Source organism: Lemur catta, chromosome X (assembly GCF_020740605.2).
Source record: "Lemur catta isolate mLemCat1 chromosome X, mLemCat1.pri, whole genome shotgun sequence".
Classification (NCBI taxonomy): domain Eukaryota; kingdom Metazoa; phylum Chordata; class Mammalia; order Primates; family Lemuridae; genus Lemur; species Lemur catta.
The window spans coordinates 68,672,303-68,744,391 of record NC_059155.1 but is presented as its reverse complement, the minus strand read 5'-3'; positions in this window follow the sequence as shown (position 1 = coordinate 68,744,391).

Genomic DNA, 72,089 nt, shown 5'->3' with positions numbered 1-72,089 from the left:
AAGCCTTGGGTGGTGTCAAGGAATCTGATTTTTAAAAATAACCTAAGGTAATTATGATGTAATGGAACAAGGTGAATTTTGGTTATAAGACACACACAGGGTAGAAACAGGAGAACAAATTAAAATAAGCATATCAAATACACACTTCTAACATCACCAGAATAAGGAATAGACTAATTTTAAATTGGTCCAACAATAAAGGAGTAGTTATGTGACTAATGGTGTGTGTTAAATACAGTGTTGTATAGTCATAAACATACGTGGTGATTAAAAAATATAGCAACACGTAAAATGCATAGAGTAATAGAAAACTCAGTGTAATATGCTTATCTTCCAAATCACCAAGCAGTGGTCTAATTGTCCTTTTATATTTTAATGAACATTTTTATTCTTTAGCCAATCGCAGCATGTAAGAGCTGCTCTTAAAATCAGAACCTGGGACATCTCCCCACCACATATATGTGAAAAGATGGCATTAGACAAAGTCTCTTGAGTTGGCCACAATTGTGTGGTCTTTGCATTAAGACGGGATGAATCAATCACACACATTTATTCATTTTTCCTCTGCTCAATGACAGTAAGAGAATAAAAGTGATAAAGAAAAGAGTGGAGAATGTAATTGAATAAGTCTTGGATATTCGGAAAGCAGAAACACACATGGAGGAGGATTGGTATTGGGTATAGAAAGTGGGTGAGCCAGGCCGGGCGTGGTGGCTCACGCCTGTAATCCTAGCACTCTGGGAGGCCGAGGCAGGTGGATTGCTCGAGGTCAGGAGTTCGAGACCAGCCTGAGCAAGAGCGAGACCCCGTCTCTACTAAAAACAGAAAGAAATTATCTGGCCAACTAAAATATATATATGGAAAAAAAATTAGCCAGGCATGGTGGCGCATGCCTGTAGTTCCAGCTACTGGGGAGGCTGAGGCAGTAGGATCGCTTAAGCCCAGGGGTTTGAGGTTGCTGTGAGCTAGGCTGATGCCACAGCACTCATTCTAGCCTGGGCAACACAGCGAGACTCTGTCTCAAAAAAAAAAAAAAAAAAAAAAAAAGAAAGTGGGTGAGCCCTTTTTCTTAGATGCTTGTAGAGAGGTCTTAGGGCAGGGAAGGGAATGATCCAATCCAAGACGCTTGTGAGTCAATGGAACAACGTGCATTTTGGTTATAAGACACACACAGGGTAGAAACAGGAGAACAAATTAAAATAAGCATATCAAATCATTGAACCTCCATATTTTTTTTCCTCTTCATTACACAGAATGTTAATTTGGTGCCTAGGATAGACATGCAAAGGTTTCTTCCCTAAAGAAAGTAAATGTGACTGCTTTGAAATTAAAACAACCTGCATTGAAAGGAAACCAGCAAATAACCAAACACAGACTGGGAATATATATTTGCAATTTATACAAGTGACTCAAGATTTGTATCTAAAATATATAAAGAATTGCTACAAGTCAATTTAAAAGACAAACATCCCAATCTAAAAGTGGCCAGAGGATACAGACAGCTTTGTGGGAAAGAATGAGCCCGATTATTACTTATAAAAATTAGAATTAAAACAATAACGCACTGTCATATAACTGCAACTATAAAAAGGGGAGGGGAAGTTATACATCAACCTTACAAAGGTAGTTTTCTGTAGGAAAAAAAAAAAAACAACAGAAAAAAGACCAGAGGGGGTGACAACTATGTCTTTTGCATTATATTATCTTAAACAGAACCTCTGAAACTAAACAGAAAAGAAATCAGGAAAAAAGGAAGGGAGAGGGAGGGAGGGAGGAAGAACTTCCCAGAGAACTATAAAGATGCTCTTAAATTATAGTACTTCATGCTTTGTCTTCTGTCTCTTCATGCATAAAAAGACTATGCAGAATGAAATATTAAGATTATTTCTGATAGAACATGTCAATAGGCCTGCAGGCCAGATACCCTGTGATTTGAATCCACCTTTAAATGATAATTTTCTCTAAACATAAAGATGGCCATGGAAATAACTGTCTCCAAGCCTAGTTATACTATTTCCATAAAAGCTAACATTCCCTACATACTGACAGAAAAAAAATTCATGATATTCCAAGGGGCTTTCTTTGCTTACAGAATTCTGTAATACAATATTGTAAATTTCATCATGCAAAATATGTAAAAAAAAAAAAAAGCCAGGAAATATTCCTTTCAAAACTTGTCACAGTTCTTCTTAGCAGGAGGTTTGGACAAAATATTTTATCTGACGTGGGCCATGATTATTTGGAAAGAAAGGGTCTGAGTGGTCTGAATTATGTTCACCTACAAGGCTTATGCAGAAATGTCTGTTTCCCCTTGATCCTTTCGGGTGTCCAGGCTAATAATATGTGTATCAAGAAATACCTGCAGAGCTCCTCAACAATGATCCAGAAGCCAAATGAGAAACTTGGAAGGTCTGAGCATAATTGCCATGAAAATAAGAGAAAATACAGGCAGGTGGAATAGAAAAGAAAATAGTTTCAGTAAACAACCTGGAAACTATCCATATTTGTTGATAGAAACATATTTAAAGAGCCAAAACCACAAAGATTATGCCCCGAATTAGAGATTCTGTTTGTAAATGTCCACGTCTACGGTGGAACCTCTTCTATGGACACTGTTTTTACTTATTAACCACCCAGGGCCACAAAATCGACTTTCCTAAATAAGGAAAGAAATAGTATTGTTTTAAGAAAAGCTGTGTAATCTATCTTAGCAGGAAGGGGAGATGAAGAGAATTCATTTATCCCGTGTTACAATTACTTCATGTTTCATCAGGCTGCCCACAGGCACTCTGGGTTCACGGTCAGCTACACTCTACAATGAAGCTATTATTCTAGAGCACTTCCCTGCTGTGACCACATTTTGGCTACTGCTTATGCTTATTTATGAAGCTCGCTTGGAAGAGGATGCGGGAAGTCTGACCAGGAGTCCTGAGTGTTTACTCTTCTGCAGACGAGGGCATAACTGGAAGTGAAGCTGCCACAGTGTCACTAGTCTCCAGAAGGGATTGTGCAGGAGGACACATCATTGATAAACAGATAAAACACCCCCTCAATATTTAAAGGGCAATAACGGTGGCAGAAAGAAGAAAATTTGGAAGATTCCAATTCTGCTGAAACACTGGATTCAAACAACATTGAGCAGTCAGTCTTTGGCACAATCCTCCCCAAGTAAAAGTAGTTATCAAGGAGAAAACCCGCATTGTCTCTCCAGGGGAGAGCATGACATAAGGTGTATCCACTATTGTCTGTGCAGCTGAGCTTTCTGCTTCCTGAGCCTTGATTTCCTGCTTCGGTGAAGAACTGTATCAATTAGAGTTATCTGAACAATAGGATAAACCTAAGAACTCATCTATCTATCCATCCATCCATCTAGAGAAAGAGAGAGATAAAAAGAAATACTAATTTATTTGAAGGACTGGCTTATGGAATTTCTGGGGCTAGCACTTCTGAATTCTACAGGGTAAGAAGGCAGGTAGGAAACCCAGGCAAGGGTTGATCTTGTAGTCTTGACACTTCTTGAGTTTAAATTCTGTAGGGCAGTCCCGTGGTCTGGAAACCCAGACAGAAATTGATGTTGTAATCTTGAGTCCAAAATATTTAAGGAAGGCTGGCAGCCTGGCAGGCTGGAAACACAGGCAGGATTTCCATGTTATAGTTTTAGTGGGGATTTCATCTTCTCTGAAAAACCTCAGTTTTTGCTCAGTTATTGCCTTCAATAGATTGGATGGTATCTACCCATGTTGTAGAGGATAAGCTCCTTTAATCAATGTCCACTGATGGTAGAAGTTAATCACATCTACAAAGTACCTTCTTAGCGACATCAAGGTTAATGTTTAACCAAACAACAGGATATCACAGCCTAGCCAAGCTGACATATAAAACTAAGCCATCACAAGAATCCATGCCATCTGAAACACAGACGTTCCCAAAAGATGGATGCTGAACAGGATCCAAACCATGTCTGCTTAAACAGTGCATGGCACAGCCTCTTGTTCCATGGCTGCTCGGTTGGAATGTCCACTCTTAGCTGCCTTGCAGGCCTGACTTTGAACACGCTGGTCTTCTGCACAATAGCTGTGAACACCTGTCCAAGATAAGTGATCAAATATCACTTGATAAATATTAGGAGAGTCTCGCAGGAATGATGGTGTGTTCCAGGTACTTTACATACACTACTTTTAAATGCCTTGAAGAGGGAATTAGCTATTTGGTCAACTTTAAATCAGCTATTTGGTCAGGGACGTGAGAGGTACTAAGTCTTTGCTGATTAACTCAATAGATGGCAATGGACACCCCGGTAAGCTCTTCTTGGGTCCAAATTCTAGAAGAAAGATGCTGCACTAGATATGATGGCATTTGTAATTTTTGCTGCGACATTTACACATTCTGACATAAGCACCTGGAATTTTTCATGCCTTCATTTCCTGGGGTTAATTTTGTTGTCTGTGTGCGAACAATGAATCGGGTATCTTTCTTTTGTAGCTACCAAGGATACCTACAAATGCTTGATCAATATTTGCCAATGACACCAAATTTTGTTATTTTACCAGGTCTCTTTAAAAATGCTAGCTTTCTGAAACCAAGATAGTCATGTAAGCCGCAGACTGATAATGCACGCTTCACCACACCTTCTCTCACCATTCCTATCATCAGTTAAAACAGCTTAGAAAGCATAAAACCTTAATGCTGGTTTTAATTGAAGGCTCATTGGCTAACAGCCATAGTTTATAAGTGGTATTTTGGCATTTTGCAGCTAAACGTTACGTGAAGTGTATGCATAGTGTTCAAAAGCAGAACTGACAAAGGTAACTTTAGGAATGTCACATAACTCCTGACATTTCTGTCTGGCTTGAAAACCTTTTGTAAAAATAGGGCTGTTGCTTGAATTGTCTAATTATTACGTTTGATTTAAATGGTCCAATTTACAGGTTTAGGTAGACGCACAAGACGTTCAACATGACGCTTAGAAGATTTTGATTGAAAGAGACCAAAAAAGAGTAAATCTCTTGATGTTAGAAACTATGTTTAAATTTAAAAAATTTTTTAATTGTAGTAAAATGCACATAACATGTAATTTGCCATCTTCACCATTTTTAAATGTACAGTGCAGTAGTGTTAAGTGTATTAACATTGCTGTGCAGTCAATCTCTAGAATGTTTTCTTCTTGCAAAACTACAATTCTATACCCATTAAACAACTTCCTATTTCCCTCTCCCCCTCAGGCCCTGGACATCACCAGTCTATTTTCTGTTAGTATGAATTTGACTATTCTAAGTACCTCATGTAAATAAAATCATGTAGTATTTGTCGTTCACAACCGATTTATTTCACTTAGCATAATGTCCTCAAGGTTCAACCATGTAGTATTAATTGCATGGGTCAGAATTTCCTTCCTTTTTAAGGCTGAATAATATTTCATTGTATGCATATAACACATTTTGTTTATCCATTTGTCTGTCCATGAATACCTGGGTTGCTTCTACTTCTTGACTGTAAATAATGCTGCTATGAACATAGGACTACAGTTATCTCTTTGGGACCTTTCTTCCAATTCCTTTGGATATATACTCAGAAATGGAATGGCTGAATCATATGATAATTCTACTTTTAATTTTTGGAGGAACTCCCATTGAAAAATTTTTTCCCATAGTGACTGTACCATTTTACATTCCTACGAAGGGTTCCAATTTTCCCACATCCCTGCCAACACTTCTTATTTCTGGGTTTTGTTTTGCTTTTTTATTGCCATCCTAATAGTAGCCAGTAGTAGCCTAATGGGTATGAGGTGATATCTCATTATGGTTTCGGTTTGCATTTCCCTAATGACTAGTGATGTTGAGCATCTTTTACCATGCTTTTTGGCCATTTTTACGTCATCTTTGGAGAAATGTCCATTCAAGGCCTTTGTGCATTTTTTAATCAGGTTATTTTCCTGCTGTTGTTGAGTCATAGGAGTTCTTTATATATTCTGGAGAGGAGCCCCTTTTAGATATATGATTTGCAATTATTTTCTCCTATTCCATAGGTTATCTTCACTCTGTTGATTGTGTCCTTTGATGCACAAAAAATTTTACTTTTAAGTAGTCCAATTTGTCTATTTTCACTTTTGTTCCATGAGAAACTATGTTTAAGAAATTTCTAGAGGACATTTCAAAATGTAGTCAATTAGGCCAAGTTGAATGATGACGAGAAGTGGCACCACTGATTTGACCAGATGATGTGTCAGAGCCTTTCTCCTAGTGGGTGGCTACGGAGATTACTGTTGGCCCAATGTTCTCAAGCTAGATTCCAAAGATACTCAATAGATTCAGCTCTCCTATTTTCTTATCTCAAGCAAACACTGAATTTTCACGGTTAGTTCAGCTCAGGAAAAGTTGCATTGTCAAATTTGATTCAACATCTGTGTAGGAAAGAAAATCCCAAAACTATGTCCTCTAAACCTTCATTTTATGATCCATGGGTTCAATTTAGTAATCAAAGTAATTTTAACATGAGCAAAATTCTAACAGTGAGCAAGAAAACAAAATCAGCCACCCCTCACACTCAATCAAAGTAGCAGAGATGATTAAGGTAATGATTTTTAAACGGAATGTCGCTCGATCATAGTCTATAACCATGCCAGAGGATCCATTTGGAAGTGGCCCAGATGAAATATGCCATAAAGCCCGAAATTGTAATTCAAAAGATCTAAATGCAAACACTCGAGTGTCATTTACGCAAGTGGCTTTGGAGGCACAGTTGGAATACAAACGGCTGTTTTTGCCACTCAGCCTTAAGCCTGGGTTTGTTTCTGATCTGTGTGGCATCAGCTCTGGAAAACTGTTTGTACATAAGCTCCGGTTGGGTCCTCTAGACTTGCTTTTGAGGGTTCTGGCTGATGTGTTTATCCTGCTCTTCTCTGGGTAACAGGAAAAATGAGCTGTCACTGATAATACCCTAGATGCCACTTAAATTTCCGACAGTTGCCCATGACATCTCCCTCCACAGGAGGTCTCTGAATTACATGTTGTCATATAAGAGCCTGTGAACTTGGCAGAGCCGCCTCAGCTCCTGACTCCCATATTTTATGAATAAGGCTAATGTCTGCTTGTGTCTTCTCGTTCCTCCTGCAGTCTAGGCGCTTGCATCATGCGGGCTGCTTTTCAAGACGACGTGAAGATACAACAAATGGTGAGTGTCCTGTGATTGCAGGTCCTGTAATTTGAATTACTCTTCCCATCTGGATTCTATTCTACTTAACTATTAAAAAATTACCTATTAGATAAATTTATTTCTGTAGTATTTATTCCTAATTTCCCAGCCCTTACTAGTTTTTTTTTTATTTTTTTTATTTTATTTTATTATTAATTTTTTTTTTTGAGACAGAGTGTCACTTTGTTGCCCTGCCTAGAGTGAGTGTTGTGGCATCAGCCTAGCTCACAGCAACCTCAAACTCCTGGGCTTAAGCAATCCTCCTGCCTCAGCCTCCTGAGTAGCTGGGACTACAGGCATGCGCCACCATGCCTGGCTAATTTTTTCTATATGTATTTTAGTTGGCCAGCTAATTTGTTTCTATTTTTAGTAGAGACAGGGTCTCGCTCTTGCTCAAGCTGGTCTCGAGCGATCCACCCACCTCGGCCTCCCAGAGTGCTAGGATTATAGGCGTGAGCCACCGCGCCCGGCCTAGTTTTTGTTTTAATGGTACAAGAGGGCAATTTCCCCAATATTTCAAGGAAAGAGACTATGAAATGTATACAGTAGTGTCTTTGTGTGTTGCTTGTTCAGAATCCTTCTTGCTTCTGTTGGCAATCTGTTGGGAACTACACTATCCTGTTCCTTGTGGTCCCAGTTAGACTGTCAGGCCAGGGAAGGAGTTTAGGGTTAGATATAAGGTTAGTCTTATGGCGATGGTTAAAAAGGGTTGCCCCCTGGGTGATTAAAAAGCATTTTACCAGAAAGATCTCTATTTATACATACAGAGTGAAAAATATATATATATAACATGTTCAGCCAGCATGGATTTTCCAAAATTTTAATTGTAAATCGTGAAGAGGACTTAACTGCATACTTTTCTAAGAAAGTGCCTGTGGAAGTAAGAACACAGCAGTAATCTGCCATAGCACCACACCCACGCAGGACATTTGTGTCCTGAATTTGGCACACCATGCAGAAAGGCAGAAATGCATCAGAAGCCACTGTCAGGCAGTCAGTTCCCAGCTGGTCAGTGTTTACCCACTGTCTTAAAAACACAAACAAACAAAAACTCTGCGGAGTGTGTTTTCCCTTGAGAACCCAAACAGAAACAGTAACTATTTAACAAACAACTATTTATTGATTAGGCAGAGATTCGGTCATGAATCTGAAGGAATACTGAAGAAGGAATGCTCTGAGTTCACCACGCTTTTGAGAGATTGTTCAACTTCAGTGCATGTTAATTTCTCATCAGTGAAGTATGGGCATCGCTATTTGGAAACGGGATTGTTTCCAAAGACTTAAGTTCCCTCTTCCAATTGACACTGTTCCTAGAAAAGCTGAAAGTCTTGCACTGGCAATACCCAGGAGCCGTGTTACTTGCTTTACAGCGTGATCATCTATAAGGCAAGACATTTGATTTTTAAAAGTAACTCAGTTTAATCTGCAAGCATCCAGGGATTTAATCAAAGACTGCCTAGTGATTCATAGTCCTGCTCTTGGTAGCAGAATGTCTCCTATTCCCTGCCAAAATGCCCACACTACATCTTACGCTCGTGGGTCTATGTCATGCCTAGAGGACATTTGAAAAGTGAGGTGCTTCAGGAATTTTAGTGTATGGCTCAATCCCATCTGAATTTAGTAGTGTACCAGGGCTTCTCCGTGTCGCTCAGACCCCATGATGGGCTTCTCTCCATGGGCAATTCCATAAAAACAGCACTTGGGCTGACACGAAATAAATTCCCCAGAAACAATATTTTGCAGCAAACCAGGAGCAGCAATGCAGGAGCAATCTGCAAAGCCGCACAGCTGGTGGAGGATGTGCGTGTGATGCCATGGTTACAGAGGCTCTAAGTCTAGAAATGTTCCTAATTCTGAGTCATTCATTTTTGGTCAATTGCTTTTAGCCTCTTTAAATTTTTAGGCATCATTTTGCTCCCTTAATGGAACTGTCATGCGTGGATTTTTCTAGTACTTATTTGGAGTTATTTATATTTGCAGCCTGCCTGTGGTTTTCTAGGTTACGATTTCTGCCAAATGGGCCATTGCCACCTGCTCTGTTTTGTTAACTTATGTTTTCGTTGCTTGTCCTAAATTTCCCTCTTTCAAGACATAAGGGAAAGATCGTCATCATGGTAAACTGGGATTTGGTGAGCAAGCCTGTGTTTATCCCAGTCCTACCTTTTATGAGTTCTGTAGACGTCAATCATATCAGCCGTCAGCTTTGGTCTTTGCAGATGGAATCGTATTATCGTTTAAGGCCGTGTGCATACACCAGCAACCCTGGACTCTTAACCATTATGTCCTCCTTCTCAAGACCTTCTGCTCTGTTATCACTCTGTTGAAACACACAGACATAAATAGTGTGCAATATCCTTATTGCAGTTTTTGAAACAAAATACATATACACTTGTAAAAATATATATATACAGATATATTAATTTTCCATAAACTTTGTGGAGAATTTCTCAGAATATTTAGTACTTTATCAGTATTTTAATAAGTTCCATTATACATTAAGTGTTTAAAAGATAGGTGAGTGGCCCCTTAAATCAAAGTGTATTAATATGAATTGATTATGGAACAGGGACAGGAGAGAGAGAAAGATTTGAGGCTTTATACACACGTAGGCTATGCCTTCCTAAGAAATAAATTTGAAAGTCCACCTGTGTCTTCTTGGAGTCCACTGACATTATATTCAACATATCCGGCACAAGAGAGGAACCTTAGTTAATGTGAAGAGCCCTCCCAGGTGGCTGGCATTTTCCAGGTCCCTCCTCTTTGACCAGGACCATTCTGATAGTTAGAATTGCCAAATTAGTTTGAATATACTAAACTGCTCTTACCAATAAAACAGAAATGAATATTGGTTCCAGCCTAACAGTAGTTGTCTTCATGCTGGCAATTCAAGTTGGGTGTATGTAGCTAATTAGCAGGGTTGGGTGAAAGAAGTTCTTACTCAAAGCAATCTTGTTTTAAAAATTGACAAATAATTGTATATATTCATGGGGAACAATATGATGTTTTGGTATATGAATACACTGGAGAAAGATTAAATCATGCCTGCAATCCCAGAACTTTGGGATCACTTGAGGCCAGGAGTCCCAGACCATCCTGGGCAATATCAAGACCCTGTCTCTTAAAAAAACACACACACACACAAAACTACTCTTTTAGCAATTTCGAAATATGCATTATTATTAACTATGGTCACTGTGCTGTGCAATAAATCACTGAAACATACAGTTCCTGTCTAACTGAAACTTGGTACCTTTGGACCAACACTGCCCCTCCTTCCCTACTCAGCCCCTAGTAACATCATTCTACTTTCTGCTTCTGTGAGTTCTACATTTTTAGATTCCACATATAAGTGAGCAACAATCTACAATGGTACCATACTCACTCAAGATATTTGTGCCCTATATAAGTGAGAACATACAGGTAAGAATATGTGGTCTTTGTCTTTCTGTACCTGGCTTATTTCACTTAGCATAATGTCCTCCAGGTTTATCCATGTTGTTGTAAATGACAGAATTTCCTTATTTTTAAAGGCTGTATAGTATTCTATTGCGTATATATACCACTTTTTGTAACCATTGATGGATAAATAGGTTGTTGTCATATCTTGGCAATTATGAATAATGCTGAAATGAACTTAAGAGGGCAGATATCATACTGATTTCATTTCCTTTGTGTTTTATATATATACACCCAGAAGTGTGATTGCTGGATCATATGGTAATTCTATTTTCAGTTTTTTGAAGAGTTTCCATTCTGTTTTCCAAAATGGCTGTAGTAATTTACATGCCCATCAACAGTGTACAATGGTTCTCTTTTTGCCACATGCATGTCAACGCTTATCTTTTGTCTTTTTGATAATAGCCATTCTAATAGGTGTGAGGTGATATCTCATTGTGGTGTTAATTTGCATTTCCTTGGTGATTAGAAATGTTGGGTTTTTTTTTCACAATTTGTCAGCCATTTGTATATCTTCTTTTTAGAAATGTCTATTCAGTTCCTTTGCCAATTTTTAAATCAGGTTGTTTCTTTCATTGCTATTGAGTTGTTTGAGTTCCCTATATATTTTGGATATTAGCCTCTTATCAGATTTATGTATTGCCAATATATTCTCCCAATCTGTGCTTTGTCTCCTCACTCTGTTAATTATTTCCAAGCCATTTTTAGGGACCCATCTTTAATTCATGGTGTTTAAGGTTTCCCTGGGAGGATGGGGACAGTCATTTCTATGCCAGAAAACAGAAAGGAAGAGAGACATGGAGGAAATTTGTGGGAGATTTTCATGAGCCAGGCTTGGAAGTGGCACACATCCCTTCTGCTCATTAACCCGGGGCTAGCATGTCATCCAGCAATATCACCTAACTGAAAGAGAGGCTGTGAGTGCTGTTTGGCCAAGTTCCAAAGAACAAGAGGAAATCAATTTGGTAAATAGGTAGCAATCTTCCTAGTACCTTCAATGCACACTTTGCCTTTAGACCTTTCAGCATGGAACCTATATTTCAACTCAGAAGAAAGCTCCAATTTTGGAAGATGGCAAATCAAGGGCAATACTGGAACAAGCCAAAGTTTGGTGCCTAAAGAAACACAGTAGGGTGGAGAAGTAAATGCCACATCTCCATCATCATCAGAAGATGAGATTTTTACAGTAGATGGAGAAGGCCATAAATGTGTCACAACTGGAAATAGAAAGATTTGTAAGGGTTCAGGGCAAAGCCAAGTCCAGCAACAGCAGACTAAGCATTTTCCTGGCTTTAGGGAAAGGGAAAGATTTTAATAGGGTAAAAGTCATAAACCACGTCAATAATTGAGAGAATTCATAGAAAACCTCATTCTGGTTCCAGATTTTATATCTTTATATCTTATTGCAAATTGAATTTTCTGTGAATGTTATAGCAATAGAAACATAAATCCTTGGTGTAAAACACTATTTATATATCCTCACACCTCCTTCCTTTGGTTTCAAGTGTCATCTCTATGCAGATAGATCCCAATGTACATTTATTTATTGTCTAGTTTCTAATTAGCAACTCTGGTTGAATAGTTTCACCTTGAGATAGCAGTGACTCCTCAATATTTTTCTTCTGAACAAAGACAAATGGCAATATTTAAAGGAACATGAATATATGACCAGTGTGATTCTAAATGTTTTACCTGGATTAATTTAAAATCTTAAAAACCCATATGACCTAGGAAATATTATTATCCATATTTCACAGAAATGAAACTAAAGGTTAGAAGTTAAATAAACTTGTCTAGGTCACATAGTCAGCACAGACAGAGCTGGAACCCCAAACCTAAGCCATCTGACCAGAAATATCCCTAATTTCTTTCAGTTGTGAAAAACACTTATAACTCATTTCCACCACACTCACTGTGCAGCTCTTCCCTGCATTACTTGATTCAATAATTCTTAACCCCCAGGGCATGGTGTGTCTTTGAACAGCTTTATCCATTGACTGTTTCTTATATTCTTTCTGCATTTCAGCCAAGCTAATCATGATTTGCTCTTTGTGATTTTACTTATAGCAATGCACATGATTCTAATCTCTTTTTTAAAATAATTGCAGATATCAAAAGCAGCTTGTAATTTAGTATATACGCAAATGCCACCTATTCCACATGTCTTTCAGCCCGAGTCGCATGGCTGCCTTTGAAATGGAGACAGTTACTAATACCACATGCTATGCAGTATTAAAGATGGGATTTCTCCATAGTAGACTTCAAACTTCTTATGGGGGAAAAAAACCCCAAACTTATTAATGGGGTGAGAGGTGTCTTTAACTATAGTAGATGCTAAATTAGTATTTTACACCAAGAGAACATATTTGGATATTTAGCTTTATGATAATATCATCTGCCCTCTGCCCCTTAGTAATGAGAGGTTTAACATAATCTTTAGAAGCATTTAACTTTATTTTGCATAGATTTTGGTTAAAATTAATTTTTAGATTTTTTAGATCAAGATTATGTAACTATATTAGTTACAGTATAGTATGTTATATTATATATTAAATACAGTATAATACATATTATATTACATATTATAATATATAGCATTATGTTACATTATTTTCTTCTTTGTTAAGATTTAGTTTTGACTCAATCACCATGATATTATCAAGTGTTTAGACATTTACTAAGAGTTCCACTGTTTCATTGCTCACTGACATCTTTGTTTATATGTGGAACTTCATGGGTATATTAACTTGATTTATTTATTAGCTTATTGGAGTACCTGAATATGTTAAAGAAGAACATCCATTTGAAGTCCTTGCATGACAGAATATTTTCTCTTGTCTGGTTGTAGAATTTGTGAGTTACAATGCTAGATCTCCAAATCTCCATTTTCTTCTCATAGTCTGTACTTTGGAGGAGAATTTTCTGTACCTAACCTGATATTTTCTTTGGGATAATTTGATTTCTTGAAGATGTGGAGGACTGAAGTCTTGAAAATCTTTTCACATTTTTTAATTTAAGCACATTCTCAGGATATATTTTGGCATGAATTTCTTTTAATTAATTCAGTGCATCCTCTGACATGAAGATGAAAGACTTTCTTTATAGGACGACACTTTAGTTTAGCTGACTCAACAACTATGTCCAGTTTCTTTCCTCTCTATTTGCCTCTATTTTCAAACGCTATGAAAATAATTAGATTTACCACTCATTTCTGCAGCTAGGAGTGTCCACGTGATATGAAAGTCGCCAAGGAAAGATGTGTATCATCTATTGTTGGTCTTTTTTCTTTTCCCTTTTCTTTCTGCTTAGAAATTTAGTACAAAATCTATAGGCTAAGCTGATATTTGATGACCATGCAGATAGAACCACTTGGAGCTCAAGATAGAAGGAATCTATGCCATGGGGACATTTCCTGAGTACCTGTGAACATACAATTCCTATGTGTTTCCAGAGTTGAATCAATCCTCTATGAGTCAAGGTCCTCCAGAGAAACAGAACCAATGGATAGATAGACAGATGGATAGATGGATGGATAGGTAGATGAGAGGGGATTTGTTAGGAGAGTTGGCTCACACAAGTACAGAAACTGAGAAGTCCCATGATAGGCCATCTGCAAGCTGGAGAACCAGAGAACCCAGTAGCAGAGCTCCGTCCAAGTCCAAAACCTCAGAACCAGGGTGTGTAATTCTCAGTCGGAGGCTGAAGCCCTGAGAACCAGGTGGCAGTAAGGGGCCAGGGTTGCTGGTGCAAATCCTGTCCAAAGTCTGAAGCACCTGGAGTTCTGGTGTCCAAGGGCAGTAGAAGGACGTCCCAGCTCCCAAAGAGAGAGAGAGAAAGAGAGAGCACAATTTGCCTTTCCTCTGTCTTTTTCTTCTCTGAGCCCTCAGCCAATTGGATGGTGCCCACCCACACTGAGCTTCCTGACTCAGTGCACTGCTTCAAATGCCAATCTCTTCCAAATACACCTGAATAGACACACCCTGAAATAATGCTTTACCAGCTGAAAGGACAGCATTGCTAGGAAATCATCTAACATAAAAACATCACTGCACAGAACCGTGGACTGGCCCCCATGGTATCCTTCTTGTTTAACCACCTGGGACTTGTTTTTTTTTTTTTTTTTAATGAGCTTGTTATGCAGAACTGGAAAAATACTGAACAGAAAAGGGCAAGTATCCCCCCTCCCCCAGCATCTGCCAGACTGCATTCCAAGGAGTCAGATAAGACCAGCTTGACAGAAAACAATTGCCTTTCTTATCATTTTGCAACAACTACTGCTCTGCTCTCTAAACCCCCATAAAAAGCCGGCATTTCTTCTTCCTTTCATGCAGTGCTTTCCTCCCTTAGAAAGTAAAATAAACTTCTTGCTTTGAAACCTATCTTCATCTTGGAGTTGAGAATTCTTTCTCAGTCCATGGTATGAGCCCCCTAACACCAGCTATCTGGGTATCCCTTAATCCAGTCAAGTTGACACCTAAAATTAAGTATAGCAAACCTCTTACCTACTAAAGTTACTCTAGCAGAGTTTGCTGTGACTCACACCCAAAGTATATCCTGACAGCCCAAGGAAATCCTGATAAACATTTTGTCATACATCTGTATTTGGAGTCAAGATAAACTACTGCATACCTACTATAACATCTAGGAGAATAGTGATGGTGGAATTCAGCTCTTCCAATTTAAATAAAATTCAAAGATCCTGATAGAAAATTATCAATTGTATTTTTAAAGAATCCACCCCTAAAGATGTTTTATAACATATCTGATAAACTCTAGGCCATTTACCTTGAACAATTGTGTAGTTTTAATGCTATGAAGCTTTTTCAGAGACAAGAATGACTTCGCTTTATAAAAATATTGATGGGTTTTCTGGGGAATGTACTGGCACTTAAATTCCCCTATGTGTAAAAACATATTTCAGTGTTCACAGTTACTGGGGCAGCTTCCATGCCAGGCCATTCAAGGAAGAAAATGTAACTTGTGAGGAGGCTTTTTAGGCATAATATGCATTTGAGAGGTCACATTTAAAGGGTTTGATATTAGCCTAGTAATTTTGGGACAGATCAAGACAGCAAGCGGAATGTCAGAGAAAAGCCCAGACAGACATGGGGGAATCCATGGTAATATTCTGTTTCAGAAACAAGGATAATTAAAGAAATAAGTGTTGGGGCAACTAAAATGCCATTAAGAAAAATAGCACAGCTGAGTTTGCTTCTTTACAATTTCCACCAAAATAAATTATATGTAATTTAAACATCTATTTAAAAAAAATGAAAATGTGAGAAATTATTTGATTTTTTTCTTTTGGTTTGGGAAAGGCCTTTTACCCACTATGTTGAGCCCAGAAGTCCAATAGAAAATGTATTGCAAATTGATGTCTTCCAAACAGTGAAGTCTCTCCCTCTCTCTCTCTCTCTCTCTGTCTCTCTCTCCAATCCATAAGCAATCCAGAAGGCAAATGAAAATTTGGAGGAAAAAAAAAAATCAGTTAAAAACAATGTGTCCACTTAAGATGTTTTTCTTTCTAAATTAAAGTCTCTTACAAATGAAAAGGAAAAAGATTGCAACTCAAGGCAAATATGGACAAGAATATGAACAGGAAGTTTAAAGAAAATAAATGACAAAGATGCTTCACTTGGCCAAGGGAGTCAGGCTTCTGAACCTTCTCCTGGGCTCACTTGTTTGCTTCCTTATAAAAATCCAGCTTTAGCAAAGAACCCTGCTAAACCAGTTTGGCAAGAATCCCTGCCCCCCTCCCCCCTCCATGTCCTTTCCCCCTGAATATCCTCCACATTCCCCCAGGGGATGTCTGATCACCCTGGGCTGCCTTCAGCAAGAATCCTGTCAGGTTGGTTTCCCTGATGTCTCCTCTTAGTCATTTTTCATGCACGGACCCCTGCCTGCTTCCTGGCTGGAGTCCCCACCTGCCCAGTTGCATTGGGAGTGGAGCCCAATCTCCCTCCCCCATGGCAAGACCCCCTGCTGTGGTCCCCACACCTATCTTGGTGGTCTTGAATTAAGTCTTCCTTACTGTGCTTTAACAGCTGACACTGTTATGAATGATTTTTGCTTTAACACAGATATACATAGAAAATACTCAGTTCTATAAAAGATTGAAGACATTTTTAAAAAATCAAACAAGATGATTTTTACGCCTATTAGATCAGCAGGGATCAAAAGTGAGAAAATGCTCAGTGTTGATGAAAAGGGAGGGTGAAGATTGGGCTGGGCCAGCACATCCCTGCTCACTGAGCCCCGTCCGGAAACTGTCCTCCTGGTCATTGTCCCGGCCAGGTGGTGGCTTAGGCAAGGACAGACCTGGGCAGAGACCTGGGCAGAGACCTGCGATCCCCTAAATCCCTGCTTTTGTTCATCTCCAACAAATTCGTTTATGGTATAACACAATGCATGCTTACATGATCATTATTAGAACAGAGTAATGGAAACTGTGATTTGTTTTTCAGGTCGTTAAAAATAATAACTGCCAGCAACGTGGTAAAATTAGTACAAGATACAACAGCTGTTCTGCTCATTTTGCAAATTATTTTCATATATGGCTTACAAAGGACCGCCATACCTCGGTAAACAAAACCCTGTAGAATGGGAAGCATCGAAGCTCTGTGACAGATGGCCGCTACTCATTTCTTGACGCATTTCGTAATGGAAGTGTAACGCAGAAAACACTAATAATAATGCTGTTAATGTAGTGCCTTTCCCCTAGGAGCTTCAAACTCTTGACAAACATGACATAATTAAAGCTTCAGTATTGCACAAACATCCAAAGGAAGTGGGAAAGAAGAAAGGCGTGGCAGCCTCATTCTGTGGTCGCAACAAATGCACAGCACATATTCACATGCCGGTAACCTCCCAGCACAAAGAGAAGTTGAACTGCTCAAGAGGTGGTCTCCAGTTCTTCCTGAACATTCACATTGCATGGAAGAAAGGAGGAGGAGGAAGAGAGTAGGGGGCAGGGAGAAAATCTGCAGGGAAAAGAGAGAAGAGGAAATAGCATTCTACTTTCCTCCCAGAAACACTCTCCACGCTCATCGGCTGGCCAGTTAGGTATGCTTTGCTGTTAGTTCTGGCTAAAGTATTGCCTTCCAGCGCATGGTGTGGACCACAATCCCTCCTTGGCCAAAGGCGGGGCAGACCAGGATTGCACAGAATCATAGAAGACGTGGACTGTAGGAAAAATGTAGTTCACACAGTGGACGTCTTTCATTCAAAACTCTCAAGTAAGGCTTAGGAATGATTTTATGAATGTCCTTTGGTGTGAGGATTAATAATAGATACATAAGAAGTTTATTAATTGGAAAAGTGCTTTCTGTTTGGTAAATCATAAGTGGCTCTCATGAGTGTTTGAGGCTGGAAGGAAGCTACAGGAACCTGAAATTTCTCCAATAAATCAATATATGATTGATGCTGCCCTGACTGTTGAAATTAATAAATAGAGCTGCTTGGGGCAGTTTTATTTGTAGATCCTTCTGTTGGAAGCACAGTCAATGCACTTCATTCTATGATCAGGCCTAGGAAACTTAGCCTGAAAACCAAAACATGCACAGCTGAGCAGTTGCTAAACAAGAATCCCCAAACAGAAATTAATTACTTGTCACAGCCAAAGGTAGCTCAGAAATGAAGCTCCTTGATTAGGGTCCACTCTTGTAACAGAAATTTTTCAAAAAATGTGTTTATTTCATCTTGGGAATATTTTTCTGGAGAGGCTGGTTTAAATGGCTACATGATCCAGTGTATCATTTTGTGCTAAATATAGCAATGGACTGTGTTAAAAAGGATAGAAACGTCTGCCCTCAAAGTCCAAGTGTGAATCTCTCCACCATGCGATATTGTGGTACAGTACTTTGGGAGCCCGGTTATTCTACACAAATTCGTCTTTTCCTTAAAGAAAAGTTAAACTAATACTCTTGCGTGATGATTTGGGAGTCTGTAGAATTCTAGTAAATTGTATCAAATGATACCAGGAAAATTTATGGTCCAAATTATTAACAATTTAGTGAAACATTTAAGGCTGATTATCTTTTAGCAGCACAGGAAGTTCTTTGTGGCCTCAGTATAAACAGGTTTTCTCACCCTTGACGTTCTTGACAGTTGGGGCTGGGTAACTCTTTGTCGTCGTTGGGGACTGAATTGTGCATTGTGGGGTGTTTGGAAGACTCTCTGGTCTCTACCAATGCTAATAGCACCTTCCTGCCCTGGTTGTGAAAGTAAAGAAATACATATTGCCGACTGTCTCCTACAAAGGAGGGTGTGTGCGTGTGTGTGTGTGTGCGTGTGTGTGTGTGTGTGTGTGTGTGTGTGCGCGCGCGTGCACTCACCAAAATCCCCCCAGTTGAGAATGGTGGATACAAATAACAAAATTTGTGTGATTCTTTAAATGAAAGCATTTGCTGCACCACTAAACATTGCTGTCCTTGAAATTAAAAACAGTCTTTGGAGTTCTTCTCCTACATGTGGTCCCATTCTCATTGTCTTTTCCAAAATAGTCATAAAAATAACACCCCAGAGTTTTTACAATGCTTTGACAAAATGTGTTGCCTGGTTTTCTTCCCACACGTCCTGACCCCTTTGCCTCCAGTCTTTCTGTCTTCTGTTAAGACCAGAATGCTGTCGATCCTCCCAGCTTGCCCTGCATGGCCTTGAGCAACAAAGATATTATTTTTAGAAAAAGACTTTACTGGAAATTTGGGGAAAAAAAATGCAATAACTGAAGTGTGTTTGACACCAATTCATGGGTGTGATAAAAATGAAATTTTGAAGATCTATTTTATGTACAGACGATTTAGTATTGCACTTCTGCAAGGGTTTTGCTTTGACTTTAGTTAACATATAAGTGGAGTCCAAGCAATGAGGGCGTTGCAAATGTATTTATCTAACTTTGTGCCGCAGCTGAGTGCTCCATGGTGCTATGAGGAATAACAAAAGACCTCTGCAAAGTGGCTGTGTCTGGCACACAGCAGGGGCTGGATACCCGTTGCTTGTCTTATACCCCGAGATGCAGGCTGGACAGCTTGTTTGGGGAGACAGTAGAGAGGGCAGACCCTATAGTACTTGGCTGAAAACTTGGACATTGGCATCTCAGTTGGCAGTGGGGTTCAAGGGCAGTTCATCCCTCTGTGCTGAAGGGTGGCTGATTTCAACTACAAAAGGTGGGTCTGGAAGCCTCGCAGAGGACCTGCAGTCTCCTGGGATGGGAGATGCTAAACATGAAACCACGTAGGGAAGTGGATTGATCATCCTAAAACGTGAGTTCCTTCACTGTTCCTGGGGCAAGGGCCATTTCTTTTGTTTTCTTGTTTTAATAGCTTTATTGCAGTATAATTTAGAACTCATGTGTTTAATGATTTTTAATAATTTATAGAGTTCTGCAACTGTCCCCACAATTTAGTTGTAGGACATTTCTATCACCCCCAAAAGTCACTCGTGCTCATGTGTACTCAATCCCTTCTTCCACCTCCAGCCCTGGCAACCACTAATCTGCTTTCTGTGTCTACAGATTCGCTTATTCTGGACTTTTAATGTAAACAGAATCATACAATTTGTAGCTGTTTTTTGGTCTGGCTTTTTTCACTTAGCGTAATGCTTTTGAGGTTAATTCATTTTATAGGATGTATCAGCCCTTCAGTGTTTTGTTCCTTTTAAATAATGTGGTGACATTGGGCTAGTTACTCTAAAACTTTACATTTCACACCTATATAAAGGAGATATTGATAGGAACAATCTCAGGTTACTTAGATGTTGGTCAAAGGATACAAACTTTCAGTGAGACAGGAGGAACAAGTTCAGGTGACCTATTCTGCAACATGGCAGCTATAGTTAAAAACAATGTGTTGTATACTTGAAAATTGCTGAGAGAGTAGATTTTTAAGTTTTCTTCCCACAAAACAAATGCTAAGCATGTGAGGTAATGTGTATGTTAATTAGTTTGATTTAGCCATTCCTCAGTGGATACATACACCAAAGCATCCTGTTGTACACCATAAACATATATAATTTTTATCTCTCAATTTTTTAAAAAATTTGAATTAAAAAAAATTTAAAACACTTGCAAAAATTATAGTATGACCTCCAGCAGAGATCAAGAGCTTACTACCCATTAGTTTTGTTGTCACTATCATCACAGTTATAATTAATTATCCTTTTTAATAAATAGTATGGCCACCACAGACCTCATCCATTTAGCAAGAACAGTTAGGGACCATCTCTGGATATTCATTATTATAGGGACTCCGGTAAAATCTGCTGAGGAATTTTTATAAAATTTTCTTTCTTCAGTGCTGGGACCTAAATTTAGTTTCTAGAGCTAGGAAGTGTTCAATAGCAGCTTGTTGAATATATGAGGAGAAAAAATAACAAATGAATATACAAAATAATAAAAAAAAACATATGCAAAAACAGTCTAGTGCACTCTTTTTGATGAGCTCCCAGCACCTGGCACAGGTCTAGTGCGTGGTGATAAATATGCGGTAAACATGTGCTGAATGGATTAATGAAGAATCCGAATGTTAGAGTATTGCACACTGTGTAACCAGGGTTGCAATAACTGAAAGGCACATGATCCTTTATACTTTCAACACTGTGACCCAGCAATCCATGTTTCCATGAGACTGTCATCTGATTTATGAGACTGGGATTTGAGCTAAATTCAGAAATTTTGGGAGTAGTCAGTTGTGAAGTAGTGAGAAGTAGAAGAAAACGCAGACATGTGGAATTGGGCATCTTTACTTTGGCAAGGACAGGCACGGTATTCCGGTACAAGGGTACAGGGACAGGGGTGGAAGGACAAGACGTTAATATCCCCGACACTGTTCATTCTAACCCAGATCTGAGTAGATTCTGCAAACGGCAAGCACCTGCCCGTGCGGATCTGATGCACCTCCGTGTAGGTGTTGCACTCGTTACTCCTGGAAGTCACCAAGCACTGGCACACGTATGTCATGACAGCAACGACGCCTGAGGAAGACTGAGGTCCGCCACAACAAAGGGTGAAGAAGACCTCTGCAGGCAATTGCAATCCTGGCAACACTGGTTAGCAATCCCAGGGAGAAACGATCACACGAAGATTCGAGTTTTGATGTATAGAAGACATAGTTAACAGCGAGGGCAGGAAAATTGTTTTCAAAATAAACATTCCTCAAACAACCTTGCATTGTTTCAGTAAAGGTGATTTGGTGGGCCCCCAGGTGTGGGTTTAGTTGTGCTCGCTTGTGACATATGATTGTGGAAAGCTGTTATTCCTGAAAAGCCATCAAAACATAATTGCAAAGCTGGCAGAAGTGATGTCTCATTGCTGCCTTTGTTTATTTTTTTAATAAAAAGCAAAACTCCCGTTGTGCTCTGTGTGGAGTTACGATGACCATAAACCGAGAGAGATTGAGAGAGAGAGAGAGAGAGAGAGAGAGAGAAAGAGAGAATTCACACACTTGGAAAATTACGTGCTGGGGTTTCCTTAGAAAAAGAAGTGGGTTTCACTCTGGAAAAGGCACCAAGAGGAGGATCCCAACAAAGATGTTTCTATTCTTCCAAAGGTTCTATCTCATTTGACCCTTGTACACCCGAAACTGATAATTAAGAGGTAACAACAGCAGCTATGTACCAGGGAGCAAAGGTATTACTAAAACCCTCATTTGTGGGTGGCTCTTTGCACAAATTGTTCCTTCTACACACACACACACACACACACACGTGCATATGTATTTATTTTTATATTTGAAATCCATCCATGTAAAATACCTGTAGACTGTACATTTTGAACCTTTTGCTCAGACCTTGTTTCGTACTCTGCAAATGCTATGCTTGGCTGCTTACCTTGAAATTGCCTATGCGATTCTTTCTTCATTCCCCAAATGGCAAGGCTATTATTAATATTAAAGAAGGCATTACAGTCTTCTTTCTGTAAGCAAATCAATAGCCTCAATTTTGGTTAGAATTGAACATGGTATAAGGTATCAGGGGTTAAATCTAGGAAGTGCATTTAAGATGGTTTTACTCTTTTCATTATAGATGTGCATATTTTCCATATAGCCTGTAATGAAAAATCATTTTATAAACAAGATAAAATCTATAATTTAAATACATACATATATATATATATCCTAAACTGACGAGCTCAAAGCACACCCTCAAATTTTCTTTAGTGTCATGAAATTCTAAAGTCATAGTTAGAATCTCCTCAAAGAATGCAGGGCTTGTGGAAATGAGGTGTTAATATTCAAGAGGAGCAGCCTGGCTGATAGGCTGTTTAAATTTTTCCATAAGCATGCAATTGTTGAAGGCTTAAGGAAAATCCTTATTTCCCTGGTGAATTGAAACTGGGCTAAATGGTTCTGCGAGAAGCTCCTTGTCGAACCATCACCCTGTCTACTGAAATGCTCGATTCTAGCACTTCTGGGGAGTTTGGTGAGAAAAGAAGAATTAGGATCGTGGTTTCGTACACGTAAAGCAAATTTCAGGCTCAGCCCCGCTCTGTGAACACGAGTGGAGTGGGTGGGCTCACAGCCGAGAGCTGCACCAGGCAGCATTTCTGCAATGCCCCTGAATTTCAGCGTGTTCAGTCCTTGGACCTCTTATCTACACTTGCTCTTCTAGATGATCTCATCCAGTTCCATGATTGTAAACACGAGCTAAAAACTGCAGACTCCTGATTTACATCTCCAGCAGTAACTTCTCCCCTGAACAGACATGCAAATATTCAAGCGCCTCTTCCAAAAGAATCTTAAATTTCCTACGTCTAAAGGGAACCACTGTGGCTGTTTCCCCCAAAATGCTCCTCCCCCTCTATGTCTGCTATCTCAGTAAATGGAATCATCGTCCAGTTAATTTGACTGAAACTTCAGATTCAACCTTGATGCTGCACTTTCTCTCACATCCCACCAAGCTCTCCGTGCCTGTCTGTCTGTTAGTGGTGGGGTGTTGACAAGGCAAGAAACTGCCCTTTACCTTAGAAGCAACATCCTGGCATGCTCAAGACCACCGGACCCATAAACCATCAGCAGTGTGGCAGGCCAAGAAGTCTTTGCTGAGCTAATCTCCCGCCTCCGGACAAGTCTGTGCCCTATTAGGGCATAAAGGGAACTTGCCAACTCCTGCTCACTGTCGTAATTTCATAAATACACTGGCCCAGCATGGTGCAGCACAGAATGCCAAGAGGATGGAAATGAGAGAGCAGAACAGTGAACACGGGAAGGTGACATGCTCTTGATCATCCTTGATGATCAGTATCAAGGAAAAATCATTCTCAAAAAGCGCTACAAGGAGTACCACGCCAAACTGCTTCATTAAATGTGCCATTTCTGGGGTAGCGGCTCTGACTGGGACTGCTGTCTGGTCATGCCTATGTCACAGAACCGGGCAGAGGCACAGCTGGTAGCCCAGGTGGGCCAGATGTGTCTCAAGAGGGAGAATGAGATCATCCAAAGACATCCCCTGGGGAAGGAAGGGTGATGTGGTTATTGTTCCCTGTGAGAGCCCCCCTGCAGGGTGTTGCACTCTTGCGCTTCTGAGTCATGCATCTAGGCAGCCGGTGTGGGGACACCATGTCCACCCCTAGCAGTTGGAACTTTATCATATCAGACATGGGAGCATGACCCAGAATGCCCCCAGCTCGGCTGGCTCCGGCTTTGGGGCCAGAGCATGGCACCGCTTGCTATGGAAGGCAACGTGGCCAGAGCCCAGCCCGCCTGGCAGCTCTGAGGAGATGGGCCACCACCGTGGACAGAGGCAGTGAGGAAGTAGCCAAGGGCGGGGGGCAGGCACATGCCAGGCACACGCCAGGCACACGCCAGGAGGATCCAGTGTGGGGGAGGAACAGCAATACCTTTTCATCACCCCTATAACAAAGACATTAATGAGAAAGCATAACACATTTATTTAACATGGCACGGGGGCCTTCAGACATGTAGACCCAGAGACCAGGGGAATGGTGCCTTTTATGGACAGCTGTGCAGAAGTGTGATTGGGGGACAAAAGGGTACCTGTAATCTAATGGGAAGAAACTAAGGGGAGCTTAGCAAGGGCTGTCTCTCTAGATTGCTCTTGGCCTGGCTGTGTGATATTCCTTCCCTCCAGGTAGAGGGCAGGACCCCCCTGGGATGAGGGTCCTATGGCTTACTTTAAGGGGAAGTCAGTCAGGGAATTCTTTTATGGCCAGCTCTCAATAGAGAAGAAAAAGTGGCGGAAAGTCAGAGAGCGACCTTCCTGCTTCTGCTGTTTTCTCCAGTTTCAAGGTGCCATAATTTGGGGGTAGCATTTCCTACACCCTGTCACCAGGGAGATGCGTAAATAAGTTCCAATGCATACACGGTGGAATATTATTCAGCCATTAAAAATGAAATTCTGTCATTTGCAGCAACGTGGATGGAAGTGGAGGGCATTGTTTTAAGTGAAATAAGCCAGGAATGGAAAGGCAAATAGCACATATTCTCACTCATGTGCAGGAGGTAAAAGGAAAACAAAACAAAAAAAAAAATGGAACTCATGGAGGCAGAGAGTAGAATGATGGTTACTGGAGGCTGGGAAGGGTAGCAGGGAGCGGGGATAGAGTAGGGTGGTTAATGGGTGCAAAAATACAGTTAGATAGAAAGAATAAGACCTAGTATTCGGCAGCACAATAGGAGACTATAGTTAACAACTTACTGAGTATTTAAAAATAATGGAAAGTGTGGAATTGGAATGTTTTTAAGAAAAACAAATGACAAATGCTTGAGGTGGTGGATACCCTGGTTACCCTGATTTGATCATGATGCCTGTACCAAACACCACATGTACCCCCATAAATATGTACAACTATTTTGTACCCATAATAATTTAAAAAAACAATAAGTACCTCAATAAAATAAGCTCCAATACACGTGATAGGGACCCATCTCCCTATTTTTCAGGGCTGTTTCCGATACTCTACGCAGAAGTCTTATTTCTTTGAGTTTATATTCCTCTTCTTCCATAATTAAAGACCAAAAAGAAAAACAAAACGAAACACAAAGAAAACTTTTCTAGGTGAACCTTGTAAAGAATTAGCATTAATGACTCTGTAAAATCATTTATTAAAAAAGAGAAAAAATAATTAACATTAATATTATGTTGATCATTAAAAAAATTTGCTAAGAAGCTCTGATCTGATGCAAGAAACATGAGCTCAGTAACTCTCTAATTTTCTTGCCCTCTAATAAACCCTAAAGCAATAGAAATTTTCCATTTCCCGTAACGATCAGTAGCCCATTAATTTTTAATCTTACTTTCTACACGTTTCCAAGAACAGTTTCTTTTCTTACTCTAAGTCTTAATATTTGACCCTATTTCTCCTTTCTCTCGAAAGCCCAGGCTCTTGTCTCATGCCTGGATCATTACCAAAACTTTTGGAAAGAACAAAGTAGTAAAACGATAGATATGTAGACAAACACAGAGGACCTGATTAGTGTCAGGCTTTTTCCTGCACGGTCGGTACTCTAGTCAGTCCTGACAGCGACTGGGAATGCGATGGTATTCGTTCCCCGCCTGCTTTGAGGAGGAAACATTCAGGCTCACAGGTAATTCTCTGGCTTTCCAACTACCATCTTTATAAATCCACTACGTCTTCTCTTGGAATCTTAGTTTTCAAACACTGTGTTTTCATAGTATCTTCTTGCTGTAGTCAAATTGGCACCCTGACATTGAATGGTGGGACACCCCCGTGTGCACCTCCAGTCTGGGAAAAGGGCTCCTCCTTTCAGTACCCGAATCCTCTTCTTCATAGCTGTGATCACAACTACCACCTTACAGCTCTCCTCCCTCCTTTCCTCCCTTCCTCCTTCCCTCCCTCCCTTCCTGCCTTCCTGCCTTCCTCCCTCCCTTCCTTCCTTCCTTCCCTACTTCCTTCCTTCCTGCCTGCCTTCCTCCCTCCCTTCCTCTTTCGTCTCAGTGCCTTTCATCTCTCCCTTCTCCCTTCTTCTCTCTCTCTCTCTTTCTCCCTCCTCCCCACATCTCTCCCTCACTGTGTGTGTGTGTTATTTTAGGTTAGTACCTCTCCATCTTAATCCTGAGCTTCCTAAGGACAGGGACTAGGTCTATTTTTCCCAGACTTATATCTCTAGCCCTCATCTGTTGAATAAAGGAACAGATACCTGAACAAAGGGTCAAGAACATGAGCATACCATATGAAAAGCCAAACACCAAAGTGGTAGTAATTCTTCTCTCTTATGTTTACATATTACCCCACACGTGATAGCTCATTTCACAGTAGTTCTGTAGGGCTGGACTTATATTCTCCTTCTGCAGCTCTGTTTCCACTACACCACATGTTTTCTTTTGGTAACATTTGATCCTCAGTATTGGAAGAGACTGGAGGGTTATAAGGGTATTGCCTGCCAGAATCTCCTCAGATGGTGCCAGGGTGATTGGAGTGTGCTCAGCAAGCAGTGCTTACTTAAAGTTCTCTTGAGAGGTCAGGCAGTGACCTGGAGAGAACACTCTTCTGACAAATTTGCCTCTGTTCCCAAGCCTGCCATATTTCTCATCCATCTCCTCCATAGCCCACAAAGGTGGACAACCCAAGTGGTTTTATTTCTAGGACTTTCAACTGAGACCCAGCTATGGAGAGCTTCTATTCCAGCAGACAGAGTTGGATTTTGTGAGACAGGCAAATTTTTATTAGGGTGAGATGATTGCATAGACTGTCTGAGTGAGGCTGTGTGTCTGGCACCCAGCACCCACTCGTGACAGGTGCAATGTCTCTGTGCAGGGATTTTATGACAATGGCCGTGAGCTTCCTAAATTGCCAAGGAAACTATCATTGCCTTCTGATTAAAGCCATTGTCCTTTTTTTCTTTGATTTAAGGTAAATGATGTCTGATCCTTTCAATTATTAAAGCTGCCTTGTTCTGTCCTGCATCAAATCAATTCTTTTTTGAATGTTAGCAATTATTCAGACAGGAAGACTATCGGCTATTCATTCATGAAATGCCATGGACCTTGACTTTACAAATCATCATCTTAAAGGTCTTGGAAGTTCAGGCATAGGGTGTCCCTTTGCCACTGCTTGGGTAATATGTAAGAGCCTTTCATCCAATTGCTTGAAGTAATGTGTGATTGCAGAGTACCTCCCCTTGGAGTCTCCCCAACAGAGAAGGTGAACCCTGCGTTCATATTTTGTCATCTCAGCATTTTTTCAGGTGGAGGAATGTGTATTGCTGCCTTGGTACACAACATTTATCAGACTGAAAAGTGATTATTAGAGAAGGGTCACAGAAATAGCTCCTAAAGTAGATAAGAAGATGCTCTTGCCACTAGTACTTTAAATTATTCATTTGTTCTTTTAAAAGACAATTTCCTAAGTGTTCAAGATCTTTTACATGTTTGAATCACAAGGATCCTTGTCCTCAAAGTGTGACTAAATACCCGCCTTACAAAAGTAGCCAATGTCATCTTCAGGGACAAAGGACTGACTACAGGCATTTTCTCTTACTAGTGCAAGTGGATGAAATTGAAGTATGGATTTGCATATTAAAGGCAAAAAGCATTTGCACTGAGAGTATTACAAAAGTCTTGCCCATAGCACTAGTATAACTCAGCTTCCCTTTGGGCTTCTGTACCAAAGTGCACATCTGAGCGTCTCTCAGTGGCTCCGAAAGCCGCAGGGCCCCCTCCTCACTTTCAAGGTAACATCTCAAGAGCTTGCCAGGGCCCTCCTTGCCCAGACCCACCCACCTCCGCAGGCCCCTCCGCTGGCCCCCTTTCATCCTCTCCCAATGCTCTGCTGAACCTATGCCCCACACAGACCATACTCCAGCCATACAAATGCCTCTTAGAAAATCCTCTGTCCCTTAGGTAGGTGTGACTTTGCATCCTTGCGAGTGTCCATCCCCTACTCGGTGGTGAATCAAATCTTGACTTATTCTTCCAAGGCAGCAGAAGTAGCACCTCCACCAGGAAGCCTTCCCTGACCTCACTTCCCACACCCAGAGAGAATCCAGGTTTCTCCATTGTTTCCCTACCCTGTGTACACTTACTTATTTACATCACGGTATTCCCAAAGGCCCAGAACTGGGAGGAGGAAAGAGAGGCAGTGGGGTGGTCCCTGGATGAGAGGAAGAGGTTTCCATCAAGGGCTGGGTGGCACGAGTCGGGGGCGGAGGGAGGGGATAGCCTGCAGACACTCCGCCTGGGACACCATTCGAGTAGGCTCCCTTAGTGTCCCCTGTCCACGCTCCACCCTCAGCTCAGGACATACGTTTACCCACTGAAACATGCGTGTTTGGAAACAACTGAGGAATCAGTGCACAGTTTAGGGGTCACCTACTTAAGTCATATAAGTATTTGAGCTTAATTCCTTTATCAAAATAGCAGGAAGTTCTTTATCAGAGTTCTGTTTTCTGCAAGTGTATCTTTATGGGGAGAATAGCTGCAAGGTGTATGTGATCTCCTTGCTTTCTCTCTTTCCTAGCCTGTTTAAATGCAGTCTGGATTTAGCTATTCAGCTTTCCTCAGACCCTCAGGCTACATCTAAATGAGGAGCTTCAGACTAAGTTTGGAAGATTGTAATCAGAGGAGCCCCGGTGATGAGGGAACTGGATGGGAGAAAAGAAGTCAAGTTTGTAAACTATCGCTATGGGCAATGTGTCGTGCCATGTTGTTCAAGAAATATGAGTATGAGCCAGCCACAGTGGCTCACGCCTGTAACCCCAAGGTGGGAGGATCGTTTGAGCCCAGGAGTTCGAGGCTGCAGGGAGCTATGATCTCACCACTGCACTCCAGCCTGGGGCACAGAGCAAGACCCTGTCTCTAAAAATAAAAGAAAAAAAGAAAAACAAAAGGTACCTTAATAGAGTAGATATTAATTAAAGAAAAACCTCAGTGAGTTAGATGGAGCTAAATCCTGATGATTACTTCTGAAGAGATTACCCAGAATGTAGCACCAGGAGAAAAAGAATTGCCCAATGTAAAAGAGAGATTAAAACACACAGAGAATGAAATCATGTCTACTGTGGGACTCACTGGATTTGCAGAAGCAGAAATTAGGGAGAACAGGAGGGAGGAAGAGATAATAGCGGAGAATTTCATAGAAGTTTGAAAAGACTACAGATAAAACCCCCACCCAAATCAATACAAAAACATTTTCATCAGACTTATACATTCCAAGTGTAACACACCAGAGACATAAAATAAAAAATTAAAAAAATAAAAGGAAAATACAAGTTACAGAGATTGAGCACAATTACAAAAAGTTCAGAATCACCTTTTGGTTCCTGGGTGGTCTTCCCTTGACTGTGATGCCACATTGGAATGGTCCCCATTGATGGTGGCTTCAGGGGGGCTATGGTAGCTGGGCTTTGGAGGGCAGCCCAGCATCTCTTACCTAAAGTGCACCGTTCGGTCATATCTTGGGCTAAAATCATGGCTGCAAACACGGCAGTTGGTGCCAGCCTTGGAACAATGGATCCCATCAGGAGGATGAGCTGTTGCTCTGGTGGCTTCTCCCCATCCTTCTCCCTAACCTTTCCATGCAGATGCTGCTGCGACCTTCCCCACCGCATTGCCGATCTACATCTTAACACTGGTTCTGCCTGCATTTCTTCCATTCCAAGTTCTTGCTTTTCAAAGCAGCTTACCTCCTCAGAGCTCAGACTTCAGCCGAAGTAGGAAGTTTCCCACTTCTGCAGCCTGAGTCAGCTTTTTTCCAGATCCCGTGAAATGTCTCTACTTCAGACAGTTTTCTTGGCTGATTTTAACAGTTGCGGACTGTGATAGGTGATGCAGTATCTTTCTGAAGGAGGCAAGCAATCATTTCTAGGAAGAAGTTGTATCAAATTAAAGGGAAGTTGCTTGCACAAACACACAAACACACACACACACACACACACACACGCACATCTTCTATTGAGAAAACTGGAGTCATTCAACACCAATGTGATAAAAAAGAAAAACGCCTCCTCTCCTCTGTACCACAAACATTGGTTGATTTGATTTGATCGCTATGCTTTCTGTGGCTTCGCTATAACATTACGCAGCTATGGAAATATGGATGAATCATTTCGAATTTGTTAATTCATGCTCTGGGTGTCAGCCATGGCTCTAGGTGTGAGGGATACAAGAGTGAATGAAGAGTACTGAAAACCACCTTCTGGGAGCCCAGAGAGGCAGGTACCCCAGTGCCACGGAGCTTCTTCAATTAGGCTTCAGGTGCCTTTCAAACAGTTCATTTGAGATTATAAAAGTATTATTTCTTTTTAATTCAAATAAACTTTCCCCTTTCTTCCAATAAATATTTTGACCTGACTTAACTGTTATCTCTCAAATTCTATGGAAACAGTGGTCTCAAAAGCCACATGTACGTTAGGACTTTGCTTCTAAAGGAGAATCACTTTGGATTAATCACCGTTGCCTTCCTGTCAATCTTCCCCTGTACTCTACTTGCCACTCATTTTAATTATCCTGCTTTGATTACAGAATCAAATGGAATCTTCTTTGAGTTTTTTAAAATGAAAAGCCAGTTAAGAATCACCTTTGTGTTTATAAAGCTTATTTTCTGTTCTAATGTAAGAACATTTTTACAGTCATTTTATATATGTGTGTGTATATAAAATATATATATAAACCTACAAAGATACCTTTAAGTGAACCAAGTATTGAAACTTCAATTCAAGAATAAAATATTTTCTTAATATTGTGTATGCCATGTATGATCTGAGTTAGCAAAATACAGATCCATTCCTGCGTTCATTTCACCTTCTCTGGTCTGGAATATAGCACTGGGTTTATTCTGCAGTCTGTTGTGCTAACTTGACACTTTATTCCTAAGGAAATGTTGACATAAACTTCTCAAAAGTGATCCTATCTACGTCTTTGATTATTTCATTCCCTAAGATCTGGGCCATTTTGATCTTTTGTTTCTGGCCATAGATCAAAACCAAAATATTGTTTTAACTTTATTTTGGATTTAATTAGAAATAAAAACTCAACATACTCATTTATTAATATAATCTGTAGTATGCAAAAGCCCGTTCTCAGGAAGTTTCTAACGAAGTTAACTGATGAAGTTTTGTACATAAATTTTGTATATTAGAAAAATATTTAATTTAGAAAGAAAATTTAGAAAGCTGGCTAAATTTATTCTCCTTTCTAAAATTCTCCCTGGAGTATTTTTTATTTGTGGTCAAAATATCAACTTTTGAATATATTTTTTGCACCTAAAGATATTTTTATGGATATGCATACTTGTGTATATAAACACACCCACATCCACCCACAGAGCCAAGTATATAGTTTTACAAAGATATTAAAATGGGCATATGCATTTGGAAACATATAGCTGTGAAGAAATAAATAATGTGTATGGTAATTTGGTTTTAAAATTCTTTCAAGGTAGAGATTTTTAATTAAAAAAACTTTTAGATAACTGCACAAACATTCCAAAGAGACAGTGTGCTATGCTCATTTCATAATGATGTTTGTTGGCATTTTCTGCTAACTGGGTCTATATTTTAAAAGCAGCTTCTAGATCATACATAGCTTACCCAATCTTAAGAAAATATTTTATTCTTGAATTTAAGTTTCAATACTTGGTTCACTTAAAGGTACCTTTGTAGTTTATATATATACATATATATATACACACATATAAAATAACTAATTCTATCAGTATATTAGATATATTTTACATAAACTGTATATGTTATATAATAACAAATATATACCACTATGTCCTATATAACTAAAGGTATCTATATCTATATATACAAAATCTTCCAACCTAACTTTTCTGCAGGGTCTTAAGGAAAATTGGTAGTGATGGCGTGGTGTACCTTTCATTCTATAGCCAGCTGAAATAGCTATTCTTCAACAACCTGGAGAAAAACTAGCCTCCAGGTCTCATATTCAGCAGATTTACATAATCAAAGAAAGCAGAAAATTCTTTTAAAAAGCTACACATTTTTTAAACTTTCAACATTTGATAGATTATAAAAGGGAAGCATATTCAGGCTCACAGAGTTATTAGAAGATCTAAGAAATCATAATAGTAAAACTTCTGTAGCACTCACTCCCCTTGGAGGAAGAGTCTCAGAGTAAGATGAAAAAGATCATTCCCAAAGAGGTCAGAGCTTTTGAAGTATCTAGTTTGATTAAAAGGTGAAACTCCTGTTGACTCAGATATGCAAAAGTTAACAAGTTAGTATGTCAAACAGAAGGTCTGTTCATGTTAATAATGAAGAAAATGAGAAGTTGCTTCTTTTTTTTTTTATTCTGGCAAGGAAATTTAAATTTTTATTAAATTTTAGATATTTAATAAAATTTTATTTTTTAAACAGTTGATAAAATAATGGATTTGTCAATGTCAAATGTATTTAAAGATAATTAATTAATGAATTAGAGTTCATTTTAGAACATTCTTTAGCAAAAAAGAAAGAATTTTATGAAGGAAAGTGCTGCATTAAATTTAGGGAAGATCGAATGTGGTCACTTGTTACAAAGATCAGAAAAGAGTCTCATTGAATTGGAAATCGAAGCCTTCAACTCCTAATCTTAGCAAGAAAGTCTGCATCTAAATGTATTTAAACTGCTTTCCAATGCATGACTCATACTTTTCTGCAAGCAGTCAGCCTTACGTTGGATGTATTTTCAAACACAAAGATGCTGAGCTAATGGGGTTCAGTTCATACAGATGTACAGGGAAGTTGGAGTGGAGGTTATATTCTTTGATTTTAGAAAATTAAAACAAAATAATTCTTATATTAATACTGCCAAAATCATTTAATTCAACAACAGGGATCTCTTTATTTTTTTTTATTTCAAGATATTAAGGGGGTTCAAATGTTTTAGGTTACATGGATTGCTTTTGTAACGCTTGAGTCCCGGCTATAGATGTGCCCATCACCCAAATATTTGTAGTACCCATTGGGTAGGTTTTTGCCACTCCCTTCTTTCCACCTCCCCCTGGTTGATTTCCACTGAATTTTACTTTTCTCTGTGCACAGGTGTGCTCATTGGTTAGTTGGTTAGTTCCAATTTAATAGTGAGGACACTAGTGTTTGTTTTTCCATTCTTGATATACTTCACTTAGAAGAAGAGTCTCCAGTCCTGTCTAGGTTGCAAAACGCATTAATTCATCCTTTTTTATGACTGAGTAGTACTCCATGGTATACATATAGCACATTTTATTAATCCACTCATGAATTGGTGGGTACTTTGGTTGATTCCACATCTTTGCAATTGTGAATTGTACTACAATAAACATTCAAGTGAAGGTGTCTTTTCGATGAAAAGTCTTCATTTCCTTTGGGTAAATACCCAATAGTGGGATTGCTGGATGGAATGGTAGGTCTACTTTAAGTTCTTTGAGGAATCTCCATACTGTTTCCCATAGGGGTTATATTAATTTGCAGTTCCACCAATAGTGTATAAGCATTCCTTTCTCTCTGTATCCATGTCAGCATGTATTGTTTTTGGACTTTTTAATGAAAGCCATTCTGACTGTGTAAGATGACATCTTATTGTGGTTTTAATTTTCATTTACCTGATAATTAGTGATGTTGAGCATTTTTTCATATGTTTATTGGCTATTTGTCTTTCTTCTTTTGGGAAGCTTTTGTTCATGTCTTTGCCCACATTTTAATAGGGTTGCTTGGGTTTTTCTTGCTGATTTGCTTGAGTTATTTGTAAATTCTGATTATTAGCCCTTTATCAGCTGTGTAGCTTGCAAATATTTTCTCCCATTCTGTACATTGCCTATTTGCTCTGTTGATTATTTCCTTAGCCATGCAGAAGCATTTTCATTTAATCAAATCCCATTTATTTTTGTTGTTGCCATGATTGCCATTGAGGTCTTAGTCATAAATTCTTTGCCTAAGTTGATGTCTAGAAGAGTTTTTACCTACATTTTCCTCTAGAATTTTTATGATTTCATGCCTTAGGTCTAAGTCTTTTATCCATCTTGACTTAATTTTTTTGAATGGTGAGAGGTAGGGGTCCTGTTTCCTTCTGCATGTGGCTATCCAATTTTCCCAGCACCATGTATTGTATAGGGCTTCTTTTCCCCAGTGTACATTGTTGTCTGCTTTGTCAAAAATCAGTTGGTTATAGGTAGATGGTGTTGTATTTGGGTTCTCTGTTCTGATTCCATTGGTCTGTGCCTATTTTTGGACCAATACCATGCTGTTTTGGCTACTATAGCCTTGTAGTTTAGTTTAAAGTCTGGTAATGTGATGCCTTCAGACTTGTTTTTTTGTTTAAGATTGCTTGGCTATTTAGGCTCTTTTCTGGTTGCAGAAGAAGCATAGAATTATTTTTTCTAGATTTCTGAAGTATGACATCAAATTGGTAATTTGATGGGGATTGCATTGGATCAGCCAAGGGAGCCACTGGGAGGCCGGTAGAGGTTGGCTCTCCACCCGGGATGACTGCTCATGAAGAAGGGGCTGCAATTCCCTGACTGGCTGCTGGGAGTGAGCGCCACCCCTCTTGCATTACCCCTGCCCTCTGGGGTCTGGTGACAAACAGCCACTCCTGAATGCACCACACTCAGTTGCCATGGTGCCTCAGGCTGTGATCTTCCCTGTCAGAGGACCCACCCTAGTCTTACAGCGTGGCTTTCCTTTCAGGGGGATGGGTGCTTCCCCAGATCACTGTGTCTCAGACTCCCACAATATTCTCCCATCAGTTTTGCCCACTTGGGCTCCCTTGCCTCCTAAGTCCAACTCCCAATCCTCCCCTATGTGTCCTCCACCAACCCACTTGAGTCCAGGGGCATGGGATCCAGCCTGTGTATCTGACCTGCTGGTGTGAATCTCCAAGAAGTGCTGATGGGCAGGGAGCTCCAAGATTGGACACCCCAGGTCCACTCCTGGTCCTCAAGGAACAAGGCATGGGCCCCACTCTCTGTGGAAACCTCAGACTGGAGGACTCACCATCTGGGCAGAGGCAGCCACTTGCCCAGTTCTTGGCTCAAACAGCTTTCCTGGCTGCACTGGGTGGGAGAGGGGCAGAGAAGGACAAGAATCTAAATGGAAGAAAGCCAGCTCTCCAGTCTTTTGGGTCATTCTCTTTGGAGGGGACACCCACACAGAATGTCCAAGCTTGGGGATCACTCAAGTTTTGCCCACAATACCATAGTTGCCACAGTGCTTGGGGTTGTGGGAGTGGAAAAGCTTCCAAGTAACTTGGTAGCCTGCTGATCACCAAAGGAGTGTGGGATTGAGAAAGAGATTCCCCCTTACCCCTTCCCTGGGCTCTGAGCCTCTCTGGGTTTAAGCCTCACCAATATATTTTTTATTTCTTTTATCCTCTTCCTTCTCTGATTCACAGTTTTCCTCCATGAGGTCCCCAGCAGGCTATGGCACTTCTTGCTCTGACCTACACCTGAGAGGCATCCCCTCCCACTCACCTTTATCTGAAACCCTTCCTTCCCTCCAGGACCACCCAGCAAGCAATGTCTCTAGTCAGCCTTCTTGCCCCTGGGAATCTCTTTAAATGACTAGATGAGAGGGATTCATAACAGAGACCTAAGTGGCCTGGAAAACAGACCCTGAATTTGATGACCTTGACCTTGACCATGAGAACATGAATTCTATTCTCAGTGAGCCACTGCCCCTTGTGTGCTTTGAGGAAAATGCATGCAAAGAGCCATAAAGACATTGTGTAAGAAGCTATGCTTTTAGATTAAAAATAAAAGCCTGTGGGGAGCTGGTTTGGTCCAGGAAGTACAGAGAGTAACCTAATTCTTTAACCTAAGCTAGAAAACCTGCGTGCCCTGGAACCAAAACAAGCTAAACGACGTCCTTTTCACCCTACCTCCTGATTCCATGGAGATTCAGACTCTGTGACCTGAATGGACAGAGTCAGATTCACCTGTTGCCTGCTATGAATATGGGTTATCTGTTCCCAGCAAGAGTGAAGGTGACAGATTCTCAGATGCCGCACTCCATATGGCACTAGTGTATTAGTACACATGCCCACTTCAGACACAGAGAAGGAACACAGAGAAGGGCCCCAATTCTCTGCACTCCTCTCTCCACTGCTCCAGCACCAGCAGGACCTAGAGAATATTTTAGTCTGTGACTGCCATTTATTTTTAGGAAACAAATGGAATATCTAGAAAGGAAAGTTGTGCAACTTGAATAAGAATAAATGCTCTATTCTACCCTACTATAGTTTGCATGTTTGTCCCTCAAACCTCATGTTGAAATTTGATCTCCAATGTTGGAGGTGGAGGTCCTACTGGGAGGTGTTTGGATCATGGGGGCAGATTTCTTATGAATGGCTAGGTGCCATCACCTTGGTAATGTATGAGTTCTTGCTCTATTAGTTCCTGTGAGAGCTGGTTGTTTAAAAGAGCCTGACCCTTCCCTCTTTTCTCTCTCTCTCTCCTCTCTCTTACACGTACTCTATCTTGCTTCCTCTCTCACCATGTGATCTCTGCACCTGCCGGCTCCACTGCACCTTTGCCATGAGTGGAGGCAGCCTGAGCCCTCACCAGAAGCAGATGCTGGCAGCATGCTTCTTGGACAGCTTGCAGAACTGTAAACCAAATAAATCTCTTTTCTTTATGAGTTATCCAGCCTCAAGTATCCCTTTACAGCAACGCTAAATGGACTAAGACAACCCTGTGTCCTAAAGGTCTAATAGGCTTTTTCATCTTAGCATCCCAAATCTCCTCCTCATATGGGAATCCTACCTGACTTCAACTGACACAGCCTGGGAGGGTCCTTCTCATTTTCTGGTCAGCATTTCACTCAGGCTTGGATGTGATTATGGCAGAGCCTGACTCACTGTCCCTTGCATTTGGTATCCATGGTCTGCTCCCTCAAAGCAAGTGAGATTTCTCTGTCATTGAAACACTGAAAAAAAAAAAAAAAAGACTAAAGCATGTTACACTGACTTCAATTTCTGTTTTTCTGGAATCTGTCCAGATTTTCAGCAAACAGCTGCATAGCAGCCCCAGGCTTAGGAAATGGAGGGGAAGAAACCGTAGGTATAGCAGCTTTGAGCTCAAGTTAAGAACCAGCAATTTCACCAGCAAAATAGCCCCAGTGCTTCCTTCATCTCTCCCACAACATTCCAGCTAATTGTCAGGTTTGGATTTGGTTTTGTTTTTCTACATATACACTTTATTATTACTTATGATGAGTATTTTTTGCTTCCATGTATTTTAATAGACTTTGTTTTTTTCACAGCAGTTTTAGGTTCACAGCAAAATTGAGTGAAGGTACAGAGATTGCCCACATGCCCCCTGCCTTCCACATGCATAGCCTGGCCATTATCAAGCCCCACCCCTGAGTGGTATACTTGCTACAAATGATGAACCTATATGGACACATCATTATCACACAAAGTCCAGTTTACAGTAGGGTTCACTCCCGGTGCTGTATATTCTATGCGTTTGGGCAAATGTATAATGATATGTATCTACCATTATAGCATCTCACAGAGTAGTTTCACTACCCTAAAAATCCTTGATTCTACCTATTCATTTTCCCTAACCCCTGGCAACACCTGATATGTTTACTGTCTCCATAGTTTTGCCTTTTTCAGAATGTCATCATTTTAGTTGGAATCACCATCTAAGAGTTTTGTAGTTTTGCATTTTACTAGACTGTCGTTTTTTTTAGAAGAGTTTTAGGCTTGCAGAAAAACTGAGCAGAAAGTAGACAGAATTCCCATATAGCCTCTCTAGGTTTGATTTTAGTGATGATAGAATCTTTTGTTGTCTTATAGGGAAGAAAATAGAAAAGACTCAAATCCTATTTTCCAAAAAGATGGAGGACAGTTGGTTTGGCTATCGAGTGATAGCTGATATCCGGTAGCCTGGAACAGGTTTTATGCCCCCTTCAGGCAAGAACTTTATTCCCCAAAGGACATTTCCCTTGTCCCAATTTACCGCTAGCTTGGACATTTTTATTATTATGGTTTCCCGAGGGTGTCTTTTCCTCCTTCTTAGCCACCATTGTATCAGGTTTTAAGTTTACAGACCTTTTATCACCCACTAGCAATTTCTTTGCAATTGATGGTGCCACCCATAATATCAAGTTATTGTCATTAAAACCAATCTATTTTCATGGCGGGAGTTATCACATTTTGCAAAGAAATGCTTCCCAGACACATAAGTCACTGCAACCCTAACAAAAGAACAAATAAACTGCTTGGCATTGTTGAACAGAGTCTTCCAGAAACCACCATTCTAGGGCTGAACTTTTTCAAACTCCAGTCCACCCAGCTTAATAGGCCAAGAATGGGAATGCAATTGTGCCCCTTCATGATGATAGCCCACCCTGGGAATTCTGTTTTATTTCCTACCATTAAGATCTGGCTAGTCTGTTTCAGGGAAGAATTCATTCATTGTACCTTAACTTTGCACAAGCTCTTTTGAGTGGATAGATGGGTCTTGAAGCCTTGCCCTGCCTGGTGTCATTAGCAAGACATTTACATTCCCTTTATAAAGGGCATGCCTAGCACAGAATGACAATGGTTCAGATTTGCAAGTTTGAGGCAGCTTGGGGAATCTTCCCAAAAAACCAAGCCTTGTGGGCTTACAATTTTCAGCCACACAATAAGAAAAAGGAGGATGCTGGTCTCCATTCGAAATGAGTAATGACAGCGTGTGCTCTGATAACTTACAACACACATCACTGTCTTCCAGGGTTAGGTGAATCAAAGACGTCTTTTCACGTACAGCTGGCATCCTCAACCACCCTTTGTCAATTTCTCTACCTGTGTTTCACTCTTTGCATTTGAGTTATTCGTAATACCAGGGCTAAGGACTTTGTGGTGCAGTGGTAGCGCATCTGATGCCATAATACCAGGGTTGTCCCATGATGGGAGAGGGAATGTCACCAATATGGAAGTTTTTCTAGCAAAAGCCCTGATCACTGGGAATTCAACTGGAGGAGAGCCATTCTAAAATGAGAACGCTACAATAAAATGAAACAAAATCGTGGAGAGTTATAATTATGTAGCCAAGGAAATAGGAGATGATTCTAGGGAAAATTAGTATGTCACTGTTTTCGTCTTTTTTCCTATTAAAAAATGGCATTATTGACGCAGCTGGGGAATTTATTGTGATGCAGAGATTCGATTAGTGCTGTTTCCCCACTTATGTCTTTAGTAATTACATTTCTTCATGGTTATTTAAGCCCATGAATCATAAATCATCATTTATAGTTAAGCAATTACCTCATCACGTAGTACTTCAAATGGATTGAGATGCTGTACTTAGTGTCAAATATAAGCAACTGTGCAGATCTTGGCACTATATTAATATATACGAGCAAAACCTTGAATATAGAATAAAAATTTTATCTATAGGCTTCATCAAGATTCTAGCCCAGGGCTCAGCAAAGTTTTCCTGGAAAGGACGAGATAATAAATATTTCAGGCTTCACTGGCCAACAAGACACACAGTCTGCACTGGTAGCATGAAAGCAGCCATGCACGGTGCAGAAATGGATGAGCTTGGCTGGGTTCAGGGGAGCATAGAACGGGCGTTTCCCGGATATGGCCTCCCAGGCTGCAGCCAGCTGACCCCCGTCCCAGCCCCAGGATAGGAACTGAATATCACTTTACAGGCTACCTCCGAACATTTCTGAATATTGGCAATGGCTGGCTTTGAAAGGATTGGGGAGGCAACAAGTAAGCATGGACTCATCAGAAGGGAATACCTGATTGATTCACCGACACTAGCTAATGGTTACTAATTACTTAGCATATGCTCCTGCTGAGACTTACATCTCCCTAAAACAAAACAGAACAGTCCTTACTGTTATCATTCCCATTTTAAAGATTGAGAAGATGAGGCAAAGTGACACTAAGTAGTTTTCTCGAAATTTCATAGCTTCGACGTGAATGCCTGTGTGTGGAAGGCGGGAATGGGTAAGCAGGATTTGAACTGTAAGGAACAGGGAAAGCTTCCCTCCTTGGAACATTCGTGTCTACTGAAATGAACTGACAACAGATAGACCAGCAAGAGAAAAGGCACATAGATGTATTAAGGTGCATAAGCACAGGAGCTACACAAAATTTGAGACTCAGAGAAGGGCCAGGCAGTTGAGGCTCCCTTTCCTAGGAGAGAGGGAAGTGGGGATATAGGCAAGGTTGAGGGGCCATCAATGACATTCAGGGGAAACGAATAAGCCCAAAGGACAGACAATGACTGGCAACAAAGTTCCTCTGAGCTCTGGAGGAATAGCAGGCAGGTGAGGGGCAGAGCTGCACTGTGAACAAAGGTTGTCTCATCTATTATGCCGATGAAGTGCCCCAGGCAATCTCTGGCAGCTGCCCTCAGGAGAAAAGATGAAAAGTCTTTCCTGGCATAGTGAGGATCTTTGGTTAATCTTTTCTGAGTATTTAATGAGAATCCTAGGGAGAGGATCTTAAGACAATTGCATTGCTTTGGAAGACGTTTTCCTCCACTAACTACGGGAACTTCCAAAGACAGCTCCTCCCTGTGATTTGGGGGGAGAAATGAGAGAAGGTTAGAAAGCCCATGGATCTGAGGTAGCTTCCAAGGCTTTCCAATTTTCTTTGATTTGAAAAGAAAGCTCGCCAACACACCATACCTTGGGATACCATTCTCTGAGCACCAACAGAATGAAGACCAGGAAACAGGATGATGATAGGACTTTAAGCCATGGGTTTCCTCTTCCAAACTAGCCTCTTAAAAGGAAAACAAACTGTTTTTCCTACATTCTCAACAGTTCTGACAACAGCAGTAGGGTTTATTTTTTCCTTACCATACCAACCAATTCTCCAACTCTTGGGTGCACACAGAACACAGATTGAGTGTTCTCAATTCTGACGGTCACTCGCTGGAGTTTGATCAGACCCTCAGAGCAAGGGCTCAGTCCCCCGAGAATGCCCACCCCTACCCTGGATACCAGTAGCAAGTAGCGGGTCCTCAGGTTACCTGCAACTTCTATCCAACTTGGCTACAAATCGGAGATTCCCACGACCCCCTACTTCGGTTGACAATTGGCTAGAAGAGCTCATAGAACTCAGAAAAATGGTTTCCTTACTATTACCAACTTATTAGGAGCATGTCTTAAAGGACACAAAAGAGTAGCCAAATAAAGAGGTACATAGGGTGAGGTCTGCAAGGGTCCTGAGCACAGGAGCCTCTGTCCCCATGGAATTTGGATGCAACACCCTTCCAGCACAGAGAAGTATTCTCATTCACCAGCCTGGAAGCCCTCTGAACTCCACCATTCAGGGTTTTTATGGCGGTTCTATTACATAGGTGTTGGGGCTCAGAAAATGATACCCTAAAATGAAGGCCTCAGAAGCAAAAGATTTTTTTCTCTGACCCTCTCCTGCCCTCCTGTCTCTGTCCCATTCTCCTGAGGCTAATCACAGAAACTGGAATCCCTTTTCCCCAAGGCAGGTCATAGAAACAAGAACCCCTTCTCCCCAAACCAGCCATGAAACCAAAAATATGACCTATTACCATTACCTGTCTACCTATTGCTTAATTTTAAAATGGTATATACATAATGCATGCATGGATATTACACTTTCTCCTAAATATTTCATCACAAATATTGGCCCCTGTTACTGAAAATTTCTTATAAGCCACGATGTTTAATTTTCACAGTTTTGTTTATGGACTTGGCCATGAATTATTTGATCATTGAAAAATATTGGCCCACCCCCCAAAACACAGGCAACCAAAGCAAAATTGGACAAATGAGATCACATCAAGCTAAAACATCTTCTGCACAACAAAGGAAACAATCCACAATGGGAACAGACAACCCTCAGAATGGGAGAAAATATTTGCAAACTACCCATCTGACAAGGGACTAATAACTAGAATATATAAGGAGCTCCAACAACTCAATAGGAAGGAGTCAAATAATCTGATTAAAAAATGGGCATTGAATCTGAATAGACATTTCTCAAATGAAGATATACAAATGGCCACCAGGTATATGAAAAAATGTTAAATATCACTAGTCATGAGAGAAATGCAATCAAAACTACAATGACATATCATCTCACTCCAGTTAAAATGGTTTTTATCAAAAAGGTAATAACAAATGCTGGCAAGGATGTGGAGAAAGGGGAACCCTCATATACCAAAGTGTTCATCAGTGGGTGAATGCATAAAAAATTGTGGCACATATACACAATGGAATATTATACAGTCACAAAAAAGAATAAAATCTCACCATTTGCAACAATATGGATGGAATAAGAGAACATTATGTTAAGTGAAATAAGCCAAGCACAGAAAGGCAAATCTTATATGTTGTCACTTATATGTGGGAACTAATTATTAAAAACAATTGATCTCATGAAGACAGAGAGTAGAATGATGGTTACCAGAGGCTGGGAAGGATAGAGGGGAGGGGGTATAAAATGGGGATAGTTAATGAGTGCAGAATATAGTTAGATGTTTAGATAGAACGAACAATATTTGATAGCACAACAAAGTGACTATAGTCAACAGTAAGTTAGGGTACACTTTAAAATAACTAAAAGAGGGGAATTGGAATGTTCCTAACACAAAGAAATGATAAATGTTGGGGGTAATGGACACTCCAATTACTCTGATTTGATTAATCCACGTTGTATGCCTGTATGAAAACATTGCATGTACCCTATAAAGATATACACCTATTATGTACCCATGATAATTAAAAATAATTTTTTAAAAATTGACATTTTGGATGTTAATTTATTTTTGCTATGATAATCAAAGCCAAAATGACTTATTTAATATTAACAGTAAATTAAAAATGTGTTGATTATTGCATTGTTTGCCTTATGGAGATTGAGAAAAAAACAGCTGGTAGAATTTAGAAATGGCAGAGTAGGTTAAAGACGCTTCTCTGGGTATGCGAGTGTGTCGCCTTTGTATGATGTTTTAAATGGTTACACAAGTGTTTATTTGCTTTTATCTCTTCCACCCTGTTTTGCCGTCTTTGGGATCGTGCTTTGTTTGTGCATCAGGATTGAAGCTGAAGTGTGTTTGTTCAGAACACAATGACATTAGATTGTTGATTGCCCAGGGCACTTCAGGCTTGGAGAGGAATGGAGTAAACAGAACAGAGCGTGGTTCCAGGAGTGGATTAGTACATCGCCGTGGCAGTGCAGTGTGTATTCAAAAGATTTAAAGATGCCTGATCAATGAAGGCAAAGATTATTTTCAATTGTCAGAGGCTTAACTGCATCGCTCACTGTAGCATGGCCTAAATGCTAATTTGGGTGCTAAAAAATAAATAAATAAATAAATAAATAAGTAATTATTAAAAACAGATCAAGAGGATTTCCTCAGAGCTTGAATCCAGAGAAAGTTTATATATTTGTTTACGCATTTATTTATAGTGTGCACTCGTCATATATGTGGATACATATATGTGTGATAATACGCTATATATGCTTATGCGTGTGAAATGCATGACAAACACTTCTAACGGCATGTGGTGAATATGTTGTGCATTTATGTTCACCTAAGCTATTTACATTGACTTTAATAAAACTGTTCTGTCAGAAGAATATCATTGCAAGGAATTATTTCTGTGTATGGTAAATGAATCTAAGTTATCTGAACATCATGGCCCCAAATCTCTGGGGCTTGAAAAATTCTTGGAAAGGAGGGCATGCCTCACAATGTTTGTGAAATAAGGAAACGAATCTTCAATTTCACAGCCCAAAGTTTTAGTTTCTTTCCTATTCAAAATAATCAGGTAGGGTCCAATCCCCGCTGGGGGAAGCTGTAGTCTAGCCTGGGATCCAACTGGAAACAGAAACGGAGATGTCCTAAGTTTCCTATTTCCCTCCGGAAAAAGATTTTAAATACTGGAAGGGAATAGATGCAAAATATGTGTGACCTTTACATCTGAAACAGAAGGCTCTGAAGATTTCAGCTCACTGTTTTAGCTAATTACCTTTCCTCACTCCCCGGTTTCATCAGTCTGGGTCAATACTCACCTGTCAGGAGTTCCAGACTCCAGGGCTGTGACTCCTGCCTGCTCGGGTTCCCTTAACCCTAAAACGCAGATGGTGACTGAGCCCACTCCACCTTGTCTGTCGCTGTGGCGATTAAAATAAATTAACACTGATAAAGTGCGTAGAAGACCCGGACAGAGTAAGCACAGGACAGATGTAATCTGTCATTATGTCACGAAACCCACAAACTTTTATCGTGTGGCACGAAGCTTGCTAGTGCCGGCATTAAATCCTTGTTCTTCCAGCACCTATGATCTAGAGGGAAAGACAGGCTTTAATCAGTTAATCGTGCGTGCAGCTATAATACTTTTTAAATTGAAATTGTTAGAAGTTCTCTGGGAAGTGGTCACGTGCATGATGGCATCTCCCAGGCTAGGCAGAGGTCCCTGGGACAGGACGTGCAGCAGTAGGTGGTCACACGCACAGAATGCCCGGAAAGAGGTCTGGGGCTGCAGGAAGAGTGTGTGGGAGGCCCCTGTTTGGGAAAGGCTGGGTATTTCAGGGCACACTGAAATAGAGAGCACTCCAGCCCTACTTTGGATCCCAGGGGATTGTGGAGGGCAGACAAGGAAGTGGAGAGAGAGCCAGTGGTCGGGACCGTGTTGCTCCTGTTTTCCCCTCTGTGCTCGGTCCAGAGCCCTGGTGGCCGAGTTCCTGGCTTTCACATTCAGCTTCTCTTAAAGGAGGGTTTTGCTCTTCCCCACCCTTCTTCTCCCCAGACTGGACCTTTGGGGGCCTGGGGTGGAGCTGGTTCCTGCTCTGAGCCTCGCTGGCAGCCACATGGACGAAGGCTGACTCAGCGCGACCTGCCAGTTGTGCACTGGTGGTTCGTACAGAATCCAGCCCTCAGTACGATGCCTGGGTGGCACGCTTTCCATTCCTTTGTCATCTCTGCCTGCACTCGGGATTAGACGCCTGGGACTCCCGGCCATAATACCCTACATCCTGAATTTCATCTGGTGATTGTACAATAAGATGGTCCCTGCCTTTGTTTGTCAGCCGACACTTAGCAGGGTGTTTGTTTAATGCTGTATGTTATTCTGATTTACATATAGCTTCTGAGGATCAGCTGGCTTTGTCCTTGTGATCTCCCCGTGACTGTTACTCTTGAACTATTCATTTGCCGCCTTTAGCAAACGGCCTTTAAGACCTTAAGACCTTGAGGACTTTCTGCACCGTTTTCTGGTTGGATGAGCCCAGGTGAATGACTGTCTTCACGGGGTTGCAGGGCTCAGAATGGTACGAGCTCTGGCTCCCATTCATTCAGTCATCATTTCATAGGCATTTATTGATCAACCCCGATGAGCTGGACACGAAGGATGCAGCAGTGAGCAGGGCCCGACTGCCGCCTGGAGGCCCTCACATGGACGTGGGACAGACGGTCTTATAAATGCTCAGTAATGAAGTGTCACAAGAAGTGCCTAGCAAGTGTGAATATAATGGAGAAAGCTGTTAATTCCACCTGCAATCATGAAAGGAGGCAGAAAAGGTACCGCTTAGGATGGATGCTGAGAGATCAGCCGGCGTCTACCTTAATCCTCTCCCTGGACTCAGCCTGCCAGGACATCCCCATCGGATCCCAGAGAGCACAGCAGCCCACGGTGCTTATGGGGTCCGGAGGCGTTTAGAGTGAGCTTCTGTTTTAGGTCAATTCACTGCCCCCCAGTGAAGAAGAGAGGCCGATTAAGAAAAAGAAAATCCCAGGGCCTGGTATATGCATCATGTTAGAAAAACGGCCTCTTTGAATTGAATTCCTTTATCAATTAGCGCATTCTGTACCATTCAACCCGAATAAACACCTTGCCCGGAGAGGCTGTCTTCTCAAGCGCTACATTTTCGGTATCACCTGAAATGCTTTTTCAAATCTGTAAATCATCGCAGGCAGGGGAAACGGTGCTCTCGAGAGGAGAGAGGGGCTTCTCTGGCTAATACGTCTGAAAATCCTCCAACTCTACTCTCTGTCAGGCCGAACGATGAGTCTAGACAGTTTTTGTTTTCTGTTTTTGGTAGCAGAAAACAAAGTTCACACATAACAAGACCTAACACTGTGTAACATGAAAAATGCCACCCCCGTCTACGGTGGTGTAGACAAACATCTTCAGACCGACTTAGAGAACGTTTGTGTTTTTGTGAGTGAGGAAAACAAGCCAACACACAGCACGTGGCTGGGTCTCGTGGCGCGCGGGGGTTGCAGTGCGCTTAAGGCGTGTGTCCATCAAAATCACCTAAAGGTCAGTCCCAGTGCAAGCACTTGTTCCTTTAGCCTCCTCTCTCCAACACCTACCTCTCTGTAAATGTTTGTTTTTCCCACTGAGAGAAGAGGTGCAGTGTTGAGCTGGCAGATGAGAGAACAGTGAGCTAAACAAAGCGGTTGTGTCTGAGACGGAGGCGGAGGCGGAGGCGGGAGAGTCATCCCGACCTTTAGAGGGAAACAGAGTCCCGTGGACCCGGAGTGGAAAGGTCAATGTCTGCAGGACCATCCTTGTGAAGTCTGAAAGAAACCGGCTTCTTACACTTCTATGCAAAACCAGCTAATCAATAACCCCCAACCCACCAGACAAACACGCAAATCCCAAAGTGGCTGCATTCCTGTCATTTGCGTCCAGAAAACCCGTAAGAATCTGACTGTGTTTATCCCCTCGAGGTCTTTTGCTTTGTTTCTCCTAAGCTTGTAAAGTCACTTTCATAGATATTCGTTATAGACATTATAGAATATTTACACCGGCAGGCATTTTAGGAATCATTTTTCCCAGTGTCCTCGAGTTTACAGCAGTAAAAGAAAATGCAATTCACAGGGGAAAATTTAACGTGTCCAAAGGTACGACTGCTTCTTAAGGCTTCTGCTAGGTGAGGCCCCTTTACCCTCTCAGGAGATGCTGCTGCCATCAGCGTGGTATACCGTGGCCGCCTGGCGTTCCTCTGTGGGTCTTTCTCAGCGTAGAAAGCTTTTCTCTGGATTGCTGCCTCAAGGCCAGTGGTTTATCAATGGAGTAGTGAAGTCACTGGGCATGTGAAGTAACAGACTGCGTTTCATTCTGCTGTTAAACGTCTGACGCGGGCTGGCCAAATGGACGCCTGAGGTTTCTGGGATACAGTGATGGCTTCTTCCCCAAGCACCACTGTCCTGCTACTGGTACCAAGTTGGGGTCAGTGGGTATCTCACATGCAGGTTTAGGGCAGGGTTTCTCAACCGTGGCACTGCTGACATTGGGGGCCGGATCATTTCTGTTGGTGGGGGCTCCCCTGTGCATCAGAGGGTGGATATCAGCATCTCTGAGCTCTACCCACTAGGTGCCAGAAGCACATTCTGCCTCAAGTTGTGACTATCGAAAATGTCTCCAGACATCCCGGTGTGTCCCCTGGGGATAGGGGGGCAGAATTGTTTCCAATTGAAATCCCTGGTTTAGAGTAATGTGACCAGCCCTAATTTGTCTCACTGGAAAGCTGACACACTAAAGCAAAAAACAACAACGGAAATCTGTTCTAATATTGGGAGGTCTTTTCCTAGCCTAGGTTGTGTACAAATGTCTGCTCTGCAGAATGAGGACTCTGCCTATATTGTGTATGTGTATATGTGTGTGTGTGTGTGTGTGTGTGTGCATGTGTGTGCCCTTGTGTAGATGGGTGGAAATAATCTCTTCTCCTATGGACAACATGCTGAGTAAATGGTGCTGTCCTGTGTGAATGACTCCAGCAATTCACGTCCAAAATGGGGCAGGAAGAACCAACTGGTTTTTACCTGCTCTACTCACACCCTACTCAACACAATACTTCTGACACCAGATGTGCGGGGATTTCGCCCAACACACCAAGCAATCCTCTGGCACACACCAGCTGAATGTCCTCTAATTCAATTCAATCCTGACTCCATCTACCTAGAGAGGGTGGCAAATCCCACAGGCTGAGGGCTGAGTCCCCCAAGACTGCCCTTCACTTCCGATGGCAGCCACAAGACCCAGCTTGTGACCTGTGCTTCTGACTGACTGGCTATAAATTAGGGGTTCCCGGGACCCCTCTTCAGGTTCGACTCATTTGCTAGAGAGGCTCACAGAATTCAGTGGAACACTTTACTTACGTTGACCTGTTGATTAAAAAGAGTAATGCAAAGGATGCAGATGATAATCAATCATTGGCCACTGATGACTGCAATAGTCTGAATATATGGTGTCCCCTCTCCCCCGCCCCCGACAAAGTCGTATGTTGGAACTAAGACCCACGTGACAGTATTAAGAGGTGAGCTCTTTTTGGGAAGTGACTAAGTCATGAGCACTCCACACTTATGAATGGGATTAGTGCACTTTCACAAGAGGTTGAGGGAGTGCCCTGGTCTTTTCCACCCCATCCTCCGTGTGAGGACCCAGCAATAAGGCTCCATCTCTGGGGCAGAGACAGTCCTTCCCCAGACACTGAATCAGCAGGCACCTTGGACCTTGGACTTCCCAGGCACCTTGGACTTCCCAGGTGCCTGCTGGGACCTTGGACTTCACAGCCTCTGGAACTGTGAAAGATGAATTTCTGTTATTAATACTTATAAATTACCCAGGCTAAGATTTTTTTTAATCATAGCCTGAATAGACTAGGATAGTGACAATTCAACCTTCAGTCCTGCTCCCCTCCCTGGAGGCCATTGAGTGAGGCTGAAAGTTCCAACCCTTCAATGACATGGTTGGTTTCCCTGACAATCAGCTCCCATCCTAAAGCTGTCCAGAAGCTCACCCAGAGTCACCTCTTGAGAACCCAGGAACTTTCAAGGGATTTAGGAGCTCTGTACCAGGAACTGGGGTGCAGAGACCAAAAATATAATTCTCATTATGCAGAATATCTCAGGCACTTTAGGGGAGATATTGGACAGAATTGGGCATACATGTCCAGGGTCCTCCAGGCTATCATTTGCTAAGTCATTGCTAGGGTGTAGGTGGCTCCTCTCTCAAACACAGGCCAGCAGGATTGGACTGACTGACCTGAGAGAGTGAACAGAGGAGGTATTCTCGCTCCACCACTCCTGTACCAGAACAACCAGTTATAGCACCAGGAAAAATCACAGTGGGTACTTGTTTGTTTGTGGTAGGTGCTATCTTTTCTTTCTGCATTCAACTTTCTTTAAGTTATTATTAATACCCCCTTCCTCCTTCTCCTCCTCCTACTTCTCTTCCTCTTTCTTCTTTTTATTTTCTCTGTCTCCCTATCTCTCTCGTGCACGTATGCACACACATATACACACACACGCTCACACACACTTGCCCCATTACTGAGGGATATTCTTGTTTTTCTCTTTCAAGGGAAGGAAAAAAAAAATGACTTGATAATCTCATCAACAATGAGATCTTTGTGGCTAAAGCATTACTTCTTCCAAGGTAGTGTTTGATAAAAAGTACTTTGGGGAAATTCTTAACAAACGTTAAATTAATTCAAGTAAATATTTTTTGAGCACTGTCATAGGCTTTTGGGAAGCAAAGATAACTAAAGTGTGGACCTTCAGTGCTGCCGCAATAGGATGGGTGTTGTGGGTGGGTGGGATTGTTTTGGAACAAATGAGCCTTCCTGAAGAAAACTAGGTAAGTACCTTATCTAGCTAAGACTAGTGACAAATCTAAATTTAAAAAAAAAAAGGAAAAATCATAATCAATTATTTGACATAATGAAAAGTCAGTATTTTAAGGTCTACACTGTACCTCTCTGAAGTTGCCCATTAAGACCTATGGTTGGTTTCTTGTTAATGGTTCTAATCAGATTATTGTTAAAAGATCTGGTGTATAACTTTTATCAATTACTAATACATTGTCTCCCTTCTGCTCCAGTGGCAATATTTGTTTGTTTACCGCTTGAGGGGAGTTAGATCTATGTTGAATGTGAATTTCCATTCCTTAATTGTGTAATATATAAATAGGTGCCTGTTGTTCTCAGGCATGGAAGCAGACAGGGTTTCTACATTCAAATTAAAGAGCAATAGCATAGTCATTCATTAATAATGCCTTTCTTTATAAAAGCAATTCACTAATGAGTGTTACACAATTTTATACCGTCTATGTCTACTTTCATTGTATAAGAACAAATTTTATGCTTGGTCCTGTTGGTGATGGATGTTGCCCGGTTGTCTCTCTCCTACTAAGGAGCTGCCTGCAGAGTGTGGGAACTGTGCAGTTAACGTAAAAGTGCTGGCTCAGCCAACTCTCCCAAAATAGGCCCACAGAGCAGGTGGTTTCTTCCCAATGGTGACATTTGTCATTGCAGACAGGACCTAACCACAGAAGAGGGGCATGTGAGTAATGTAGAAAGTTTGGAGATGACATTGAAGTGTGCACACTTGCACACACACTCCATTCCTTTTTCTCTCTCTTCCTAAAGCATCATCTTGAACAACCTAAGGCAGAAGGCATTTTCAGACACACCAGGACCTTCACAGGTAACTCAGTGCAGAATCCAAACTCCAGCAGTTTCTAATTTTACCAACTCCAGGGGAACTGGAATTGGGGACAGAAATAGCTAGAACAGAGACAAACAAAATGTATACCATGAAGCCTGGATATGAACAAGGTGTTCTGAAATTGCTATCAAAGCTGTGTGGCACATTTGAGGTACTCACGTGGTTGATCATAACATATATGAACAGGAAAATAATAGCTAGTTGTAGCAGCAGCATTAGAGTCCAGTGACAATGTCTTCGTTCTTCCAAGTATTTTGTATTTTTCTGTAGTTTTTGATCCCTTTTGGTTTACTTTTCAAGTGGCCATGAAAGCATAGCTCAGTGTGCAGCCCTGGTCCACTCTTGCTTTTGCTGACAGTCTGAGTTTTGCCATTTCCCTTTGCCAAGCATTGAAGCAAAGAAGTCAAGCAACAAGGACATTCAGGCACGTGGTCACTAGACCTGGAAAATTCTAGAATAAAGCAACAGATGGATAGAACAAAGTCTCAAAGGGACCTTTTAGCTGTAAGACATATAGATCCAGGCATGTTGGTATAAGCCTCAAGGAGTCTCCTAGCACTTTGGGAGACATAGCCAGAGGGGGGTTAGGAATATGACTTCAAGACTTAGAAATTCTCCTTATGAAAGAGTATGGGATTCACTTACTAGAGTATGAAATTCAGAGACAGATAAGTCTGAGTTTACAGTCTGGCTGTATCACATATTAGCTGGGTATAAAAATGTCTACTTCATGTGGTTGGTAGAAGAATTCACTAAACTATATCGTAGGTCCCAGGAGGGAAGACAGGTGAGAAGAAAGTTGGACATAAAACAGGAAAAAGCAAGAACAAACTGGAGCCTTCAGTATAACCAGGCACCAGGCACACAGCCCCTGCCACATCCAGGCCATGCTCCCTGGAGCTGACTCTCTGGTGAAAGAGTCAATGTTTTCTTCATGCTAAGGAGTGTTTCAACTAGAGAAGGCAGCTTTTTCTAACTGATTAAAAGTCACTTCACAGGCTAGTGGTGAACTCAGATGCACAAGAAGGCAGCAGTCAAGCTATCTATCCAATTGCAAATTCGCAAGACTACATAAAAGCAGCCTTCTCTATAAAAATTCCCCCAGGCCATTTTGTTACCTAGAGGTCATATTCTGTGCCATACAGAAAGTCTCAATGTGGCTTCTTTTGGACTGTCTAAAGAGCTTTATGGGAAATGTCTTAGACAACGAAGTTCTCTCTTTCCTTCCATCCACAGAAGCTTCCAACTACTAACTCATTCATTTGGTTAAAACATTTCTTGCTCTGGGACCAATAGAAGATTCAACACATTGTGCACTCTGCTGTCTCAGGCCAAGTGAGCGTAGATTCTACAAGTGCATGCACATGGTCACCTCTTGCTTTCAACAAGAGTTGGAGGCAGGACCACACCATGCATTGCTAAGTTGAAGTGACCAGTGAGGACTTTTCCAGGGCCCCCGGGGTTCCTATTTTGAGTCCCAGGAGTTGGCCACGCTTCACTTAATGGAGATTTTTTTTCCCTTCCGGTAGCATGAAGTATAAGCACCTGGATAAAGGACAGTTATGTTTTTGAGTCTAACAGGTGAGCGCACTTTGTATTCTATCATTCCTTCCTCATGTTCAAGCTCAAGACAAAAATTTAAAAATACAGAAAAAGACTAGGTAGAGGATCACTCATCCACACTTCCAGTAGATTCCATCCCTACCCATAGATCCCCCCACACCCCCACCTCGGAAAAATCTTTTACCAGCAAAATGTGACTGTCTAGATTATGCCGGTCTGTGGATATAACAATACAAACAGTGCAACAGAAAGCAACGTAAAATGTACCCAAGTGGTTTATCACCCTAACTTTTTTTCCTTTTTGAAGAATTACTTACTGTAAAATTTGCCATGTTGACACTCATATTAATTCCTACTTGATAAATGTTCGGAAAAGCCTGTTTGAAGAGAAGCATTCTTTCTTAATGTTTTGAAGAGGTGCCGGTCCTGAAACTGCTTGCGGAGATTTTCCTCTGTGTATTTTCATCTGCAGAGATTGGATTCAGCTACCAAAGACCACTCCACACTTAGTACTGGATTTACCGGAAGCTGAAAGAACAGACTAAGCTTTGCCTCTATAGTCTGATACGTGCCTGTTAAATATGAAAAGATAATGAAAGTGTAGTTTGGGGAAGAAACAAGCATTCCTTTTTTTCCCCTCTGTAGTGCAAGAAGAAAAGTACTTATTTAACATTCTCAGATATATGGTACTACATATTTCGTCTGGTAAAAAGGAAAAAAAAATGTTATTAGGATACAGTTTGTGAATTTTTGACAAACAACCTGATTTAGCACGTGCTTTGCCAGGTCTGTCACAGGGAAATGCTTTTGAAAGTAGAACTGGCTATATTTTATCTGTGTTTAGTTTAAAAATGGAGAGAGTTTCTTTGAAATACGATTGCCAACTTTTGAAGCCATCATGAGTAAATGCATTCCTTTCGGACTCCAAAGGCCTCCGGAGGGAGAGATTTATGGGTCCAGGTTGCAGGCGCTCACTCGTCCATCCTGCTCTTGGCTGTGTGATTCAGCAGGCTCCACAGAGACGTCTTTTTTTATTTTTTAATCAACGTAAACATGATTTTTAAGATTGATTTTCACAGCATTGCTGTTCTTCGTAATTCCTTTTTTCTTTTATAGAGTGATTTTTCAGAAATTAATATTCTCCTCTCTTTTTGCAGTTTGAAAATTCCTGGCATTAAAAATTAATTTTCCTTCAGTTTGACCAATTTCCTAAGGTGTTAGAATGATTTGGAATGTATACTACAGAGTTGGATTGCCTGGTTACTAGTCTTACTGCTGCACGTACTAAATGTGCAATCTCAGATGAATGACGGAACTTCTAGGTCATTCTAGGTTACTTCTGGGTTTGTTTTACTATACAACGGTGATAATAAAAGTACCTATTTTATGGGGTCGTAGTAAGGGTTTAAGGATCACATATGAAGTGCATTTCATATCACATGGTGCATAGTAAGCACTTCAGAAGTGTTTGCTATTAGTATTATTTAATAATACCAAATTCCATTAAATGTTATTATATGAACATTTCTGACATTTTCTTTGCCAGTGTAGGAAATCTCCATCTTCCTTTCATCGTCCTAATTTGTCATCAATTTGGGATAATGTTGACTTGATCTAATGTGTGAACATGTGATTTGCCTTTATTCATTTTAAGCAGTGATTTTTTTCCCCTGAGTTCACATAGAAGAGTGACTTCAATTCAGCATTGATTTTCAGCTTGAAAAAGAGAGCAAGATTACAGTTTTATCCTGGGGGCTATCAAAGATAAACACAAGCGAGCCACTTCCCCTACGTGCCCCTTCTCTCTTTTCCTGCCCATTTTTTCCCAACACACAGGTGTTGCAGAGGGTACCTTTGAGAGCTGCATGTGGGCAGTAATGTGGGACACAGCCTTAGTGTATGGCAATGAACAGAAACTAAACAATTCTCTTTTCAAAAATTCAACATATTTTGCAGGTAGTTTTCATAAGCAGCTTCTGGTTTAATATGTGGGGGGCCAAGCTCTTGGCCCCCTGGAGGTGCACTGAAAATCAGTGACATGAGGCAGGTTGACCTATAAGAGAAAAGGCACACACATTTATTTTACTTGATTACACGAAAGCCTCCAGAATGAGGCCCCAACCCCGCAGGGTGTGCAGAAGCTTGTATACCTGCGTTGAGGTTGCAGAAAGAATGCAGGCTCAGAGCATGGCCAATAGCAGGTTAAAGCTGAAAATCAGGCTTTAGTGGCTAGACAGGTTATGGAGGGAGCAAGGCAGAGACTTGGCTGGCAAAGGTAGCCTTGTTATGTAGATGGAGCTCCACAGGTAGCAGCCCTCAGAGAGAATAGACGGTGATGTCTCTTTTCAGAGCTTTAAAGGTGTCGACTCTCAGTTAATCTTCCCTGGATCCAGGCCAGCAAAGGGCTGACTGCATTAATGCACATCCTCCACAGAGCTGTAGATGCAAATCTTCCCCACAAAGACAGCCTTGCGAGGCCACTTCAAAATATGTCAAAGAAATATATTTTGGGGTAAAATATTTTTATTTCCCTCGAGTACATGTCAGGACTTTAGCCTGCACTGACTGGGTTGTGAGGCCCTTGCAATTGTGTGTTGAGTGCTGGCCTGCAGGGAGGGCCCAGTACACGTTGTTGCAATGAATAAGTCGCTGGAGGTGCATTCTTGCTCACTGGCGCAGCTGGGTGGGGAAGAAGCAAGATGAGAGGCAGGAAGACGAGCTAGAAAGTAGCACAGTGTGGGAGTGGGGAACAGTGGGGGCTGACCTAAGGCAGCGGCACTGCACCTAGGAGGAGGAGGAGGGAGCACGTTCAAGGGCTCATCAAAGAGGAGAAATAGTAGATGTAACCCAGCTGTTCATTTACCCCGTGGCAGGGGAGGAAGGATGAGGAAGAGAGGCACTAAGGATGAAGTCCCTGTTTCCCCACATTCAAGGAGAAATTGCAGTGCTTTCTATCAAGCCAAAGAACACGGGAGGGAAGTCAAGTTTGAAACAGCCCTTACAAATTAATAAAAAGAGGTGCACAGTGAAAATTGTGGTGAGGGCCTAGCTAAAAATAAGGCACAGTCCTAGCTGAAAATAATGATAATAACTAGCCCCTGCCCCTCTGTTGGCTTCTCTGTAATTCCCACTCTGGAGCCACAGAGCTGGTGGCCATGAAGATTCCTAGCTTTCTCCATAGATAACATCACCTTTGGAAACCTAGGGGTAGTTTCTGAGATATCTTCCAGCTCCCACATCCCCGTGGAACTGCTGACCCCCCCAGACCAGCGGCCCATACAGAGGAACTGACCCAACTGGTCTTGCGACCCCCACCCAAGAGCCTGGTCAGCAAACAAGACAATTTCTACAACCCCGTGGTTCTGCCCCAAACCCAGCCAATTAGCAGACTCAATTGCCTATGCCACACTGTCTTTAAAAACCCTGTCTCCCAAATTCTCGCGGAGGCAGAGTTGAGAAATTCCTCCTGTCTTCCCACTTAGAGCTAGGCGGATTAAACTCTTTCTCTGCTGCAAGCCCTGCTGTCTCCGTGCATTGGCTTCCTCTTGGGCAGCAGGCAATGAACCTGCTTGGGCGGCAGCACTTTCTCTGTCCAGATAATTTTGCCTTTGCAATAATGTCATGGAAATGAAATCATACAGTATTTAGTCTTGGGATTTGTCTTCTGTCACTCAGCATCATGCATCAGAGATAAATCTATCTGTGGTTCATTCATTTTCATTGCTGAGTAGAATTCCATTTGTATGGCTACAATCACAGTTTATTCATTCTCCAGTTGAGAGGCATACAAACTGTGTCTGCTTTTTTCTTTTTTTATCTGTTAAATTGAATTACAGAAATGTTATGGTACCCAATGCAAAAGCTGTTTCAGTGCAGTGGTTGGAATGAAAACTGAACAGAAGTTGGATGAGGAATGAATGGAGAGTTTTGAAGAGAAGATGGTAACTGTAGTTTAATATTTCATGACATTTGACGGTGAAATGAGGGAGAGAGAGATCTGTAGGTCCAGTGACATATAAGGTGAAATGAAGACTGTGTTGGTTTTATTGTAGGAGAGTAGATGTTTGAGCGTGTGGATACTCGAAGGGAGAGTACAGGGTTCTTGTTGTTTGTTTTTTTGTTTGATTGCTTTACTATTACATGATATATATCCACCTGAAAAGCATACCTAGTAGTTAGCAAAATTGTTTAAAAATAGCAGGGCTCATAGGATGATATGCTGGGTGTATTTTTTTCTCAAAACATCTTGAACTCCATAACCTGGGTAACAATAAAAGTAAATAAAATTATATCAAAAACACCAGCAAATAAAAAAGACATTTAAAGTTGTATTTTTAAAAGGATGCCATAATGAGTTTAGAATATTATCTAAAAATAAATAATGCTAGCTTGGTGGGAGGGGTGCATGGAAGTTTTTAGAAGACATGGGCAAAAATGCACACAAATCAGGGATAATTACATCATAAGTGCTGGAAAGAGAATATGAGGTGAAAGGAAATCGCGTACAGCTTTTGTGTATGGTTTTCTTTTTTCTTATGGGATTGACACCTTCAGTTTTGTTGGTGTACTTTGTGTTCCTTTGCTGTTTCTCGGTGGTGTGAAATATTAATCTCTGGAATAAAATTTATATGAACTGATGCAACTTCCACATTATAATGATATCATTCCTCCAATTATCCATGGCACATGAGCTAATTCATGATAAGGAAACTGGTATGTATTGGTAGAAAGAATGGTGTTAAAGGTACAGGGGAGAGGAGGCTGATGGAGTGAGGCCCAAATACTTTAGGATCAGATGGAGTCCATACCAGCGGGTGTGAGTAATCGCTTAACCATAAAGTATCATTAGGCAGCTAATGGGCCAACTGGTTCAACTCCCCACTTCACAAATGGACCATCTTCCATAGCTCAAAGATTGTCAACTCTATCTCCTGTGTTTAATTGGAAACATTTTTCAGTTGATGAAAGCATTAGTTACAATTTTTCTAAACGTTTAGTACGTATCTCACCAAAACTGGTTACAGTAACACACAGTAGGTACATGTTGGATAGATCAGGGTGTGAAAGCTCTCAGCAGGTGATTCATTAGGAGCCTTTCTAAGTGAAACTTTCTATTTGTTCCACTGTGGGTCACATATCCTGCTCAAGCATGAACTTAAATGATCACCTCCACCTTGTCAGCCAGAACCCGGACAGGCTTGTTCAAAGAACAAAGCACCAGTCTTAAAATAGTGGCCCTGTATTGCAATGGATACAGAATTTGAGGGGATGTGACTGAGTTTGGGGTTTATCTGAGATGAGGTGGTACAATATCCATTTCCACTGTGCTGGTCATAACCTAATATGCAATTCTAATTCCTCCCTCGTCTACACTCCAATAATTTCCTCGTTCAGGCTTCAGTGATACAACTAGGTTGGATATTGTTTCATAATTATCTGTGTGTGCATCGATATCCTCAATTAAACTTGAACTTGAAGAGAGAAGGGATTACATCTCTTCGTGTGTGAATTTAAGCTCCTACTCCTACTGTCTAGCAGCTAGAAAGGGTTGCAAATCAGGGCTTGTTGGATGGGTGGGTGAACAGTGAAAGGATGATAGAGTTATTTTGCATCTACTGTTAATTCATTTAAACTGACTGCACCCATTCTATCTTTTAGCAGACCTGAAGCACTATAGGTAATCATAAAGGTGGAGATAAAATGCTAGAGCCTGAGGCTGTTCAAGGAAAAGTAAAGCTAAAGGCCTGGCAGAGAATTTCAGACCGAGAGACAGCATGAATCCTGGGTGAGAAACAAACCTGGGTTCAAATTCTGACTCTCCCGCTTTCCAGCTGTGAAAGTCTGGGTGAGTTTCCTAGACCCCGGATCCTCACAGTAGGGCTCCCTGGACCAGCAGCATGGACATCAGTGTCACCTGGGGGCTTGTCAGAAACGCAGAATCTCATGCTGCCCTCTGGATTTATTGAACCAGAACCAGAAGTTGAATTTTAAGGAGATACCCAGGGGATATGTGTGCAAATTCAATTTTGAGAAGCCCTGGCCTAGACTCTCTGAATTTTGTTCCTTTCATTGTAAAGTAGGGGAAAAAATTATCTTACTTCAGAAATAAGAGGGCTACAAATGCATGTCAGCTACATAGTGGCTGTGCAAAAAAAAAAGAAAGCCGTTAATATCAAGAATAACAATAAATAACGATAGTAAGTAATTTAGATATTGGGGGTGAACCGAATTAAAAGAAAGAACAATTTTAATGTTTCTGTGTGTGTATGTCTCTCTCTCAGCCAAGCTATGGCAATGGAGTTTCTGGATTTTTGTTTAATTTCAATTATGACAGTTGTTCTTAAGTCTTATGACTTTTGTCCCAGGGGATATTTGGCAATGTCCGGGGACATTTTTGGATGCCATGACTGGGTGGTAGGATGGTATTGGTATCTAGTAGGTGGAGGCCAGGAATCTTGCTAAATTTCCTACAATGCATGGGACAGCCCTTGGCAACAGGGATTTATCAGCCCCGAGTGTTAATAGTCCCAAAGCCAAGAAACTTGGAATTACGGTAATCTGGAAACATCTGGTTATAGAAATAGATGTTTCTGCAAATGACACATTTTGCAAGCAAAGGTCTTCTAACAGGGACAAAAGTGAAAACCACATATATGTATTCAAAACACCAGCTATGAGTAGCATTGTGCAAATGGCTTGGGAAAGAAATCAAGGAATGAATCAGAAACTTTACCAATAATGTTTCCCCCATTTCCAAGCACACACTGTTCTATTAGCTGTTTCACCGAGAAAGTTAAATTGATAGAGTTCTTGTGCTCTAGGTAGGAATTACAGTAAAAGCTGGGGATTGAATACTAAGGCATTTGAGGCAAACACAATACTATTATGATGTCAAATGCAAGAATTATAAATCAAGCACTGAACAAAACATTTAAAGCAAGGGCCTATCTCTTTTAGGCACAAAATACTGCTAATGATTTTAATGTTCAACTTTATCTCACCCGAGTTACTTGGTAGGTGAATAGCCCCTGGGGAATTCTTTCATGTACAACAAATGGTCACATTAGCTCTTAGTAATAAAACACAACCGGGGTCATAAAAACACATGTCAAAAGAAAACTGTGCCTTAATTTATTACCTCAATTTTGTGCCCAAATTTCTCTTGCCATTCCTTTTTTATTAATTTTATGATTTTTATGTTTTATTTATAAGCAGAATGCTGTCCCAAAATGGATGAAACTGTTTACTAGTAAATCAGTAAACTGTAAACATCGCTATAAAATAAAGAATGTTGTTGTGATAAATCAAAAATGAAGAATTCTACGTATCCCAAGAGAGCATTTTTGGTAGGTTGCTTCAGCTAACTCAAAGCCCGCACCCAGGAATCCGTTAAGTTTCCCGGTTTATGAGCCTTGCAAAGCACAAATATTCTCCTTTCTCTTGTTCAGCACATCCTGTAGTCATAAATAGGTAATTGGTTTTGTCCTATTATACTCTTTCTATATTACCCTTTGCAATAATCACATATAAATCCATAGGCTTATGGTTGCCTTTATTATAAATTTTTCATAGCTTAACTCCTCATTCTTCCTTTCCTAGTTGCAGAGCAAAATCCAAAATAATCACCATAGTCAAACTTAGCAGAGATACTTTTGCTTTTTGTACTCAAATGACTTTATTGTATTCATTGCAATTATTTCATTAACACTGTCAATGTACTTACCATATAAAAAATGGATTATTTTTTTCTCTCATCGATAGCTCTCTGGGACATCCCTAATACGGAGCAACAATTCCATGCTAAAGTCCCATATGAAAAGCAATGTTATCATCTTATTAGGAGACTGTTCCTTAAAAAATTAAGAGCAAGCCTTGGAGAAGAATTTGTAGAATTTTTTTTGCAGAGAAAAGGAAAGTTTTTTGCTAGAGTACACAGAACACATAGATTAAAAAGTAAAATAAAACTAAATATTTCTTTAAATTAAGGTAAGAATTTTTGATAAAAACATAGTATTTTGCCAATGCTCAAGACAATTATTTATCAGCGTCTTTCTCTCCCTACCCCTGCCCCCCTGACTATCTCTAATGGTGCATTCAGAAAATGCTTTCCTTTTAGTTGACTCCGTGCTTGGCTGATTCAGACACTGTACCACCCAAAGATGAACTGCCCCTTCAACAGGACACCCCTTTAGTAGCGGTATTGAGAAGTGGAGGCACCCATGTTGGCATATGGGGGGCTTCTCATGTTTCTGTCTCAGGTGTTTATGATACTGTCTGGGGTCACTTACTTGGACACTCGAGGGGACATGTGATTGTCCTATAAATAGAGAAGAGTCCAGACGGATCCCTGGGGCTGGCTCCTTTTCTTATCATCCACAATGGTCAGGGCAAATGGAAGACAAGTTAACCCTGGGCAGCACTTTACATGCTAAGCTTGCTTCCACTGATTTCATTCCACCAAGTACAAAACCCTCATGAATAGAAGAGCTGCCTGTACTAAAGAGGGATGTGAACTAGGTAGTGAAGGATGCAAGTGAAAAATGCCATATGGAGTCTGTAGGCTCTACCCATATTTCCTGGTTTGCTGTCTTACATATTTACTTTCTAAAATTAAATACCTTATCGACATGTCCTTTTCCCCCCAAATGGTAGGGTGTGTTGGCTGTGGTGGTTAAATCTATCATTTAATACCTCTATTGTTGAATATCAACATGGGATTCAAACAAAGCCAGAGAGAAGACAGACAGCCCCAAGACGTTGAAGACTCCAGGTCAGGCTATGGGTTGTCTCCATGTAGGCAGAAGTAGCGCAAGGTTTCATTGTACATGGAATTGTTGCAATGTGTTAGGCAGAGGATAATTTTGGAAATGTGTATATGAAGAAGAGGGTATTTTGGGGTAGTGGAGAGGCAAAGAAGCTCATGGATGTTTTTGTGTTTGGCCACGTGTCATCCACTCATCTGCTCCCAACAATAGCATCTTTGTTTCTTTGGGGGGATTTGCCTTGGCTTCCTTGAGTGCAGTCTTATAAGGTACTTTATGATAAAGTGGACTTCCCAGCACACTGAAGTGAGCATTCAATCCATGTTAGTGCTACGGGATTCTCTTTTCAGGGACTTTGACTATTGCAAAGGACAGAAAGAGGATTGAAGTTGACTCATCCTGGGAGCTGTATACAAATGAAGTAGTCAAGCAATCTGTGCTGCCTGGAGCCAGAGATGCCTTTGTCCTTGTGAGTTCCTGGCCCTGATTCTTTCTGAGCTATTCCTGATTCCACTGTTTAAATCCTTTTGGTTTCTTTCCTTAAGTTAGCTAGCATCAGTTTCTCTCACTGGGAATAATAAATAAATCCAAATCGACATTCCTAATTACTAATTTCAAACACATGACAGTCAGTTAGGTAAATATGATTTCCTCCAAAACCAATTACCCATCTGGCTCAAAACACTAGACTATTCATTTTTCTGTTGTATTTTATTTTAATCATAGAGGAGACCCAATGCTAAATGTTAATATTATTACAAAACTCATATTTGTTATAGAAATTACATTAATAACTATAACATTGAAAATAAAAATCAGAATGCCTTTATTAATAAAGATTCTTCCATTGCACGACTCACGACCATGAAGGTCACAGTAATTTCGTTAACACAGTAGGGTTCCATTTTTCTGTGGAAATAGCTGCAGTTAGTAACAGCTATTAGTATTCTCAGCCTCCAAGTCACCCCCGGTAGAATGAGGCAGGGCTAGATATTAAGTCAGAGGCGGGTTAACGGACATTCGGTGACACGAAGGGCAGGAATGATTAAAGGGCAAACTCATTGTGACATGTTGTGAATGAGGCTGTAGTGATGTGAACCGAAACTGATGGGGCCGTGCCATTGGCTGAAATTGAATCAGAAAACCCCCGTGTGGGCATAGATCACCACAATGTCAAGAATTAGGAAAAGATACAGATGATCGATTAAGTTTGTAAATAGCCTGTGACAACTGATTTCTATGCAAATCCATTTAAAGACAGCCAAGTCAATGGAGTTGATTGACAAGTAGGACTGCTCCATCTTGGGAGATTTCACTGGATGTCATTGTCTTTTACACACTTTTTTCCCCTCAATATTTTGAAGGTTAAGCCTTTGGCCCTAATTTAGAATTGGACCAACAGAAAATGTATGCATTGGAGAGAAATGAACCTGGTAAGTTATAATTCTTCTAACCTGAACTAAATACCAGTCTTTTTCTGGAAACGTGTTAACAATTGCCCAAGTAAAAGCTACAGTGCTCATCTTGTCAGCTCTTCCTCTATGATTATTAACCAGACAAGAATGTCTAAGAACTGCTGGGGTCACCATCAGAAGAAACATGGGTTTAAATCTAAGATATACAGAATGTTAAAAATTTAAACTGCTCTCCTCAAGTATGTAGAATGCCTGAGTCATCTCTAAGAAATCATTGTCCAGTAATAATGAAATACCCAGTTGAAAATGTCAGCATGAACAGCTCAATAGATGGCTTATTCTGATAGCTGGATGTTGGCTAATTGGTTATGACACCTGTCCCAGAAAAGGGATATTACTGCCTTCTTGTTTCAGCATGCAAACTTACAGCATTCCTTCCCTTGTAATCTTCAGTCTTCTCTCACACAAATGAATGAGTGTATATGGTACCCTTGGTTAATTACTCAGATCCATGCAGTAAGGAACAGCTTAGGTCAATTATGGAAAAAAAAAATAGTAACAACAACAAATTACTCTGACTAAGCAAGCATTCACTTTAGAAAACTAATCTACGCTTACGTTTTTTATTTCCTTACATTTTGTAGTTGTTTAGGGTCAAATATAAAATTTTCTCACATAGTTTTGCCCCATGAAAACTAACTTCTCATCATTTAATATTTACTTCTAACTACCTGCTATAGTTTGAATATTTGTCCCCTCCAAAACTCATGTTGAAACTGGGTCCCCAATGTGGCAGTGTTGAGAGGTGGGGGCTTTAAGAGGTGATTGGATCATGAGGGCTCTGCCCTAATGAATGAATTAATCCATTCATGGATTTGAGCAGTAATGGGTTAATGGGTTAATCGGTTTTCATGGGAGGAAAACTGATGGCTTTATAATAATAAGAAGAGAGACCTGGGCTTGCAGCTCAGCCCCCTCACCATGCCATGCCCTGAGCCACCTCTGGACTCTGCAGAGCATCCCCCCAGCAAGAAGGCCCTCACTAGATACGACCCCTCAACCTGGACTTCTCAGCCTCTGGAACTCTAAGAAATAAATTCCTTTTCTCTGTAAATAAAGTACCCAGTTTCAGGCATTCTGTGATAAGCAACAAAAATAGATGGCAACAAAGCGCTATCATGTCTACAACTTCTATGAGTTATGAGTCTATTTGTTTGCATTTTCTCCAATTGACATCCTCTTCTTGATTAATGTATAGGGTATCCATTTTCTTTAGAGTAGTACTTTTCAATTTTTAATGTTTCTGTGAGTCACTTAAGTATCTCCTTAAAATACAGATTACAATTCAGTGGTTCTGGAGCAGAGCCTGAGATTGTCTATGTCCCCCCAGCTCCCAGGCGATTCAGGTCCTTGGAATAGCGAGGATTAAGTCAGGAATCAGGAAACTTTTCTGTAAAGCACCAGATAAGAAACATCTCTGGCTTTTTGGTCTAGGTGATCTCCGTCCCAACTACTGAGAGCCCCCATTGTAGCCCAAAAGAAGCTAGAGACAATGAAAAGACAAATAAACGTGGCTGTGTTTCAGTTAAGTTTTATTTATGGACATTAAATTTTGATTTTTATATAATTTTCGCATGTCCCAAAATGTTATATTTTAAACTTTTTTCAATCATTTAAAAATGCAAAAGAAAAAAAAACCCATTAGCTAGCTCATAAACTGTATAAAAACAGGTGGTGGGCCACATTTGGCCTGGGTCCATGGTCTGCAGATCCTGACCTTAATCCATTACTGAATATTAGGCTGAGCTGTCTGCAGGAAGTTGACCATGCTCAAATAAAGATCATTGCTTTCTGCTCCATTCCCAGATGCACCAATTGTTAGAGGAGTTTTCTAAAAGAGCAAAAGAAGTAAAGGGTTTCGTGTATACTTTAAGAAATATTATCCTGGCCAGGCATGGTCGGTGGCTCACACCTGTAATCCTAACACTCTGGGAGGGTGAGGCAGGAGAATTGCTTGAGGTCAAGAATTTGAGACCAGCTTGAGCAAGAACGAGACCCCATCTCTACTAAAAATAGAAAAATTAGCTGGGTGTGGTGACACACGCCTGTAGTTCTAGCTACTAGGGAGGCTGAGGCAGGAGGATTGCTTGAGACCAGAAGTCTGAGGTCGCTGTCAGCTAGGCTGATGCCACTGCACTCTACCTGGGGAGACAGAGGGAGTCTCTGTCTCAAAAAAAAAAAAAAAAAAAAAATTGTCCTGATTATTTGACCTGAGAGATTAGATGCTGGGACCACATTTGTTTTTCCATGATTATTTTGATTTCCAGAAATTATGTATAGAGCAGATATCAACCATCTGTTGAGTTGTGTATTTAATTATTGTGCTATGGATCAATGGGACACAGAAAATACATTTAGTAAGATTTATAGAGATTATTGTCTAATTATAGTTTAATTGGAGGTTTAGGAGATGATTGCAATTTCTTTTTATTTAATATTTCCGTATGTCCATACGGTTACCATTAGGACAAAACTAAACTTCTCCATAAACCATTATATTAAAAGTTTTGAGCCTCAGATACTGTATTTAGCTTGGGGGAAATTGGAATATCCTATTGTCATGTGATATTCAGGCAGTTACTCTGATCTTACAGAACAGTGACAAGGCTATGTTAATGTTAATGTTTGAGTTTATTTTAACTTACCTTGACCTTGACTATGTAACATCCTTCCTTTCTAGGGTAATGTAGCTTGGAAGACTCAGTAGAAGGGTGGCCTAATCCTGGAAAAACAGGGGCTGTATAGCAGTTACAGTCCTGGAATCCAGGAGGAAGTACACCAGTTCATAAACTGAGATGCCAGAGATGGAAAGTTGTACCTTTATTTTACATACCACTAAGAAGTGGAGAGAAAAAACCCACCAAAACAAACAGACAAACAAGAAGCTGTCACCGTGGTAAGGTTAATACATCAATTTCAAGACACATGCTAATTTCATATTTGGTTTTTAGAATCAATGTAATATAGTATTTAACTCTCGGGTGCATATTTAGGCAAGAATTACCTAATTTCACATTTACGTGAGATGATGATTATGATAATACTGCTTATGATACTAATTATGGCATCCCAAACATATTATTTTCATTGCTTCATTTCCTCCCAGACGGACTAATATGATTATTTTCTGATGAAAAAGTGGAGTCTCAGATGTACAGATATCTTGTTCAGGGTTATGCAGATACTGCATTAGTGAGGGAATTCTAGCTGCTAAAAACAAATGAATCTGAACATGTATAATGGCCCCATCACGATGGAAGTTCATTCGTCACCCCTGTGAAGACCCAGACAGGCGTGACTGATGGCAGGCAGTGGTTCCCCAAGCTGGCATGTGGGACCTGAGCCCTCACATCCTATGGGTCCACCATCTTCTATGCTCAGTTTCCAAGTCCTCACTGCTTGTGGCTTCAAGTCCGTGGAAGAGGAAGAAGTACGAGGAAGCACACACTGGAGGTTGCTATGGTGTAGTAACACTTCTGCTCACATTCCTTCTGCTGGGAATCAGTCGTGTGATGCCCCGCTGCAAGGGAAGCTGGGAAATGGGTCTCGCCTTAGACCAGGAAGCAGAGTTGGGATACTTCCTGCTCAAGCTGGAATCCTTTTGGTTTCTTGTCCTCTACTTCTTAATTGAACCCCTCTTAAACTTTTTAATATCTACACTCTGCACCTTCTATGCCCCGGGGAAAGGATGACTGAGATCAATGGTTTGGGTGATCCTGATGCTTTGCTGGTTTTCCAGTTTCATCTGCTTCTTGGCAGCTTCTTTTAATTTCAGTGTCCCAGGAGGGGCAATTCTAGATTTCATTTCCTGTGAGTTTATTATGGCACTCTTTAAATTATTCAGAGTAATAGTTCTTCCCACACTGGGAATATTATCTTTGTGTTAATCTCCTACCCTGTTGTATTGGCTGGTGGAACTGGCAATATTTTAGCACCTTGGAGTTTTAGGGTACTGGTTCCGATGACAGTTTAAATTTGCATGAGGGGGAAAGATGCTTTCTGAAGATCTCTACACATGTTCATGCATCCTATCCAGGATGTAGGTTAAAAATCCGTGACAGCGCTAGAAAAAGCCAAGCTGTAAGTAGCCAGCACTAGAGGAAAATTGGCTCATTTTAACTAGAGACTGGTAGAATAGATGAGGCTGCCAAGACGCTAGAGTGTTTTTGCCTTCCCTTTTCCCTGGGGCTCTTTCTGAATACATTTTATGTTTCTGATCCTGGGCTGTGAATAAAAGCCCATCGTTGCCAGCTGAGGGGAGTCAGCCAGGCACACAAGCAGAAGTGGTTCTCTCTGCTCTACTTCCTTATTGAAATGTCCCAGTGATAGGCTGGAAGCCTCAGTCACCTAACAGCCTGGGCTTGTGCTAATCTCATTTAGCCTGTTGCTGTGATTCTTTAAATAATGAATCAATTATCCAGATGTCTCTGCAGAACTCTGCATAGCAGAAATAGTGTCACTTCTGGGAGCATAGAAACAATTTCAGTAATGCAAAAATGAGAGATAAAAAAATGCCAATGTTGATTTTATATGTTAAAAAAGACCCTAAAGATGCTACATAAGAAATTGTTAGAACAAATAAATGAAGTTGCAGGAGACAAAATCAACATGCAAAAATCAGTTGCATATCAATACACTAACAATGATCTATCAGAAAAGGGAATTAAGAAAACAATCTCATTTACAATAGCATCAAAAAGAGTAAAATATGTAGAAATAAAGTCAACCAACGAGGTGAAAGACTTGTATACTGAAAATTATAAAACATTGCTGAAAGAAATGAAAGACACAAATAAATAGAAAGACATTCTGTGCTCTTGGATTGGAAGACTTAAACTTGTTAAAATGTTCATACTATCCAAACAGATCTACAGATTCAATGAAAGCACCATCAAATGCTAATGGAAAGTTTCATAGAGATAGACGAAAAATCTTATAATTCATATGGAGTCAAACGGTACTCCAAATAGCCAAAACAATCTTGAAACGGAAGGAAAAATTTGGAGGCCTCACATTTTCTGATTTCAAAACTTACTACAAAGCTATAGTAATCAAAACAGTGTGGTATAGGCACAAAGGCAGACATATAGACCAGTGAAACAGAATAGTAGAAATCCCAGAAATAAATCCTCATGCATATGTTCCCATGATCTTTTCAAGAATGCCAAAGATGGTGCTGGGAAAATTGGATTTTCACAGGCAAAAGAATGAATTTGAATCTTTACCTTATGCTACATACAAAAATCAACTCAAAATGGATTAAAAGCATAAATAAGACTTAAAACTATAAAAATCCTAGAAGAAGCCATAGAGGAAAATCCTCATAACATTGACCTTGGCAATGAATTCTTAGACATGATACAAAGCACAAACAAACCAAAAATTGACAAAAGAGACTGCGTTGAACTTAAAAAATCATTTGCTCATCAAAGGAAAAAATCAACAGAGAAAAGGCAACCTACAATATGGGAAAAAATATTAGCAAATTATATATCTGACATGGGGTTAATATCTAGAACATACGAAGAGTGCCTACAACTCAATAACAGCAAAACAACAAATAACTTGATTAAAAAATGGGCAAAAGACTTGAATAGATATAAAAATGGCCAACAAGCACATGAAAAGATGCTCAACATCACTAACAATTAGAGAAATATAAATCAAAACTACAATGAGATATCACCTCACACCCATGAAGATGGCCACTATAAAAAAGACAGAAAACATTAAGTGTTGATGAGGATGTGGGGAAATTAGAATCCTTGTGTACTATTGGTGGGAATGAAAAATGGTGCAGGCCTCATGGAGAACAGTATGGAGGGTTCTCAGAAAATTAAAAATTGAATTATCATATAGCCCAGCAATCCTACTTCTAGGTGTATGTTTAAAAGAACGGAAAGTAGGATCTTAAAGAGATATTTGCACACCCATGTTTATTGCAGCATTATTCACAATAGCCAAGAAGAAGAATCCTTCACTGATGGATGTATGGACAAAGACAACATGTTGTGCACAAACAGTGGAATATTATGCAGTCTTTAAAGCAATAAATCCTGTCATATACTACAACATGGATGGACCTTGAGGTCATTATGCTAAGTGAAATAAGCCAGTCATAAAAACACAAATACTGTATGATTCCATGTATATGAGGTCTCAAAAGCCGCCGAACTCGTAGAAGCAGAAAGTAGAACTGCAGTTACCAGGGGATGCAGGGAGGGGAAAATGGGGAGTTGTTGTTCAATGAGCATAGAGTTTCCATTTTACAAGATGAAAAATTTCTAGAGATCTATTGCACAGCAATGCGAGTATTGTTAACACTACTGAACTGGACACTTAAAAATGAAGATGGTAAATTTTATGGTATGTGTTTTTTTAATCCCAATGAAGCATAAATAGTGCAAGTGTCAAGGCTGTGAGCTTGCTTGTGATGTTTGCCCTATTGGGTCCAGGTTTCTGGGTCCAGTAATCAGGTCTGTCAAAAACAAAAAACTAAAACAATACTAAAATGTGCTCAGGCAATTAAGTTGTCTAAACAGCTGGGTGAATTTCAGCAGAAGACCATGGTTAAGGTGATATTCATAAACTCCATAGAACCCATTAAAGCTTGAGAGTTAGTTACTGGTATCAGAGTTAGTAGTATTTCAGTACACTATTTGCTGTAAGCTGAGAACTTTGAAATAAGCATATTCCCCTACGGTCCTATGTCTAAATGTCTACAGGTTATTTAGGGGCATCTTGTGCAAAACAATTAAAAAAGATGACATCTGGAATAAGGGAGATCTGACTTTGCATATATATGCTACTATTCCTTTAAACATTCCTAGCACACAACACAAAATGCTACATAATGAAACTGAGCCTGTGATACTTCATATACTTGGAAGCAACTATTGAGTCCTACCTACAAAGATTCCACATATGTCTTTGGAAAACATGTTCATCATTTAATTCTTGTTAGAGTCAAATAACTCTAGGTTTCTAACTGAATTCTGTAGGGCAATGTTAGAGTTTTTGATTCTTTCTGAAGAACTGGATTGCTCATTTTTATCTTATTTCTGTCTTAAAATACGTGGTTCTCGGGATGATAGCACTCATCTGTCTTTAAAGTCTTCCAATAATGCAAGTTATTGCAACTTTATTGAAAGTACAAAAAACCCCCATCGATGGAAAGTTTTCATTTTTGATTATATTTTTATGATTGAATACACACACACACACACACACACACACACACACACACACACATACGTACACACGCATATGCATTTTGGGGGGAGGAATTGTTTTCTCTACCTACTACGTATGACTAGAAAATGAAAACACAAATTGTTATCCCAGTTGTGGGAGGATATTATTACTTGCTGTAGTTTGGGTTTTCCCATACACAGATGTGGAGATCAGAGTTCAAATGCAAGTGGCTTATTTGGAACATGAAGCTAGGTGAACGAGAACGTGAGAGAGGGAATAGAAGACAAGCAGGGAAGCAGTCTAGCCTACAGGAAAATATTGAGAGCTAAATCCATAAATCTAAAATTTCCAATAGCACCAGTTTTAAAATGTAGGGGGAAAATCAGGGGCAGTGTTAATTTTAATAATATATTTTACTTAACCTAACATTTCCAAAATGCCATTTCGACATATAATTATTAATGAGGTATTTTTCATACTAAGTCTTCAAATTGTGTGTACAGATCTGTTCATGCTGAGATCAGTCTTCTCTTAATACAATTAAAACTAGATGCTTGGAAGTCTATCTTTAAATGTTCTTAAGGTTCAAAGATTCCACACACGCTTTTGGAAAACGCTTTCAATACTCAATTACTGTTACAGTCAAATAGCTCTTCTGGGCATCTAATTGAAGTCTGTAGGGCAATTTTGGAGTCTTTACACTTGTTCTTTCTGCAGAACTGGTTTGCTATTCTCTGCCTTAAAATTCATGATGCTGAGGAATATACAACTCTCTTTAAAGGCTACTAACAACGCAAACTTGTTGCAGTTTTGTTGGAAGCACAAAAAGAATGCTGATTGAAAGTTTTTACTTTCAATAATGCTGCATGGAGTGATAAATCAGGCTCACAAATCACTTTGGTACATTTTAGCCTTTTATTGCATATGTTCAAGTGCATAATTCCTTAAAACATGCGCAGGATAGCAAAATAAAGTGCTGAATAATAAGGCTAAGTCTGTGATTCTTTACCTATTTTACAGCAACCATGGAATCACACTTACAAGTCTTGGTTGACCTGTTTTTGTGATGTCTCAATTTCTTTTCTTAAATAATATGCAGGACATTAGTTTGCCGTTGTTTTCTAGTTTTTCCTTGTTGATCTTCAACTGATAGATGAAAACTGTCAAAAAAACACGACATGCAGAGTAAGGAGATTGAACTTTGGATGCTGCTGTGTTTGCTCTGTTGGGAAAGGTACTCCATGTCACAGTTTCCAAACATGCACAATAAAATAGTAAAATCCTAGTATGCATGGTATTGTGAGGATAAACAAAAGTTTAACATTTGAAGGTACATACTGCCCATCTAGACACTTTCAGGGCCAGACTTTGGAGCCAAATGCTGCAGGGCATGATCCTATTACGTCAAAGTGGGCTCTTTGGTCTTTTCGTCCATGGTGTATAATGGCTGCTGCGAAGGCCAAGACAAACAAAAAAGCAAACCAAGGGTCTTAGCCCAGTTTCTCTAAAAACAAGCCTCCGGCAAGGTGCTGGCTGATGCTTTATTGGAAGCAGCAATTCCAAGGCAGTGGAGAGGGAAGCTTAAAGCCACGGGCGGCAGAGCATGGGGAGCAGACAGAGCAGTGTGTGCTCCGTGTTGCTTCTCTGACCACAGGACACGAAGCTGGAGGCTGAACACACAGGCCGTCTCAGAGTGGACAATATGGCACATCTGTGCTTTGGCACAGAAAGGGAGAGGACTTCATCCACGCATGTACTCCCCTTTCCTGTCTCCCGTGGGTCCGCGTTGCCCTGCAGAGCATTGGTGTTCCCGCATACCTGTTGCTCCACCTGCTTATCCAGCACCTGCTGGCACCTGCTGCCACCACCAAGCCTGGAAATGACAGGAGAAGCCAGACACTTGGGCATGCCGCTTGTTAGCCTCAGGTTAGAAGCATATCTGTCTATGACGTGTGCTGACAGATTTGGGATGTAAGAAAGGTGAGGAGGTCTGAGAGCCTATGCAGGGACCTAGGCATCAAGAGACGGCTGATTTTTGCCCTAGTGATTGTGCAGCTTATTTGCCATAGGTTAGAAGTTGAGGGTCTTTTGGCCTGATGTCCA